Genomic DNA, 70,755 nt, shown 5'->3' on the forward strand with positions numbered 1-70,755 from the left:
ATACATGTATAAATATTTATTGTTTTTAGTAATACATGTACTGCCCAGTTGGATAATCCTATGTTATAAATGCATCTCATTTTTTATAATGACTGTATTCTGTTGCATGGCTGTATCTCTGATCAGTTAGTCTTAAGACATTAAATGAGTAGACCCAATAGCTCTTGGGATCTTAGACCTGAGTCTAGGATTCGTTGGTCACCTGATGGGCAGCAGTATTTACTGACAGACAGGTTCCATTGGGAGACTTAAGTGAATGAATAGGAAAGTGGGTAAAAATAGAAGCATCGAGAAATGGAAAGGAAAGGATGAACAAAAGGAAGGGTAAAATAATAGAAAAAGAGAGGTATGAATTAAAAGAATTGGAAAGCTGGGCATGGTAGCATACACCTTTAATCCCAGCACTCAAGATGCAGAGGTAGGAGGATTCCCATGAGTTTGAGGCCATCTTCAGACTACATAGTGAATTCCAGGTCTGAGCTAGAACAAGATCCTACCTCAATAAACAAAAACAAACCAAAAAGAATTGGTGAGGGTTTGATTTACCAGGAGCCACATCAGCACATGATGACATATATCTGGAGTTCATTTTCAGACGCTGGAGGCTCTGGCATGCCTATTCTCTCCCTCCCTCCGTCCCTCCCTCTTTCCCCTTCTATGTCAAATAAATAAATAACGAGAGGGCTGGAGAGATGGCTCAGCAGTTAAGGCACTTGCCTACAAAGCTTAAGGACCCTGGCTTGACTTCCTGGTACCCACGTAAGCCAGATGTACAACGTGGGTATGCATCTGGAGTTTGCAGTGGCTGGTGCGCCCATTCTCTATCTCTATCTCTCCTTGCAAATAAATAAAAATTGTTGAAGAGCTGGGTGTGGTGGCACACACCTTTAATCCCAGCACTCGGGAAGCAGAGGTAGGAGGAATGTCATGAGTTCAAGGCCACCCTGAAACTCCATAGTAAATTCCAGGTCAGCCTGGGCTACAGTGAGGCCCTACCTCGAAAAACCAAAAAAAAAAAAAAAAAAAGAATTGTTGAAAAAATAAGTGGGTGAAAGAATAAATGGGGGCTGAGGACATGGCTTTGTGGTTAAAGGCTCTTGCACCTAAAGTCTGCCAGCCTAAGTTTGATTCCCCAGCACTCAGGTAAAGCCAGATGCAAAAATTGATGCAAGCATCTGGCATATATTTGCAATGGCAAAAGACCCCAGTGTACACACATAAATGTATTCTTAATATTTTTTGTTTTTTATTTTTATTTATTTGAAAGCGACAGTCACAGAGAGAAAGGCAGCTAGAGAGAATGGGTGTGCCAGGGCCTCCAGCAGCTGCAAACGAACTCCAGACGCGTGCACCCCCTTGTGCATCTGGCTAACGTGGGTCCTAGGGAATCGAGCCTCGAACTGGGGTCCTTAGGCTTCACAGGCAAGCCCTTAACTGCTAAGCCATTTCTCTAGCCCTAAATATATTTTTTAAAGCCGGGTGTGGTGGCACACGCCTTAAATCACAGCACTTGGGAGGCAGAGGTAGGAGGATCGCCATGAGTTCAAGGCCACCTTGAGACTACATAGTGAATTCCAGGTCAGCCTGGGCTAGAGCAAGACCCTGCCTAAAATATATGTGTGTGTGTGTGTGTGTGTGTGTATGTATGGAATGAATCAGTGGTTGATAGAAGAGAATATGTGATTGAATAAAATAAGCTTTGGCCACTATGGTTTGGGAGTGTTAGATTTGAGTCTCTTCTCCAACTTTTTATCTATGCTGAGGATTGAGTCCAGGGTCTTACATACTAGGCAATCCCTCATCTCTTCTTTTCTCTGCCCCTAGTGTCCTCTATTTCTCCATTCACCGCTATGAACAGGGCCGATTCTGGCCCCACCTTAAGGCCTCTGACTGGTCCACCATAGGTTTTGGCCAAGGCCAGGGATATACCATCAATGTGCCTTGGAACCAGGTGAGTAAGTGCCTGCCAACCCAAAGTGAGGACTTGCCCTGCCCTCCCACCAGCACAGGGAAGGTGGCTGGCTGTGCACTACCGTGCCTCTGTGTCTACAGGTGGGGATGCGGGATGCTGACTACATCGCTGCTTTCCTGCACGTCCTGCTGCCAGTTGCCTTTGAGGTCCTGAGAATCCAGGAAATTGGAGGGTGAGGGGCAACATTAAGGAATGACCCATGGAGGCAAGTGGTCTCACATAATCTTGTTCCCTCCTCAGTTCCAGCCTCAACTCGTCCTCGTTGCTGCTGGATTTAATGCTCTCCGAGGGGACCCCAAGGTAAGGCACACTCATTAGGGTGGCAAATAGGCACCAGGGACTACACTGAGTTACCCTCCATGTCCCCTCAGGGAGATATGGCTGCCACTCCAGCAGGATTCGCACAACTAACCCACCTTCTCATGGGTCTGGCAGGAGGCAAGTTGATTCTGTCTCTAGAGGTGAGTGACTTTTATCTCAGCCTGTGGGTCCTGGAGGGCTTAAGAACAGAGATTTGGGGGCTGGAGAGATGGATTAGTGGATAAGGCGTTTGTCTGCAAGGCCAAAGGACTCAGATTCGATTCCTCAGGGCCCACATGAGCCAGATGCACAAGGGTGCGCACACATCTGGAGTTTGTTTGCAATGGCTGGAGGCCCTGGTGTGCCCATTCTCTCACTCTCTCTCCCTCTTGATCTGTCAAATAAATAATTTTTTTAAAAGAACAGAGATTTGGGGCTTTTGAAGTGTAGCTCAGAGGTAGAATGCTTACATATATGTGTAAGGGGTCCATCCCCAGAACCTCAAAAAGTGAAACAGGGGCTGGGGAGATGGCTCAGCAATTAAGGCATTTGCCTGCAAAGTCAAAGGACCTAGGTTTGATTCCCCAGGATCCACATAAACCAGATTCATTCATTCATATTCCCCCCTCCCTCCCTCCCTCCTTCTCTTCCTTCCTCCCTCCCCCCCCATAAATAAATAAATAATTTTTTAAAAGTAAAACCAGAACTGTCAGGTACCCATGAAGTTCCTGGCTGAGCATTTCCATATCACAGTTCTTTGTGCCTGCATCTGCTTTCCTTACATCATATGGGCAAAGTGATCATTGTAATTACCTCATATCATTGTCCAATAAATTAAATGAAGTCACCCTGGAAGTAAGTTACTGCTTGGCATATAGTATCTACTCCAGTGTTGTTATTGTCAGTATTTCTCCGTGGTGAAGGCTGTCCCTCTGCTTAACCCTCCTCACAACTCCTTCTTCAGGGTGGCTATAACCTCCATGCCCTGGCTAAGGGTGTCAGCGCATCACTCCACACCCTTCTTGGAGACCCTTGCCCCATGCTAGAGTCTACTGGTGCACCCTGTCTCAGGTGAGCTTTGTTGGAACATGGAAAAGAAAAGCCCTTATTACTCATCTTGGGACCATTTCATCACATTTCTGCTTCTTCTACCCCCAGTGCTCAGAATTCGCTGTCCTGCATTCTGGAAGCCCTTGAGCCCTTCTGGAAGATCCTTGTGAAATCAGGTAGGAGGTGGAGAATGGGCATGATGCAGGCTAGGCTGTAAGGACAGACTCTTCCTGATTTCCCCTCTTACTCTTTTGGACCATCTTGTTGGGGAAGGCCAGACCCTCTCTTACCTGGATAGGTTTCAGGCCACCCACCCTTTTATATTTGGGTCATATTTGGGAAGTAGGGTGATCTGAGCTCTCCTTATAGTTGAAACTCTGGAGAAAGATGATCTGGAGGAAGAGAAGGCAGAAGAGGATGAAGAGGAGGGAACCTGGGAAGCTGCTGCACTACAAATGGAGACATGGCCAGTGCTGCATGGTCGCACTGGCCTGGTCTATGATGAAAAAATGATGAGTCATTGCAACCTGTGGGACAAGTATACACTCAGAGGGCTGGGGTAAGTGGTGGGATCACCCCCCACACACCCAGCACTTAGTCCTTAGCTCTGGTTTCTTCCCCCCACTACTAGCCACCATCCTGAGACACCCCAGCGCATCCTGCGGATCATGTGTCACCTGGAGGAGCTGGGCCTTGCCTCACGTTGCCTCATCCTTCCAGCGCGACCAGCCATGGATGCTGAACTGCTCTCCTGCCACAGGTCAGATGCCTTGCCAAGGGTAGGCAAGCCCCAGCAGAGTTCTGGGGGTGGACCTTGGGACTCCTCTCCAAAGTAGGTGGATAGGGACCCCAGCAGAGGAGTCTAAGTTCTTGTCTGGGTGTGGGGCTGGAGTTGGGAAGGGAACAGAACCACCTCATTATTCTGCATATATTCCTCTCTGCCTCCAGAACTGAGTATGTGGAGCGTCTCCGGGCAACAGAAAAGATGAAAACCCGGGAGCTGCACCGTGAAGGTGCCAACTTTGACTCCATCTACATTTGCCCCAGCACATTTGCCTGTGCTAAGCTCGCCACTGGTGCTGCCTGCCGCCTGGTAGAGGCTGTGCTCTCAGGAGAGGTGCGTCCTTTCTGGTTGCCAGGGTACTTCAGCTCAGGAGGGATGTCCTAGGTCAGAAGGCCAGGGCTGGAGAGTTGGCTTAACGGTTAAGAACCCAGATTCGAGGGGGACCTCACATAAGCCAGATGCACAAGGGGGTACATGTGTCTGGAGGTCGTTTGCAGTGGCTTGAGGCCCTGGCGCACCTATTTTTTCTCTCTCTCTCAAATAAATAATAAAATAATTTAAAAATAGAGAAGGCTACCTGCTACTTTTAAGTCTCTGAGATAGTTGAACAGCACTTAAAGAGATGATGAGAGTCCCTGCTCTCTGGGAGGGGAGATAGGTAAAGGGGACAGGGAAAGGAAAGAGAAAAAAAGAAGAGGGTAAGTGTGAGGGCCAGGGATCCAGCTTTACTCACTGGTTCTTGCAGGTTTTGAATGGTATTGCAGTGGTACGCCCTCCAGGACATCATGCAGAGCAGGATGCTGCATGTGGATTTTGCTTTTTCAACTCTGTGGCTGTGGCTGCTCGCCATGCCCAAGCCATTACTGGACGTGCCCTGCGGTAAGAGCTCCTTGGACACCCTCAAAACCTGATCCTTGCAGAGATGTAGATCAGTTCCCCCCCCCAGCCTATGCTAATTCAGCAGAGCTTTCACAGAAATAAGCAAAGGTCCACTTGTCCAGCACTTCCCCCAGAAAGGAATAACAAGGGTTGTCTCAGTGTCTACCCTGCTAGGATCCCCAGTTTGTGGTGCCTAGGCACTTAATAATCAGGATCCAAGATCCTATGCCAATATCCATGACCTCTAACAATCATCCCAACAGAATCCAGGCTTAGGCACTTATTGCAAAAGACCCAGAATCTAGCACATGACACTTGGGCACTCAAATGTGGGGCCACTTCCCTACTCATTCCCCAGAAGGTTCTAGTGCCCAGCCCTGAGCCCTTGCTCAGACCCACAGTGAAGCTGTCAGAACCCAGGTTTAGGCTGTCATCCTTAAAGATAGCCAGTGCTTCCCCAGGAGACAGGGCTTTGCTACCAACCACAAATGCTCCCACAGACCCCAAGAGTCCAACCATACACCTCTCCCAGGGAGCAAGTATCCCAGGTTACTAAGGAATTGTCCCCTCCCCAGGATCCTGATTGTAGATTGGGATGTTCATCATGGTAATGGAACCCAGCACATGTTTGAAGATGACCCCAGGTAAGGGACTGGGTGACTTGGGGCAAGAGAATGGTGGAGGAAGGTACTGAGCCATGTTACGGGGTGCTTGGAATCCTGACTAGCTATGGTCCCTTTCTCATCCTATCCTCTCCCCTGCAGCGTGCTATATGTGTCCCTTCATCGCTATGACCGTGGCACCTTCTTCCCCATGGGGGATGAGGGTGCCAGCAGTCAGGTAGGCAAGGCCGCAGGCACAGGCTTCACTGTCAATGTGCCCTGGAATGGGCCCCGCATAGGTGATGCTGACTACTTGACTGCCTGGCATCGTCTGGTGCTTCCCATTGCCTATGAGGTAAGGCTCCAGTTGCTAGGTGACACCTGTGCATATGTATGCTTCCTCCTTATGTTTCTGACTGCCAGGTGACTGATCATATAAGATAGCTTATGAGTGAGTAGCTGTATTAAGGCTTTTGGGGCAGGGGTGACTGTGATGGCCTTGTGTATCTATCTGACTGCACACATGCTTTCATGCAAGTGCCCCCTCTGTGTGACATTTTATGTGCAAGGAACTGTCTTTGCTGTGTGTGTGTGTGTGTCTATTGTGTGTAAGGTGACTGGAGAGATGGCTTAGCGGTTAAGGCATTTGCCTGCAAAGCCAAAAGATCCTGGTTAGATTCTCCAGGACCCACGTAAGCCAGATGCACAAGGGGCACATGCATCTGGAGTTCATTTGCAGTGGCTAGAGGCCCTGGCATACCCATTCATTCTCTCTCTCCCCCCCCCCCAAATTAATTAATAAGTATAGTTTTAAAAAGTGACTATATATTATTGTCCCCTTTAAAGAAAGCAAGGTATGTGCCTGTTCAGTATGAGTTGCAGTCCTGTCTGTGTGGTACTGTCAGATTGCATGCAGAGTTTGTGGCACTAAAATTATCACATATTCTGAATGTATAAAAAGCATCATATGCATTTATGTCCTGTGTTTGACCTTGAGAGAGAGGACATGTCAGTGTCTCTTAACATCTGAGTTTCCATATTCCTTGTCTTATGACTCAGTCTGTATCATAACTCTATCTCATGTCCCCTTCTGTCCATTTGTAGCATCTCCTCATTCTATGTCTGTGTCTGGTGTGTCCTTGTCTTTGGCAGTGTGTGTCTGTCATGGTTCCTAGGTCCAAGTCCATTTCTTGGTTTTGGTTTTGGTTTTGGTTTTGGTTTTTTTTTTTTTTTTTTTTTTTTTTGGTTGGTTTGGTTTGGTTTTTCGAGGTAGGGCCTTTCTCTAGCCCAGGCTGAGCTGGAATTCACTATGAAGTCTCAGGGTGGCCTCAAACTCATAATAATCCTCCTACCTCTGCCTCCCTAGTGCTGGAATTAAGGCATGTGCCACCATGCCCGGCTCCAAATCCATTTCTTATATCTTTATATCTTATATCCCCATCTTCTGCTCCTTATTTTCAGGTCTCTGGTCCTGTGTCTTCCTGTCTCAGAATTGCATTCCCATGCTTTCATTGTCTTTGTCTCCATCTTTTACTGACTACTCAAGCCCTCTTCCACATACCTAATGTGTCTTTTCTCTCCTTACCTCAGTTTAACCCAGAACTGGTGCTGGTCTCAGCTGGCTTTGATGCTGCACAAGGTGACCCACTAGGGGGATGTCAAGTGACACCTGAAGGTTATGCCCACCTCACCCACCTGCTAATGGGCCTTGCCAATGGACGCATTATCCTTATTTTAGAGGTAACTCTTGGTTTTCTTCCCATGGTAGAAGGATTGTTTGAAAAAGTTGATTGTTGTTCAGAACAGTTCCCTGAAATCTTTGAGTTTAGATCCACCTGGGACTGTTGGTTCATAGTAGGCATTAATAAGGACAATAACAATAGGATTAGCAGCTTTAATTTAGCAGTTGCTATGTGCACAATGCTCTTCTCAGCACTTTTTGTGTATTATTACCTTGGTAAAGTAACACCATGAGGTAGGTTCTGTATAATTTATCACTTTCCTATGTCATGATCAAGGGAACTAGCTGTGTATGGTAGTACATGCCTAAAATCCCAGCAGTTGGGAAGTAGAAACAGGAGAATCAGTAGTTCAAGGTCATTCTCAGCTATATAATAACTTCAGGGCCAGCCTGAGCTACACAAGACCATGTCACAAAAAAGCCAAAAGAAAATCAGGGAACTGAAGCACAGGGTAGGATAGTAACTAACCTGAGGTCACCCATTTAATAATGGCAGAATTGCCGGGCGTGGTGGCGCACGCCTTTAATCCCAGCACTCGGGAGGCAGGGGTAGGAGGATCACCGAGAGTTCGAGGCCACCCTGAGACTACATAGTGAATTCCAGGTCAGCCTGAGCCAGAGTGAGACCCTACCTCAAAAAACCAAAAAAAAAAAAAAAAATAAAATAATAATAATGGCAGAATTAAGGCTTAAACATAGGCAGCCTGGCTCTGGAGTCTGCTTTTCACCAGTATTTGAACTCCTCCTAATGACATTACAGGTCAGTAAATCCCTTGACCTTTTGTAAATGACTCAGTGTCCCTATCCCTGTGCCTGGGTTTCCTGTCTTAAGATGAGGCTAGTTCATCATGGAGGAGGTCCTGCCATATGGCATGCACTGTTAAAGATGCTTTCTTACTGTTCAGCATTGTTCAAACATTACCTTAACCTTCTCAGCAAACTTATGTGTTCACTATTTTATACACAAGAACAGTAAGTCAAAGAAATTAACTGGCTTAGATACAGAAAGTAGTGCATGCATCTGGAGTTCGTTTGCAGTGGCTGGAGGCCCTAATGCACCCATTCTCTGTCTCTCTCTGTTCCTCTTTTGTTCTCTCTCAAATAAATAAAAATAAAATCTTTTTTTAAAGAAATTAGAATTGTGAAAAGAAAAAAAGAAAAAAAAATAGCTTGTGGCAGGCCAGGGAAGAGCATATACTGAAGTGGAGGATTAGCAGCTTACTGCTAGCACACGTGCCTAGCATGTGCAAGACTCTGGGCTCAGTTCATTGGCACCAAATAATAATATGATCTTGTCAGCCCAAGTTCAAATACTAGTATTGCCTCTTCAACTGTTGTGACCCCAAACAATCCATTTAGCCACTTTGAGCCTTGATTTCCTTGTGTGTGTAAAGAGTAGAAACTCTATCTGCCTCTTTCTCTCACTCACACTCAAAATAAAATATAAAATAGGGTCTAGGCCAGGCATGTGCATACCTTTAGTCCCAGCCCTCAGGACACTGAGGTAGGAGGATTGTTGTGAGTTTGAGACCAACCTGAGACTACATAGTGAATTCTAGGTCAGCCTGGGAAAGAGTGAGACTCAACTCGAAAAACCAAAATAAGTAAATAAAAATAAAATAGCCAGCCAGGCGTGGTGGTGCATGCCTTTAATCCCAGCACTCGGGAGGCAGAAGTAGGAGGATCGCTGTGAGTTTGAGGCCACGCTGAGACTACATAGTTAATCCCAGGTCAGCCTGGACCAGAGTGAGACCCTACCTTGAAAAACAAAAATAATAATAAAATAAAATAGCCAAAAGAGATGTAGAACTACTTACAGTATACTCTTCCAGATACAAAATGGCCTGGATATCCATGATCTCACAGTGCCTGGCACTACCTACACAGGACCCTCATAATAGGAGGAAAAGATGATGACATCAAAATAAAAGAGACTAATTGAGAGGGGAAGGGATATGATGGAGAATGGAGTTACAAAGGGAAAGTGAGGGGAAGAGAATTATCATGATTTATTGTCTATAATTATGGAAGTTGTCAATAAAAAAATAAAATAAGGCCTGGAAAGAAGGCTTAGTGGTTAAGGTACTTGCCCACGAAGCCTAAAGACTCAGTTTCAATTCTCTAGTACCCACATAAGGCAGATGCACAAGGTAGCTCATGCATCTGGAGTTGGCTTGCAATGGCTAGAGGCCCTGATGCACCCATTTTATCTCTGTCTCAAAGAAATAAATAAAATATTTAAAAATAAATTAATTTAAAAATCTGGGTATGGTGCCACACACCTTTAATCCCAGCACTCATAAGGCCAAGGTAGGAAAATCACCATGATTCCGAGGCCACCCTGAGACTCCATAGTGAATTCCAGGTCAGCCTTGGCTAGAGTGAGACCTACCTTGAAAAACCAAAAAATAAAATAAATAAATAGAATCTGGCACACAGTAAACAATATAAATGTAAGATATCGTTAATGCTATTGTTATCTTGCACTTGATAACATACTTTGCCTTCCACAAACAACCATCTCTCACAGTGAGTGAAGCCCATCTTGCAAATGTAAATTATACTCATTTGTTCCTGGTATCACACTCAACTCCAGATTTTAGGGCCCTAGAATGAGGAGGAGGGAGAATCAGAGTGTCAAGACATCTGACCCTCCATATTCCCTGAAGAATCCTCATTGCACTCTTCCTTCCCCTTTACATCAACAAGGGTGGATACAACCTAGCTTCTATCTCTGAGTCCATGGCTGCCTGCACCCACTCACTCCTTGGAGACCCACCACCCCTGCTGCCTTCACTGCGGCTCCCACAACCAGGTGCCCTGGCCTCAATCACTGAGACCATACAAGTCCATCGCAGATACTGGCGCAGTTTGCGGGTCGTGAGTGAGTGGACATGGGAGATTGGCCGGGGGGCTCGGGGGGGACTCAGGAAAGAAGGGTGGGGATTAGAGGCAAGAAATGGGACAACACTCACACTCAGGTTTCTCTATGGTTGGTTCCAGAGGTAGAAGACAAGGAGGAGGTCTCTAGTTCTACGATTGTCACCAAGAAGTTACACAAAACAGCCAATCCTGCTTTGGCTAAGGGAATGACCATGCCAAAAAGAAAGGTTCTGGAAGCAGGGACTAAAAAGGATACCTCAGCATTATCTTCAAATGAATCCTCTCCAAACAAATCTAAATCAAGGACAGCTAAGGTGGTGCTCACTCAGAGCCAGTCATCAGAGAGAGCCACCAAGAAAGATACATTGGACCAGCCCACCTCTGAGGAAACTGTAGGAGGAGTCACAGTGGACCAACCTTCCTTAGAAGTATCCACAGGAGAAGGCATGTCTGACCAGACCACCTCAGAGGAGGCTAAGGGAGGAGATAAGCTGATCCAAACTCCTCCAGCTTCATTAACAGACAAGCAGACCCTAACAGTTTCACCTGTGCAGGGAACTGCAGCCCAGCTATCTCCTGCTCTTGGTCAGTTGACTGGAAATCTCAGCACTTTGGAACTAAACAGTGAAGCTCAGGTAAAACCCACCAAACCTGGGGGGAAAGGAGAACAGGTAAGAATGCAGTCTCTTAGGTACATCTTTTCCTTCTTTGTGTCCAGGAGACCCCAGAATCTGAGGAGGGCCTACTAGGAGAGGCATCTGGAGGTCAGAATATAGACAGCTTGATGCTAACACAAGGATTTGGGAACCTTGCTGACCAGGTGAGCACAGGAAGAAACTAGAGTTATGCTTTTTTCTTCCCTGTTCATGTCTCTAGGCAGCAACATAGGGTGTGTAATGGGGAGATGAAGTCCTTGACTTACTCAGTTTTATCCATCCCCTCCAGGAAATATTTTATGCAGTGACTCCACTATCCTGGTGTCCCCACTTGGTGGCAGTATGCCCCATACCTGCAGAAGGCTTGGACATAACCCAACCTTGTAAGGCCTGTGGAACACTCCAGGAGAATTGGGTGTGTCTGACTTGCTATCAGGTACAGAATGGAGGAAGGGAATGGGGTGGAGGTTGACCCAGCAGCAAACCTCAGGGTGGTGCTAAGTACCCCAACACTCTTCAATTTCAGGTCTACTGCAGTCGTTACATCAATGCCGATATGGTCCAACACCACAAAACATCTGGACACCCACTAGTCCTCAGCTTTGTTGACCTGTCTACCTGGTGTTACCTCTGTCAGGCCTATGTTCACCACCAGGTGAGCCTGGGCATATCCTTTAACCAGTGCACATTTAGCCCATCCCACCCATCCACATCCCTTCTGTGATTGGGGAAGAGGACAACAGACCCCTCTGCATGGCTGTCCCACAAGTATTAGAGTGGGAAGGGGCTGTGGCATAGTCCAAGAGACACGGTGGTTAAAGGCTAGAGTGAGGACAGCCTCTTTGTTTTTGCCTTCTCAGGATCTTGAAGATGTGAAAAGAGTCGCCCACCAGAGCAAGTTTGGGGAGGACATGCCCCTCACACACTAAGTTCCGGAACATGTTCTTTCTTTACCTTCTGGGGCCTCAGAAAAAATAAACTTAGTTTGTTACAACATGTTACTTGGATAAGAGTGACCTCAGTTTTCCCCACCTTGAATTTCCTTTGAAAGTCACCCATGGGTGCTTATTTAAGTGTAAATCCTTTTAAGAGGATTGAATTGTGTTTCATGTGTTCAATTGTGGATCTGCCTCTGCCCACTGCTTGCTTGGAGAACACCACTACTCCCGAAGGAAACAGTGGAAGCTCAGTAGTCCCAAGAAGGGACTGAAATCACAAGAATAACATTGAAGGGGGAACAAGTGACAGTTACGACAGAGCTGCATATTTAATAAAGTTTTAAGTTGTTACAAAACCTAGAAAAAGGCTTTTAATTTGAGTAAGTTGAGAACCCCACATCCCCAGCCAGCAAAACTGATGAGTAATGAAGGAAAGAGGTCTTTATCAGGTCAGACTTTTGCCTATCCATTGCCCCAAAAAATCTAAATGAAAGTGGAGCAAGTAGCTTGATTGGCTCTCCTGGAGATTAAATAGTAGAATCTGTGAGAAAGTAAGTGCCTGCCTTGGAATTAGGGGCCTCACGGGCATTAATAGCCATGCCCTGGGCTGGTAAGAAGAAAACTCAGGCCGGGCGTGGTGGCGCAAGCCTTTAATCCCAGCACTCGGGAGGCAGAGGTAGGAGGATCGCCATGAGTTCGAGGCCACCCTGAGACTACATAGTGAATTCCAGGTCAGCCTGAGCCAGAGTGAGACCCTACCTCGAAAAACCAAAAAAAAAAAGAAGAAAACTCAGCAAGTAGCCTCAACAAACCTGTTTGTCCATCTTTCTCATTGGCCTGCTTGGTAATAGGTTCAGTTTTAACATGAATATGGTGTCCATGGGTAGCATCCTGAGAAAAGGTGATGTGTCATTGATCAGAGGTGGGAAACTAGAAGACAATTTTGAAGTTTTATTCTTCCACATAATAAAAATTGCTTTGGCAGAGATTACTAGGAATTTTCTTAACAGCCACCTTCTGAACTTAAGATGATCCCCAGGCACCCACCTGCTCAAGAAAAGAGGAAGGGCAAGAGGACTTGGTTTAGCCAATCCCCGTTGTTTTCTCCAAGGTAGAGTCTCACTCTAGCCCAGGCTGGCTTGGAATTTACAGTAATTCTCCTACCTCTACCTCTGCCTCCCAAGTGCTAGAATCAAAGGTGTGTATCATTGTGCCCTGTTAATTCCTTCCTTTTTTTTTTTTTTGTTGTTTTTCAAGATAGGTTTCACTCTAGCCCAGGCTGACAAGGAATTCACTCTCTAGTCTCATGGTGGCCTTGAACTCCAACGTCTGCCTCCCTAGCACTGGATTTAAAGGCATGCCCAACCCTGTGTTTTTGTAAATAGTGTGTAGCCCAGGCTGGTGTCTAACTGACATTGAACTTTTGATCCCTCTGCTCTACCTCCCCAGTGCTAGGATTAGGGACCTGCCACATGACCCAATTTTTTTTCCAAATTTTTATTAACAACTTCCATGATTATAAAAAATACCCCATGGTAACACCCTCCCTCCCTTCCCCCCATATTCCGCTTTGAAACTCCATTCTCCATCATATCCCCTCCCCATCTCAACCAGTCTCTCTTTTAATTTTGATGTCATGATCTTTTCCTCCTCTTGTGATTGTCTTGTGCAGGTAGTGTCAGGCACTGTGAAGCCATGGATATTCAGGCCATTACCCAATTTATTTTTTTTCCTTGGGACCAAGGTTTTATTAAATGCTAGAGAGAGAATGGCAAGATCCAAAGCATAAGTAAAGTAGTTTTGGAACCCCAAGTAAAGTGAGGGTGGTGGTTTTAAGACTTAGCAGGGAAAGAAGATCTTGCACTCCAAGGAAAGGGCCTTGCATGGGACATAATGTGAGGGGGGACTTGCATCTGTGACCTCAGCCTACATAATATAGTTATCTGGAGCTGGGCGTGGTGGCGCATGCCTTTAATCCCAGCACTTGGAAGGCAAAGGTAGGAGGATTGCCGTGAGTTCAAAGCCACCCTGAGACTCCAGGTCAGCCTGGGCTGGAGTGAGACCCTACCTCAAAAAGCCAAAATAATAATATTATAGTTATCTGGGTTAACACCTTTGAGACTTAGAAAGTTGGCCCTCTACCAAGAGCCAAGGTGGTGACTGGGAAATACTTCTTCCTGCAGTCCTGGGACCATGAAACTTCGTCAGTTTTCATAATAGTTGGGATTCAAAAATCACATACATGGTCACTTTGGGGGTGCCACATGTCATAGCTATAAGAGGAAAAATGTAACTTAAAAATCTAACATGCTACTGGGCCTGAGAGGCTAATTTCAAACGTAATGAACTTGGCAGAGGAAACTTCTGGCTGTGGTATGATTACTACTTATTGTTCTTACTCAGTTCTACAGTGTGAGAGTGCAGAAAGACAGGAAAGTGTTGGATTTTTGATTTTTTGTTCATTTTTATGTTTGGTTTTTCACGTAGGGTCTCACTTTAGCCCAGGCTGACGTGGATTTCACTATGTAGTCTCAGGGTGCCTTGGAACTCATGGCAATCCTATTTCTGCCTCTGCTGGGATTAAATGTATAAGCCACCACGCCCGGCTTGGGTTTTTAAAAATATGTATTTAGGGCTGGAGGGATGGCTTAGCTGTTAAGGCATTTGCCTGCAAAGCCAAAGGACCTAGGTTCAATTCCCCAGGACCCATGTTAGCCAGATGCACAAGGGGGCACACATGTCTGGAGTTTGTTTGCAGTGACTGGAAGCTCTGGTGAGCTCTTTCTCTTCCTCTTTCTCTGTCAAATAAATAAAAATAAAATATTAAAATTGTGTGTCACCACACCCAGCTAAAAAAAAGTTTAAAATATGTATTTATTTTATTTGAGGGAGAGGCAGAATGCGTGTGCCAGGACCTCCAGCCACTGCAAACGAACTCTAGACGCATGCACCACCTTGTGCATCTGGCTTATGTGGGTCCTGGGGAATCAAATCTGGGTCCCTTAGTTTTGCAGGCAAGCACCTTAACTGCTAAGCCGTATCTCTAGCCCATTGTTGGGTTTTTATTTATTTAGTGTTATTTGTTTTTCAAGGTAGGGTCTCACTTTAGCCCAGACTGAGCCAGAATTCACTGTGTTGTCTCAAGGTGGCCTTGAACTCACAGCGATTTTCCTACCACTGCCTCCTAAAAGCTGGGATTAAAGGCATGAACCACCACACCCAGCCAGTGTTTTTTTTTTGTTGTTGTTGTTTGTTTGGTTGGTTGGTTGGTTGGTTGGTTGGTTGGTTTTTTGAGGTAGAGTCTTACTCGGGTCCAGGCTGACCTGGAATTAACTATGTAGTCTCGGGGTGGCCTCGAACTCATGGTGATCCTCCTACCTCTGCCTCCCACGTGCTGGGATTAAAGGCATGCGCCACCACGCCTGGCCAGTGTTGGGTTTTTAAGGGAAGAAGAGAAACCTCTTGCTCTTCACTGGCTGAATAGGTAAGATTATGCCATGGAAAGCTCCAACTTGTCAAACTATAAATTCATTTTATAAGAGAGCCTAAAGTGAGAATTCCATAGCAGAAAACTACATATTTTGTTTCTGGTCATAGGTTTTTAAATATTTAAATTAGCAATACTTGTATTTCCAGATATGTGGGAGGCTGAAGCTGATGGATTGCCTAGGCAATACAGTAAGATCCTGTCTCCAAAAAAATGGCATATTGATGTTTCAATAACTATACAGAGTAATTAGTATATCAAGTATTTCTTAGTTCACATTGTAAACCAGGCAGGTCCAACTGGACACTGTTCTCATTGTTCACACTTGAAAATTACACATTTGATTGACAAAAATCCCTCAAAAATATTAATATTTGGCCAGGCCTGGTGATACATGCTTTTTATCTCAGCACTCAGGATGCAGAAGTAGGAGGATTGCTATGAGTTCTATGCCAGCCTGAGACTACATAGTGAGTTCCAGGTCAGCCTGGACTAGAGTGAGACCCTGCCTTGGAAAAAAAACAAAAACAACCTTTTGGATTCTTGCCAATAGCACTTGCAGTAAAGGATACACAGTACGGGACACTTGCCACAGTAAAGGGCTATGTTTACTTGAGAGGGCTTAGATCCCCAGCTGTCATATCTCGAGCTGTAGCCTGGAGCCAACCCCTTAATTGCTTCTGTGAGCTGGGGATCTACCTGACTTGGTGACCTTAACAGTCAACTTCCTTGAGTTGTCATAGAGATAAGGTGAGCAGGCATTTCAGTCTCACTCTGCCTCTACTAAGCTCTTGGGAGGTGACAGTGCTGCTCCTACAAGTTATTACCATAATCCATAACCATCAGCACCTGTACCAACAGGGAGGAGTCCTCACACTTCTCTCACATCTGATCACCACTAGACTGGCAGCTGCTCTGCCCTCAGACTTGAGAAAACTTGAGTCATCAGTGCCTGTTCTTGAAAGAAAGTTAGTTCCACCTTCAAAATTTGTCAGAATCAGCCGGACGTGGTGGCACACGCCTTTAATCCCAGCACTCGGGAGGCAGAGGTAGAAGGATCACCATGAGTTCGAGGCCACCCTGAGATTACATAGTGAATTCCAGGTCAGCCTGAGCCAGAGTGAGAACCTATCTTGAAAAAAAAAAATTTTCGGAATCCAACTTTTTCCTTCTACCTGCAAGGCTGCCACCCCATCCCTGCTCTCTTTTGCAGTGGCTCCCTCACCTCTCTGTCCCTTCATTGTATCCAGTGGAGGGACCTCTCCCTCTTTCTGTTCCCAAACATTGGGGTTCCCCAAAGCTCTATTATCTGCTCACTTTTTTTTTTCCTTTCTGGACAAGCACTTCCAGTGACCCTTTTCAAAGATCCCTTCACCTGGGACCTTACCACCCACTCTGATCTCCTTACCCCCAAACTCAGTAGAATTTGCTGTCTGGTGTAGTGATGCTGGCCTTTTATTCCAGCACTCTAGGAGGGGGCCACAGGTAGAAGGATTGCTGTAAGTTTGAGGCCAGCCTGGGACTACAGAGTGAGTGCCAGGTCAGTCTAAGCTACAGTAAGATCCTACCTTGAGAAATGGAAAAATATCAAATCTACTAGGGATGCAAGGGACTTATTATCTACCCCTAAAGTGCCATTCCTTCCAGGTTCCAAGAGAAAAGTGTGGCAACCACCTGTATGGGACACTCCTAGAGGGCACTTCCTCATGGAGATGCATTTAGAGAGTTAATAGTGACTTGCTATTAATAGCTACCACAAATTGAGCACCTGCTGTGTGCCTATCCTCTTCTATGAAAGATGATTTCCCATTTTATCACTGTGGCTCACTGCCAGAATCTAAGGCTCCAGGTCAGGAGTTCAGTATGTTTTTTCAGTGCCATATCACAATGCCTAGCATACAGGAAGAGTTGTTGAATTATGGGCTGGAGAGATGGCTTAGCGGTTAAGCGCTCGCCTGTGAAGCCTAAGGTTCGAGGCTCGGTTCCCCAGGTCCCACGTTAGCCAGATGCACAAGGGGCGCACGCGTCTGGAATTCGTTTGCAGAGGCTGGAAGCCCTGGCGCGCCCATTCTCTCTCTCTCCCTCTATCTGTCTTTCTCTCTATGTCTGTCGCTCTCAAATAAATAAATAAAAAATGAACCAAAAAAAATTTAAAAAAAAAGAGTTGTTGAATTAATCAAGAAAGGTTAAATAATAATGAAAAACAAAACATTAATTGAACACTTTCTGCATATTGACCACCTGCTACTAAACTGTATTATATTTATCTTGTTTGTTATCTGTCACCAGACAACAATATGGGATTGTAAACAACAATGTAGAATGTAACAAAATATAAAAATTAGCCGGGTGTGGTGGTGCACACCTTTAATCCCAGCACTAGGGAGGCAGAAGTAGGAGGATCACCATGAGTTCCAGGCCACCCTGAGACTACAGAGTGAATTTCAAGTCAGCCTGGGCTAGTGAGCTACTGAAACCCTACCTCGAAAGACAAAAACAAAGAAAAAAATGGCCTGGAGAGATGCCTTAGTGGTTAAGGCATTTGTATGCAAATCCAAAGGACCAACTCCCCTGGACCTACATAAGCCAGATGCATAAGGTGGCACAGGCATCTGGAGTTCATTTGCAGCAGCTGGAGGCCTTGACCTGTCCACTCTGCCTGCCTCTCTCTCTCTCTTTCTCTCAAATAATTTTAGAAAAATTAAAAAAGTAGGGGCTGACATTCTACACGTAGTTCAATGGGAGAAAGAGATACCACCAGTGAAGATACTCAACAGTGGACACTGCAAGCCTTATATTTGGCCAGCCAGGCCAAATGAGCCAATGGGTGCAACAGTGGCACATCTCTCATGGTGGAAACCAACTGCCCTCCAATTGGTCTGGAGGCCTGCTCCATGGGTGGGGGGAGAGGGGAATATATCCCTGATACTGAAAACTGAAAACAGGGGTAGTCATGAGCCCTAGGGGTGTAACATCTGATGTCTGGAAAAATGTATATACAATGCTTATCAAACTGTCCAGTAAGCACTTCTCTTAATATTTATACCTTTATATTAACGCTACTCTCACTTTGGGTAGAGAATCTTCTCTTTCCATATGGCAGTGACCTTGGGACGACTCAGAAGATATCATAGTGCTGGAAAGAAGTGACTGGAGTACTGAGTAACATCTCGATCACACCTTCCAAGACTCAGGGTCTAATGCGGAAGAGGTGGCGGAAAGAATGTAAGAGCCAAAGGAAGGGTAGGACTCCATACAACGTGCTCCCTCCAGACATAAAATGGATATCTATGACCTCATAGTGCCTGACACTATGTACAGAAGACCATCATAAAAGGAGGAAAAGATCATGACATCAGGGCTGGAGAGATGGCTTAGTGGTGAAGCACTTGCCTGTGAAGACTAAGGACACTGGTTCAAGGCTTGATCCCCCAGGACCCAAGTTAGCCAGATGCACAAGGGGGCGCACGCGTCTGGAGTTCCTTTGCAGTGGCTGGAGGCCCTGACACGCTCATATTCTCTCTCTCTGTCTCTCTCTGTGCCTCTTTCTCTCTCTGTCTCTCTCAAACAAATAAATAAAATTTTTTTTTTTTTTGTTTTTTGTTTTTCGAGGTAGGGTCTCACTCTAGCCCAGGCTGACCTGAAATTCACTATGGAGTCTCAGGGTGGCCTCAAACTCATGGCAATCCTCCTACCTCTGCCTCCCGAGTGCTGGGATTAAAGGTGTATGCCACCATGCCCAGCTAATAAAAATATTTTTTTTAAAAAAGATTATGAGGGCTGGAGAGATGGCTTAGCAGTTAAACGCTTGCCTGTGAAGTCTAAGGACCCCGGTTCGAGGCTCGGTTCCCCAGGTCCCACGTTAGCCAGATGCACAAGGGGGCGCACGCGTCTGGAGTTCGCTTGCAGAGGCTGGAAGCCCTGGCACGCCCATTCTCTCTCTCTCCTTCTATCTGTCCTTCTCTCTGTGTCTGTCACTCTCAAATAAATAAATAATTTTAAAAAAATTAAAAAAAATTTTAAAAAGATTATGACATCAAAATAAAAGACTGATTGAGATGGGGAGGGAATATGATGGAGAATGGAATTTCAAAGGGGAAAGTGGGAGGGAGGGTATTACCATGGGAATTTTTTTATAATTATGGAAAATGTTAATAAAAACTGAGAAAAAAAAGTAGGGGCTGAAGAGATGACTCAGCAGTTAAAGCACCTGCTTGCAAAGCCTGACAGCCCAGGTTTGATTCCCCAGTACACACACACACACACGCACACACACACACACACATATGTATATAAAATGTAGAAAGTACTCTTCACATTGGCCAGCATTTGCCACAATAAGGGGCTATGTGTTACTTGAGCAAAAGGTTTTCACTTGATGAGCTTCAATTTCCTTTTTTAAATTTGTATTTATTTATTGAAAAGCGACAGACAGAGAGAGACAGAGGCAGATATAGAGAGAATGGGTGTGTCAGGGCCTCCAGCCACTGCAAATAAACTCCAGATGCATGTGCCACCTTGTACATCTGTCTAACATGGGTCCTAGGTAACCTATCCTAATCCATTTTACCTGCTAAGCCATTTCTCCAGCCTATTTTTTTTTTTTTTACCCTGAGATAGGGTCTTGCTGTAGCCCAGGCTGTCTTGGAATTCACTATTTAGTCTCAGGCTGGCCTCAAACTCATTGTGATGGTTCTACCTCTGCTTCCCAAGTGCTGGGATTAAAGACATGCACCATCATGCCCAGCTTCAATTTCTTTTAAAAAAAAATATTTTGGGGCGCTTTTGCTGCAGCACGCGCACGTGTCTTCTGCATCCGCTGCCATCGCGCTGGCCAAACGGTGTCTGGAGTTCCAGTAGGGATCGGTCTTGTGGCTAGGGGCTGGGCGGCGGAGGCCAGGCCACCATAGATGAGCGTTCGGAGCCCAGGCCTTCCCTGAAGCTCATGTGTTACGGGCGACCTAGGCGGTGCTTCTGAGGGACTAGGTGGAAAGATGTGGGGTTGACCCTAAGAACCTCACTATCAGTCACGACCATGCGGATGGTCACACAAAGTAGAGAGGACTGTCACAGCTCTCCTAAAAGGTAATGCCACTGTAAGTCAAGTGATTGAGTCTCAGGCTGTGTTTGAGCTCATGGGCGGATTTGGAGACTGTTACCTAACATCTGGACTTTGAGGCCCTCAACGTTCATGAGATGAAGAGGTGGATCCTGAGAAGGTGACTTGGCCATGTTGACACCTAGGAGCCAGTTTGAAGCCTTACTTCCCTTCCCTTCTACCAGGAATGAGCAGTTCCTGATTCTTGGACATGTGCTGGTGTCTCAGGACCTTTGTTGCACGTCTGACAGAATTCCATCCTCTGCCTCCAGATTTGGGCCATGTTCTTTACTTCCTGAATGAATAAGGAAACCAGCCATGCCTCAGACCTTTCTGAAAACCAAAATTTGTTTGTTTTTTGAGGTAGGGTCTCACTCTAGCTCAGGCCGACCTGGAATTCACTATGTAGTCTCAGCGTGGCCTTGAACTCACAGCAATCCTCCTACCTCTGCCTCCCGAGTGCTGGGATTAAAGGTGTGCGCCACCACGCCGGGCTCTAAATTTTTTTTTAAAGGATATGTGAGCTGCTCAGGGTGGAGCATGCCTTAATTTCTGCACACAAGATGATCATGAATTCTCATCTAAGTGATTTCCATGCTTTCCTGGTCAGCAGGAGGCCTTTGTCAATCAACAAATCCCCTTGACTCTGGTGAGCTCATTCCAGGACAAAAAAAAAAATATATATATATATATAATAATATATATATATATATTGGGGGGGGAGCTAGGCATGGTGGCACATGCCTTTAATCCCAGCACTCTGGAGGCAGGCATAGGAGGATCACCACGAGTCTGAGGCCACCCCGAGGCTACATAGTAAATTCCAGGTCAGCCTGGGCTAGAGTCAGACCCTACCTTGAAAAAATACTTTTTTTGGGGGGGGGGCTGAAGAAATGGCTTAGCGATTAAGGCATTTGCCTGCAAAGCCAAAGAATCTCGGTTTGACTCTCCAGTACTCACATAAGCCAGATGCATAAGGGGGTACATGCATCTGGAGTTTGTTTGTAGTGGCTAGAGGCCTTGGTGTGCCCATTCTCTCCCTCCCTCTCTCTCTCTGTCTCTGTCTCTCTCTCGCTCAAATAAATAAACAAAATGTTTTAGAACAAAATATTTGGGTGCTGGAGAGATGGCTTAGCGGTTAAGCCCTTTGTCTACAAAGCCAAAGGATGCCAGTTTGATTCTCCAGGACTCACGTAAGTCAGATGCACAAAGGGCTTCATGCAACCGGAGTTCGTTTGCAGTGGCTGGAGACCCTGGCACACCCATTCTCTCTTTCTGCTTCTTTCTCTCTCTCAAATAAATAAATAAATAAAGATTTTTTAAATTTATATTTATTTATTTATTTGAAAGAGAGATTGAGAATGGAGAGAGAGAGAATGAGAATGGGCATGCTAGGGCCTTCAGCCACTGCAAACCAACCCCAGATTCATGCATCCCCCTTGTGCATTTGGCTTCTGTGGGTCCTGGGGAATCGAACCCAGGTCCTCTGGAGTTGCAGGCAAGAGCCTTTAACTGCTAAGCCATCTCTCCAGCCCAATAAAATATATTTTTATTTATTTGCAAGCAGAGAGACAGAGAATGGGCACACAAGGGCCTCTAGCCACACAAACGAACATGGGTACTGGGAAATTGAACTCCAGTCATTGGGTTTTGCAGGCAAGCACCTTAACCACTGAGCCATCTCTCCAGCCCTCAATTTTTTTTAATTGCTTAACTGATTTTAATAATATGACATAAAGCACCTAAATTTGATATAATCATTGTGCAATATACACAAATAAATACTATCTTCTTTTAAAAATATAAAAAATCGAGCTGGAGGGATTGCTCAGCAGTTTAGGTGTTTGCCTGCAAAGCCAAAAGACCTATTAGGTTCAATTCCCCAGGATCCACATTAGCCAGATGCACAAGGGCGTACACATCTGGAATTTGTTTGCAGTGGCTGGAGGCCCTGGCACACCCATTTGTTCTCTCTCTCTCTCCCCCCACCTCTCTTTCTCTGTCAAATAAACAATTATATATATATATATATATATGATAAAAATGATAAGGTATAATTAAGCAGTCATCATCAGTAAGCAGGATGTTATTGCAAACGCCTTCTAAGTTCTGGAGTTGTTCCACTTTTACTTCTATTTCTTCCTTTAGCTCTGTGATTCTACTTATGTTCTGTGCAAATGAATTTATTTTCTGCTGATCTTCTGCAACTACTTTCTCCATGGTGGCTGCCATCGTCTGAACTACTTCTTCTTCTTCTTCTTCTCCTCCTCCTCCTCCTCCTCTCCTCCTCCTCCTCCTCCTCCTCCTTCTTCTTCTTCTTCTTCTTCTTTCAAGGTAGGTTCTCACTCTAGTCCAGGCTAACCTGGAACTCACTCTGTAGTCCCAGTGCTTCAAACTCACAGCGATACTCCTACCTCTGCCTCCTGAGTGGGGAGCTAAAGACATGTGCCACCATGCCTGGCTTGAATTTCTTTTCTTTAAATATTTATTTTATTTATTTTTCTAGATTTTTTGGGTTTTTTTCTCAATTTTTATTAACATTTTCCATGATTATAAAAAATATCCCATGGTAATACCGTCCCTCCCCGCCCCCTGCTTTCCCCTTTGAAATTCCATTCTCCATCATATCCCCTCCCCATCTCAATCATTCTACTTACATATATACAATACCAACCTACTAAGTACCCTCTCCCTTCCTTTCTCTACCCTTTATGTCTCCTTTTAAACTTACTGGCCTCTACTACTGAGTTTTTTCCTTCTCACGCAGAAGCCCAATCATCTGTAGCTAGGATCCACATATGAGGGAGAACATGTGGTGCTTGGCTTTCTGGGCCTGGGTTACCTCACTTAGTATAATCCTTTCCAGATCCATCCATTTTTTCTGCAAATTTCATAACTTCATTTTTCTTTACCGCTGAGTAGAACTCCATTGTATAAATGTGCCATATCTTCATTATCCACTCATCAGTTGAGGGACATCTAGGCTGGTTCCATTTCCCAGCTATTATAAATTGAGCAGCAATAAACATGGTTGAGCACGTACTTCTAAGGAAATGAGATGAGTCCTTTGGATATATGCCTAGGAGTGCTATAGCTGGGTCATATGGAGACCAATCTTTAGCTGTTTTAGGAACCTCCACACTGATTTCCACAATGGCTGGACCAGATTGTATTCCCACCAACAGTGTAGAAGGGTTCCTCTTTTTCCACATCCCTGCCAACATTTATGATCATTTGTTTTCATGGTGGTAGCCAATCTGACAGGAGTGAGATGGAATCACAATGTAGTTTTAATCTGCATTTCCCTGATGACTAGTGACGTAGAACATTTTTTAGATGCTTATATGCCATTCATATTTCCTCCTTTGAGAACTCTCTATGTAGCCCCATAGCCCATTTTTTGATTGGATATTTATTTATTTATTTGAGAGAGAAAAAGAGCAGAAAGATGTAGACAGAGAGAGAGAATGGATGCACCAGGACCTCCAGTGGCTGCAAACGAACTTCAAATGCATATGCCACCCTGTGCATCTGGCTTTACATGGATAGTGGAGAATCGAACCTAGGTTGTTAGGCTTTGCCAACAAGTGCCTTTTAAAACATTTTATTAGTCGGGCATAGTGGTGCACACCTTTAATCCCAGCACTCGGGAGGCAGAGGTAGGAGGATTGCTGTGAGTTCGAGGCCACCCTAAGAATACAGAGTGAATTCCAGGTCAGCCTGGGCTAGAGTGAGACCTTACCTTGAAAAAAACAAACCAAAAATGTTATTTATTTATATTAATATTATTTATTATTTATATTATTTATTTATTGGTAAGGGGAGAGTGAAAGAGATAAAGTGGGCATTATAGGGCCTTTTGCCACTGCAAACAAACTCCAGACATGAGCCACTTCGTGCATTCAGCTTTATGTGAGTACTGGGCAATTAAACCCAGGCTGGTAGGCTTTGCACACAAGTGCCTTTAACTGCTGAGCCATTTCTCCAGCCTCCCATCTTCTGAATTTCTAAAACCCATGCCTCCACCTCCCAAGTGCTGAGATTACAGGTGTAATTCACCACATCCAGTATATGTGGTGCTGGGGATCAAACCCAGGTCCTCCTATATTCTAAGCAAACACTGGGCTACATCCTAGCCCTGTTTCACTTTGTGTACACATCTGTGTCCCTTCCTCACAGTAGGTTCTCAATAAGTAGATAAGACTATGTTCTAATGAAAATCGTTAATAGAAGCCGGGTGTGGTGGCACAAGCCTTTAATCACAGCACTCAGGAGGCAGAAGTAGGAGGACTGCCCTGAGTTTGAGGCCACCCTGAGACTCCATAGTGAATTCTAGGTCAGCCTGGGCCAGAGTGAGACCCTACCTCGAAACAACAACAAAAGGTTAGTAGATTATATGATTACCTTAGATTTATAGTCTTTTACCTTATAATGTCCTTTTAGAATATAACCCCTTGGAGGCTGGAGAGATGGCTTACTGGCTAAGGTGCATGTCTGTGAAGCCTAAAGACCGAGGTTTGATGCTCCAGGTCCCACATAAACCAGATGCACATGGTGGCGCATGCGTCTGAAGTTCGTTTGCAGTGGCTGGAGGCCCTGGCATGCCCATTCTGTCTCTCTGTCTGTCTTTCTCCCCCTCTCTCTCTGTCTCTAATAAATAAACAAATTATTGAATAAACGTCGACGTGGTGGTGCATGCCTTTAATCTCAGCACATGGGAAGCAGAGGTAGGAGGATTGCCATGAGTTCGAGGACACCCTGAGACTTCAAAGTGAATTCTAGGTCAGCCTAGAGCCACAGTGAGACCCTACCTCAGAAAACAAAAACAGCAAAAAAATCTTAAAAAAAAAAAAAAAAGAATATGGGCTGGAGAGATGGCTTAGCGGTTAAGCGCTTGCCTGTGAAGCCTAAGGACCCCGGTTCAAGGCTCGGTTCCCCAGGTCCCACGTTAGCCAGATGCACAAGGGGGCGCACGCGTCTGGAGTTCGTTTGCAGAGGCTGGAAGCCCTGGCACGCCCATTCTCTCTCTCTCTCTCTCTCTCTCTCTCTCTCTCTCTCTGTCTTTCTCTCTGTGTCTGTCGCTCTCAAATAAATAAATAAATAAAACTTTTAAAAAGAGCATCTTAAAAAAAAAAGAATATAATCCCCTGGAAATGAAAAAGTTTTAGAGTAGCTAAGCATCTGACAGGCCCTGTGCCATGCTGGGGCTCAAAACTGACCAAAACAGGGAGCTGGAGAATTAATTGCTTGCTTGTGAAGCCTAAGGACCCCGGTTCAAGACTCAATTCCCCAGTACCCACAAAAGCCAGATGCACAAGTTGGCGCATGCATCTGGAGTTCCTTTGCCATGGCTGGAGGCCCTGGTGCATCCATTTTTTTCTCTCTCTCTCTCTCTCCCTATTTCTCTGTATGCCACTCTCGAATAAATAAATTAAAAAAAAATTTAAATGACCAAAGCATGATTGTTAAATTGAATTATATTATAAATGCAAAGATAAAATATTAAGGAACATTTTTCTTTTAAAAATTATTTTTATTTTTATTTATTTATTTATTTGAGAACGACAGAGAAAGAGTCAGAGAGAGAGAATGGGCGTGCCATGGCCTCCAGCCACTGCAAACTCCAGACACGTGCGCCCCCTTGTGCATCTGGCTAACGTGGGTCCTGGGAAATGGAGCCTCAAACCAGGGTCCTTAGGCTTCACAGGCAAGCACTTAACCACTAATCCATATCTCCAGCCCTTAAGGAACATTTTGTACATGTGTCATGCATGGTTAATTCAAGCTTCTGTGCACTATAATATTTATTCCATTTTCCTTCAGTTTGTACATTTGCTACCTACTACTTGGGATCTCTAATCTCTTTTCCTAACAAGTATAGCATTGTAGCATGCGTTTTAAATTTTTATTTATTTATTTATTTATTTATTTGAGAGCAACAGACACAGAGAGAAAGACAGATAGAGGGGGAGGGAGAGAGAGAGAGAGAGAGAGAGAGAGAGAGAGAGAGAGAGAATGTCAGGGCTTCCAGCCTCTGCAAACGAACTCCAGACACGTGCGCCCCCTTGTGCATCTGGCTAACGTGGGACCTGGGGAACCGAGCCTCGAACCGGGGTCCTTAGGCTTCACAGGCAAGCGCTTAACCGCTAAGCCATCTCTCCAGCCCTGTAGCATGCGTTTTAATAAAAGTCATGACATCTGTACTCTTTAAAAAAAAAAAAAAAGACTAATTCTAGGCATGGTGGCGCATGTCTTTAATCCCAGCACTGGGGAGGCAGAGGTAAGAGGCTCACCATGAGTTCGAGGCCAGCCTGAGACTACATAGTGAGTTCCATTCAGCCTGGGCTAGAGTGAGACCCTACTGGAAAAAAAAAAAAAAACCTGACCAAACAGGCACTTTCTCTCCGGAACTATGGCAGCAATGCTTTTGAGTCTTCACATTGGTAAGATTTCCCTTTCCCATCCTGGCAGCCATGCCAAGGTGGAAAAGGACCTTTTTTTCTTTTTATTACTGTCTTCACTTTTAATGTTTTTGGAAGTGCACACCTTTTTTAAAATCACATTTCACATTTTTAAAAAAATCTCACTTACATGAGGTAACCCAGGCCCAGAAAGCCAAGTGCCACATGTTCTCTCTCATATGTGGATCCTAGCTACAGATGATTGGGCTTCTGCGTGAGAATGAAAATACTTAGTAGCAGAGGCCAGTAAGTTAAAAAGGAGACATAAAGGGAAGAGAAAGGAAGGTAGGAGGTACTTAATAGGTTGATATTGTATATATGTAAGTACAATGATTGAGATGGGGAGGTAATATGATGGAGAATGGAATTTCAAAGGGGAAAGTGTGGGACGGGGAGGGAATTACCATGGGATATTTTTTTATAATCATGGAAAATGCTAATAATTATTTTTAAAATCTCACTTACAACATGGTCCTCTAGACACAAAATGGCCTGCATATCCATGATCTCACAGTGCCTGACATTACCTACACAAGACCATCATAAGAGGAGGAAAAGATCATGATATCAAAATAAAAGAGAGACTTGATTGAGAGGGGGAGGGGATATGACGGAGAATGGAATTTCAAAGGGGAAAGTGGGGGAGATAAGGGGGGTACTACCATGGGATATTTTTTATAATCATGGAAAGTGTTAATAAAAATTGAGAAAAAAAAATCTCAGATCCATATTCATTTATCTGGGCTCCACATTGTGTATCTTCCTTCTCCCCACTTTAGCTTGGCTCCTGGAACATGTGCATATCTCTCTTCTCCCCACATTCCTTTTCTGTCCTCAGCCCTTTCCCTTCCCCACACCTTTGTGATATCTGGATAAAATGTAATATTTTAAAGTGACCAAAACAAACAAAACCCCACCATCACTGTTCAATGAAGAGAGACTAAGAGACATGTTATTTTTTTCACCCTGGGTGACAAAAGTATTCAGAAATTCAAAACTTGAAACTTGAAGCTGGGTGTGGTGGGTCACATCTTAAATCCAGCATTCTGGAGGCTGAGGTAAGAAGATCGATTGTCATGAGTTCAAGGCCAGCCTGGGCTACAGAGTTCCAGGTCAGTTTGGGCTACATTGAAAGACTAACTTGAAAAAAGTATCCAAAAGAAATAAAAGAAAAAAAAAACTTGCCTTCAGAATTTATCACTAGAAGAAAAGAAAATCTAGGCAGGTGGCACATACCATGCACTAAGGAAGCAGAGGCCAAAATAATCACTTCAAGTTCAAGGCCAGCCTGGGCTAACAAGTTTGAGGCTAGCCAAGACTAAATATTGAGGCATCGTCTAACACTCCCCCCATACACTTTCATTCAAAAAAAAGAAGTGAGGAGAATAACATAATACATACTTAACAATGTTGAATTAATGACACCAAACAATGTCCCTCATCAATACTCCCCCCCACACCTATCATTTTTTCCTCTCTCAAGACCTGCTGTTCCTTAAGCTGCCTGTTGGGGGCATCATGATGCTGTCAACAGTATAGCATCTTGGACCTGGAGACCAGAGGACAGCCATGAGGCGTGGGCACACTGCAAGGATGTTGGCTGGCCTGAGTACAAATTGGTGATAGTTGGTGCAAGTAGTGTAAGCAAGAGTGCACTAATGATCCAGGCGACTCACCAGCACTTTGTGAAAGAACATGACCCCACCATCCAGGATTCCTACTGCAAGGAATTGGCCTTGGACAATGGAAGGTACATTCTGAATGTGCTGAACTTGGCTGGGCAGGATATTCAAACAGCCTTGTGTGACCAGTGCTTGGCACTGGGCAATGGTATGCTTGGTGTCTTTGCTCTCAGTGACCCCTCATCTCTGAACCAGATGCAGCAGATGTGGGCCACCTGGTGCCCTCACCACAACCAGCCTCTGGTCCTGGCGAGTAACAAGTGTGATCTGGTGTCCACCACTGGAGATACTCATGATGTTCCGCAGTCTTCACCCATAGGTGTTGGGATCCCCTTCATGAAGACCTCAACCAAGGCACAACAAGGTGTGGAAGAAGCATTACTCTGCTCACCCATGACATTCAGAGTGCTCAGGTGGCCATGACTGGGCCAGGTGAGCAGGACCAGCCCCAGCAGGCCATGTGTAGCTGTGGGCTGTTCTGTGGCCTGAAAGTATTGATCAAGAAGTGACCCGGAGTCGAGTGTGGTGGCGCACGCCTTTAATTCCAGCACTCGGGAGGCAGAGGTAGGAGGATCACTGTGAGTTTGAGGCCACCTTAAGACTTCATAGTGAATTCCAGGCCAGCCTGGGCTAGAGTGAGACCCTACCTCGGAAAACCAAAAAAAGAAAAAAAAAAGTGACCCCCCCCCAGGGCTGGGGAGATTGCTCAGTGGTTAAAGGCACTTGCTTACAAAGCTTGTTGGTTTGTGTACACACACACACACACACACACACACACACACAAAGAAATTAAAAAGTGACCCCCTATCCTAGGCCAGTGACAGTTCACTTAACATAAGACTTCTCTCACCTGGACTGGAGATATGGCTTAGTGGTTAAGGTGCTTGCCTTCAAGGCCTAGGGACCCAGGTTCGATTCCCCAGTGCGTACGTAAGACAGCTGCACATGGTGGCACATACATCTGGAGTTCATTGGCAGTGGCTGGAGGCCCTAAAATGTCCAGTCTCTCTCTCTTTTGGTCTATCTCTCCCCCTTTCTCTCTCTCTCAAATAAATAAATAAAACTAAATATTAAAAATAAACCTCTCTCCCATGGAGCAAGAGTTACCATGGTCACATCAATGTAGTGGGGACAGACATTTTCATTTGGTGAGGGGCTAGTTATAACATAGGGGTATCTAGCTCTGCTTGTGTTATGTCACTTTGAGAGGTTACTGTTCTCAAGTTTTGAAGCTGCCTCCATGATGTGCTTTTTGTTTTCTTGGTTTTATTTTTCCTTTTCTTTTTTTTTTTTTCGAGGTAGGGTCTCACTCTAGCTCAGGCTGACCTGGAATTCACTATGGAGTCTCAGGGTGGCCTCGAACTCACAGTGATCCTCCTACCTCTGCCTCCCTAGTTCTAAGATTAAAGGCATGTACCATCAAACCTGGCTTTTTTTTTTTTAAACAGGATCTCATATAGCCCAGGTTGGCCTCAAGCTGGATACCAAAGGTTGGCCTTGAATTTCTGATCTTCCTGCCTCTGCCTTTCAACTGCTGGGATTACAGGCGCACACCACCACGCCCAACTTTCATGCTAAGTGTTGTGTGAGTGGGACTGAGAATGTGTAGAACGTTATTTGAGTTTTGAGAATTCTTTCATTCAAAATATTGAGTTAAAAGCCAGGCGTGGTGGCCACCTTTAATCCCAGCACTTGTGAGGCAGAGGTAGGAGGATCGCCATGAGTTCGAGGCCACCCTGAGACTACATAGTGAATTTCAGGTCAGCCTGAGCTAGAGTGAGACCCTACCTCGAAAAAAAAAGGGGGGGTGTAAGCCCTTGGGATACAGAAGTGGGAGGATTGCTGTGAGTTCGAGGCCCCCCTGAGACTACATAGTGAATTCCAGGTCAGCCTGGGCTAGAGCAAGACCCTACCTAGAAAAAAAAGAAAAAGAAAAAGAAAAGAAAAGAAAAGAGAAGATAAGCAGGCTTTGGTGGCACACGCCTTTGATTCCCAGCACTGCACTCAGGAGGCAGAGGTATGAAGGAGGATTCTCAGGACCACCCTAAGACTGCATGGTGAAGGGCAACCCAGGCTCCAGGTGAGTATTGCAATGCGACTGCCATTGTCCAGGTAGGTGCCTCTGCCAGTGAGGACAAGCCCAGACAAAGGGTGCATCTGAAGTCAGTGAAGAGCCCAGCGCAGTCCATGCTCTCAGTTACGGACAATCACAAATACCCAGCTGTTAGTACCTGCCACTCGGACAAACAGCTGCTATAGAATGCGTTTATTGAAGGGCCAGAGGATAGGGATCTCGGGGCTGTGGGGTAAACTGCTCTGGACGTGCTGGAGTGGAACTGGGGTTGCTGGGAAGGTTCCAGAGCTCTGGGAGGACAGCTTCGCTCAGGGCGGCAGGAGACGGCGCGCGGGCGCTTGGGGCGGGGTGTTCTCCAGGCGCTTGACGCGCAGCAGCGCCCCTAGTACACCCTCGGGGGCCGCCTCGGGACCCAGATCTTGATCAGCAGCGCGGCGGAGGCGGCGCGGGGCGGCAGCAGCCTCAGGTTCCGAGCTTCCAGTGAGAATCCGTCCCAGCAAGTACCTGCGGGAGGGAGCAGAAGCCCTGAAGATGTGCCCACGTGTCACCATGGTGGTCCCCGACCCGGGCTGCACGACCCTCCCGAGCTATCCACTCAAGCCTCCGGGGCCTCACTACTGTCCAACAAGGTCAGTCGTCCCCGCCTCCCAATCCAGATACTGTGCCTTCCCACCTACTTTTTTTTTTTGGCAGAAACCGGCCCATGGGAACCCTTCCCCAGGACCGGGAGTCCCCCTGCACTGTCCTCCGGCCCCCACACTCTGGATCCAGGATGTTACTACTTTGTAGGGCCCCAGTCCATTTGCCTCGCCCCAGGCCTTAGGTGACCAGGCATCTGCCTAGTGAGGTGGCCTCGCATCCCCTCGCCCTGGCCCTCCCACCCCCCCCACCCCCGGCCCCGCACCTCAGGAGCTCCGGGTCTACATCGGGTGTCTCGTCGCCAGCGTCCTCGGCTTCGGGACCTGCGGGACCGTCGTCGTATACTGGGGGCCGGGGTCGCAGCGCAGCGGCAGGCGCGGGGACAAGTTGGGCTGCGAGCGCAGCGGGATCGAGGCGGGCGCGAAGCAGGGCTCGGGCAAATTGGGCTGCGGGAGCGTCCGGGTCGTCATCCAGGCCCAAGGGCTGGTCAGAGGCACGCGGGGAGCCCCAGACACGCAGCAGCTGTGCCAGGACACGGGCCTGCTGATCCTCGGCCTCCTGTGCCTCGGCCCGGGCCCTTTCTTGCCTCTCGGCCTCCAGCAGGTGCGCTAGCGCCCGCGCCAGCTCCTGCACCGCACCCACCGCCTCTCCTCGGGGTGCTGGTGCTGCCCGTCGCAAGCGGCGGGGGGCGCCAGCCTCGGCTAGGGGCACCGGCGCTGCGCTCAGGCTGCGGGGTTCCTGCGAGAAGATGATGTGGGGTACAGGATACCATTAGCTTCCCTCCAGCAAGAGAATTCCAAATGGGATTGGGACTCCGTGAACTTTTAAATGTGCAAACTTGCCACTGTACCCATGTGGTGAAGGGAGGGATGTGGTAAGGGCCCCCACAGAACAGAGGAGATAGCTATATGTCTGATGCTTGGGAACAATCTTGAAGCCCGGTGTGAAATGATAAAGGGGAGCTAGAGAAAAGAGAAACATGTGCAGCAGGCTGGTCAGCGTTCTAGAGCCGGCCTTCCTCCTGCCTCTCCTGGTAACCCTGTCCTGCCTGGAGATGGAAGTAACCAGTCATGTCTCGCCACATATGATCATGACCTTATGTTGTTCATTGCTATAAAGTGTGGAAAACCTTGAACTGGGTCTCCTGTTCTTTGGGAGTCTTAGCCAGCTAATAAAGCTGTTTTCTTGTGATCTCCGTGCCTCGGTCTTTACTCTCCCACTATACCACAATAAAATCCTTAAGGTCATGGGAGACCTCCCCTAAATATCAACAAGTACACTTAAGACCATGAAAGACCCTCCCCCCAACACATATCCCCAGTGACGCCTTAATTACTCAGATTGACGCAGCGTCTTCTACATGCCAGGTTTGGAATGAAAACTAATATATTGATGGTGGAAATTAACTTGTCAAAATAATTTTGAAGAGCCGGTTAGCAGCATCCCAGAAGAACAAAGTTTGTCTTTAATCAAAGGCTGGGCTAGAAGGATACCCTGCTTCAAAAGAAAGAAGGAGGGGGAGGAAGACGAGGAGGAGGAGAATGACTTGGGCAAGAGCAGCAGCAGCAGCAACATGACTTACTCCTGGAGTGTTATACACATGCACACCCTACCGGACCTTTTCTTTCTTTCTTTCTTTCTTTTTTCTGGTTTTTCGAGGTAGGTTCTCTCTCTAGCCCAGGCTGACCTGAAATTCACTCTGTAGTCTCAGGATGACCTCTGACTCACAGTGATCCTCCTACCTCTGCCTCCTGAGTGCTGGGATTAAAGGCCTGCGCCACCATGCCAGGCTTTGGACATAATTTTTGAATGATATAAGCACTTCATAATAAAATAAAAGTAGGGGGCTGGATGTGGTAGCGCATGCCTGTAGGAGGATCACCGTGAGTTAGAGGTCACCCTGAGACTCCATAGTGAATTCCAGGTCACCCTGAGCTAGAGTGAGACCCTACCTCAAAAAAGCAAAATAAATGAATGAATGAATCTCACCACCAAAGTAAACAAAAACAGTAAATCTAGGGCTGGAGAGATGGCTTTGCAGTTAAGCGCTTGCCTGTGAAGCCTAAGGACCCCGGTTCGAGGCTCGGTTCCCCAGGTCCCACGTTAGCCAGATGCACAAGGGGGCGCACGCGTCTGGAGTTCGTTTGCAGAGGTTGGAAGCCCTGGCGCACCCATTCTCTCTCTCTCCCTCTATCTGTCTTTCTCTCTGTGTCTGTTGCTCTCAAATAAATAAATAAATAATTTTTTAAAAAAATTTAAAAAAAACAGTAAATCTAAACTGAGTCTATAGCTCAAAGTGTAAATGCTCCAAGGTCCTAGGTTTCAGCTATGTGTATAAGTTCCAGAATCCACACTAGGCATGGTGGCTCATACCTGCAATACCAGAACTTGGGAAGCTGAGTAAGAAAATTGCTGTGAGGGCTGAAGAGGTAGATGGCTTAGTGGTTAAGGCACTTGACTACAAAGTCTAAGGACCCAGGTTGGATTCCTCTTTACCCACATAATAAGCCAGATGCACAAGGTGGCCCATGTGTCTGGAGTTCATTTGCAATGCCCATTCTCTCTCTTTCTCTAATAAATAAAAATATTTAAAATAAAATTGCTGTGCATTTGAGGATAGCCTGGGCTACAGAGTGAGTTCCACGTCACCCTGGACTAAAGAGGTCCTGTATTAAAAAAAAAATACATCAATAAGAGTTCCAGAATCCTCCAGCACACAGCCTGAAACTACCAGTGACCCCTAGTGACCACTAAAAGGAAGAGGCAAGTGCCTGGTTTAATTCCTTTTTTTTTTTTTTTTTTTGTTGTTGTTGTTGTTTTGTTTTGTTTTTGGAGGTAGGGCTTCACTCTAGTCCAGGCTGACCTGGAACTCATTGTCTCAGGGTGGCCTTGAATTTATGGTGATCCTCCTACCTCTGCCTCCCGAGTGCTGGGATTAAAGACGTGCGCCACCACGCCCAGCTTCCATTTTTATGATGTTCCAAAAGCAGGAGAAACTCAACAATCAATGGTAAAAATAAGATGAAAACAAAACTAAGGAATCATTGGGTAGAAAAATACAAGATAATGGGTATGGGGGACAGCCATACCAAGGGAGGGGCACATAGGGGCTTCTGTTAGTGTTCACACTTTATTCCTTAAGCTGGGTAATGGGTGTGTGAGAGTTATTTTACCGTTATTCTTCAAAAGTGTACATATATGTTAAATAGACTGTAATGTAAAATATTTAATAATGTAAAAATCTACCCTTGATTCAGGCAGCCTTGAAAAGCTAGGGGAGAAGAAGCTACTTCAAGTTCCCTTGAATGGTACCACCACCTCTCACTCCCTGGGAAACTCGCCATCAGTTAATCATTCTGTATCCCTCTCTTTCTCTTTCTCTCTCTCTTTCTTTCTGGCTGCCTGTCTCTCTGTTCACACACCCATGTCCCCCCCCCCTCTCTCTCTCACACACACACACACACACACTCTCTCTCTCTCACTCTCTCTCGCCCTCCATACACACACCCCAAAACATGTGACATCCACTGCAAGAAATTACACACATTTGCATCGTTTTATTTCAGAAGGAGTGGTTTTATCATCTTTGTTCACGCATTCCTTGTTAGAGGAATGATCGTGCCCTCACTGTGAGCAACAGAGGTGCAAGGTCACGCACCATGCTTAAAGACATAATGCAGAACAGAAACATCATGGCTCCTTCCCCCATGATGACACAGCTCCACAAAGAAGCAAAGAGATTCTCCTCGTGAATGCACGCACAAAATTCCCAGCACTCAGTCCACGCGAGCCAACATGGAGTGCGCACATTGAGAGCTAAGGACCACTCCTTCTGAAATTAAAACCAACACAGAAGCACACAAGCACCTAGAAAGTCACGCCCAGAGGCTACGTCATCACACATAACGTTCACAAATGCACTCACAATGTCACTGAGAAAGCAATCACCCCCCCCTAAAAAAAAAATGTCACACAGAAGCATCAGCAATGTCACACACCCAGACACAAAATGTCACCACGGGAGGTGCTCAGAAGCTATCAAACCGCAGGACATACACTGAAAGTACACGATGTCCCCACACTGCTGTCAGCACGCTACAGGAGCGCATAGGGATGTGAGCACATCTGTCCTGAAGTGGCTCGAGTGCTACTGGACAGCGCCACAGGCAAAGGTTCAGGCGACGCCAGGCCTGGCCCCTGATGCCGAGGGGTGGGCAGGACGCGGCTGCTGGCCCAGCCCAGGGCAGGTCCACCCTTCTTACACCTAGAAACCGAGCCGCGCTTCAGCGCAGACTGTCGGCTTGAGCCCAGGCCACCCTTGCCGATCGATCTCTCTCTCTGCACCTCCCAGAGCAGGTGACAGCCAGGATGCTGATCCACCCTGACCCGCAGCATCTTTCCTCCAACCTCCGCGGGATTGTCGTCTCACCTTTACCGGCCGCGCACAGAGGGCAGGGGGCAGCTGAAAGATGCCCACAAGCAGCAGCACCAAAAGGCCTACGCCCCCGGCCCGCGGCCCGCAGAGCAGCGGCGACCCCGCCATGCTGCCCCAGCGAGCCGGGCTCCGGACGGGCTGACAGGCTGGAAACTGCGCAGCGCCGGGGCTAGTGGGCATAACTGCGGTGCTCTGCGGCTGCGCACGTCCAGGAGCCGGGCCCCCTCCCGTCCGCCCCCTCCTGCCACTTTACGCAGGCGCAGCCTCGGCTCTCTGGCAGCCTCTTCATCTTGCGCATCACCATGGAGATGTCCGAGGGCCAAGGTGGAAAACGGGAGCCAGCGCCGGCGGTTGCCATGGCAGTTGCTAGGGCAATAGACCTGGCTGTGGACTTCCAGACAAGACAGGGGAAATTGACTCGGCAGTGAAATAGGGGTCCGGTCTGCCCCTCTCCTTCCTTGGGGAGATGATGGACTTTACTCTGTTTGTTGAAAAAATACTTGCAGCCTGTAAGCTGTGGATCAAGACCTTTACAGAGAAATGGTTTCCATCCAGATGACATGGTCATGAACAGCTTAGTTCATCCTGCAAAAACAGCCCTTTGCCCACAATAAAGCTGTTCCTAGTAACTGCAACCTCAGAATAGGAATATTAGGAAGGAGATCAATAAATGATCCTTTCCATATTCTGCTTGTCTCTTTGCCAGGTACCTTCATTTCCCCATGGCTCTCTTTTTGTCCTTTTGTGCCCTTGGACTCTCCATCTTCCTTGCCCTATCTTTCTCTCCTTGTTCCTCCCTCCCTCCCTCTCTCTCTCTCTCTCTCTCTCTCTCTCTCTCTCTCTCTCTGTTTCTACCCTTTAATCTCTCCAAATTTCTCCTGATTCTGTTAATGTACCCAGACTTTTTATTCATATATTGTTCCAGAAAGAATTTCAAGTCACCTAAAAATGATGCATCAAAGGTCTGGGAGACTCAAGTCTAGCGGCTCAGGCTTGTAATCCCAAGTACTTGAGAGGCTGAGCCAGTAGCATCATAAGATTGAGGCCTGCCTAGTCTACCGAGTGAATTCAAGGCCAACCTGGGCAATGTAATGATTTGCTGTCTCAAAACAAAAAGTAAAGAGAGGGTTGGAGATGTTACTCAGTAGTAATGTGCTTGCTTAGCATGCTTGAGGCCCTGGGTTCATTCTTCAGTCCTACAAAAATAAGAGAGGTGTTATCTGGGCATGGTGGTGCACACCTTTAATCCCAGCACTCGAGAGGCAGAGGTAGGAGGACCGCTGTGAGTTTGAGGCCATTCTGAGACTACATAGTGAATTCCAGGTCAGCCTGGGTGAGAGTAAAATACTGCCTAGAAAAACCAAAGTGGGGTGGTGGCTGGGAACATAACTCCATGGTAAACAACTTGCCTAGCACAAACAAGGATCTGAGTTCTATCCCTACTACCATAAGAAGAAAAAAATATCCTCAATCCAAGTGTGGTAGGAAATATCTCTAATCCCAACACTTGAGAGTCTGAGAAAGGAAAATCACAAATTCAGGACCAGCTTAGGTTACATAGAGAGTTTAAGGCCAGCAGGGATATATAGTGAGATCCTGTCTCAAACAAGAAAGAAAATAGTATAAATTTGGGATGTAGTTCAGTGGTATAGCACTTGCCTAGCATGCTTGAGACCCTGGGTGCTATCCCTAGGAAGAAATCAATGGGCTGGAGAGATCACTCTGGGATTAAAGGCACTTGCTTGGCAAAGCCTCATGGACTAGGTTCAATTCCCTAGCATCCATGTACAAGCCAGATGCAAAGCCAGGAATGGTGGTGCACGCCTTTAATCCCAACACTTGCGAGACTAAGGCAGGAGGATTTCTGTGAGTTCAAGGCCAGCCTGAGAATAATGAATTCCAGGTCAACTTGAGGCTAGAGAGAAACCTTTCCTTGAAAAACAAAAGCAGGGCTGGAGAGATGGCTTAGTGGTTAAGCGCTTGCCTGTGAAGCCTAAGGACCCCGGTTCGAGGCTCGGTTACCCAGGTCCCACGTTAGCCAGATGCACAAGGGGGCGCACGCGTCTGGAGTTCATTTGCAGTGGCTGGAAGCCCTGGTGCGCCCATTCTCTCTCTCTCCCTCTATCTGTCTTTCTCTCTGTGTCTGTCGCTCTCAAATAAATAAATAAATAAATAATAAAAAAAGAAAAGAAAAACAAAAGCAAAAAGCCAAATGCACAAAATGGCACATGTATCTCAACATTGTTTTTAAGTGACAAAAGGCCCTGATGTGCCCATTCATATTCTCTCTCTCTTTCTCATTGCAAACAAATAAAAATATTTTTAATAAATCGAGAATGTGCATGGCCAAAAGTGACTGGTTGTATGGGACATATGCATGATTATATTAAAGATAAGGTTAGGGGGGCTGGAGGGATGACTTAGCGGTTAAGGCATTTGCCTGCAAAGCCAAAGGACCCCCCAGGTTAGCCTCCCCAGGACTCATATTAGCCAGAAGCACAAGGGGGCGCATGCGTCTGGAGATAGTTTGCAGTGGCTGGGGGCCCTGGCACGTCCATTCCCACCCCCCTCTCTCCCTCTTTCTCTGTTAAATAAATAAATAAATAATAAAAATAAAAAGGTAAGGTTAGGGTGGCTGGACCTGCGACGGTAAAAAAGGCAGGAAAGTTTGCACTTGCTAGTAATCAAAGATGATCTGGATTCTTATCTCTTGCCTTGTCCCCTAGACTTATTTTTCTACAAACAACCAGGACCCCTCCTGGAGGGAGGTCTTTCATAGGATTTAAACATCCTGGTGAGTCAAAATTCAGCCCTCTGGAACTTGGTGCCAGAGCTAATCTCTTCCTAGGGCCCCTATCCCTAACCAATCAATTGTCCCTCTGGTTCACCTGAGCCAGAAAACAGCCCACTGCTATAAAGTTATAAATACCTTTGCAAAAGAAGAGCAGGCTCTATGACCACTTGGGAACTTCCAGCCGTGGGTGAGTTTTTCCCTTGGCTGGGCCTGGGCTGGCTTTACCCAGGCCCAGGCACAGCTGGAAAGGCCCTAGTCATTACCCTCCACATAGGCTCCTTTATCCCCTCTAACTCCCCTCATGACAGGAACTCCTTGAACTTTCTTTTCTCTTTTCTTTCCATGCTTTTTTTTTCCCAGGCCCTCCAAGTGGGATCTCTAGCCACATCTAGCCTTTTCTTGGTGCTGTACTTCCCTCAATAAATATAATGATTTTTTGAAAAGGTAAGCAATGAAGATACTCAACAGTGGACACTGCAAGCCTTATATTTGGCCAGCCAGGCTAAATGAGCCAACGGGCGCAATAGTGGCACGTCTGTCATGGTGGAAACCAACTGCCCTCTAATTGGACTGGAGGCCCACTCCATGGAAGGGAATACATCCCTGATACTGAAAACCTAAAACAGGGGTAGTCATGAGCCCTAGGGGTGTAACATCTGCTGATGTCTGGATAAATGTATATACTATGCTCATCAAACTGCCCAGTAAGCGCTTCTCTTCATGTTCATAGCCTTATATTAATGCTACTCTCACTTTTGGTAGAGAATCTTCTCTTTTCGGATGGCAGTGACCTTGGGATGACTCAGAATGTATCATGGTACTGGAAAGAAGTGACCGGAGTGCTCAGTACTGTAATATCTCTATCACACCTTCCAAGGCTCAGGGTCTAATGCGGAAGAGGTGGCAGAAATAATGTAAGAGCCAAAGGAAGGGTAAGACTCCTTACAATGTGCTCACTCCAGACATAAAATGGCCTGGATATCCATGACCTCACAGCGCCTGACACTACCTACACAAGACCATCATAAGAGGAGGAAAAGATCATGACATCAAAATAAAAGAGAGACTGATTGAAATGGGAGGGGATATGATGGAGAGTGGAGTTTCAAAGGGGAAAGTGGGGGGAGGGAGGGTATTACCATGGGATATATATTTTTTAAATTTTTAAACATTTTTATTTATTTATTTATTAGAGAGAGACAGACAGAAAGAGGCAGAGAGAAAGAGAGAGAGAATGGGCGCGCCAGGGCTTCCAGCCTCTGCAAACGAACTCCAGACGCGTGCGCCCCCTTGTGCATCTGGCTAACGTGGGACCTGGGGAACCGAGCCTCGAACCGGGGTCCTTAGGCTTCACAGGCCAAGCGCTTAACCGCTAAGCCATCTCTCCAGCCCATTTTTTAAATTTTTTATTAACAACTTCCATGATTATAAAAAAATACCCCACCATAGTATACTTTTTTTTTATAATCTTGGAAGTTGTTAATAAAAATTTGAAAAAGTAAGAAAGGAAGAAAGAAAACACTGTCTACTTGAAGCAGTTTGTGGCCACTGGTTTCAGCCTGCACCCTGCCCACATGATTACTGAAGAAACATCATCTCTATCCTGCCCCCTTGTGGTCCTATGTAATAAAGTTTGCTGAGTTAAAAAAAAAAAAAAAGGATCCGGGGGTGGTGGAGCACGCCTTTAATCCCAGCACTCGGGAGGCAGAGGTAGGAGGATCGCCGTGAGTTCAAGGCCACCCTGAGACTACAGAGTTAATTCCAGGTCAGCCTGGACCAGAGTGAGACCCTACCTCGAAAAACCAAAAAAAAAAAAAAAAAAAAGGTAAGGTTGCAACAACCATCTAGTGAGAATATCCTCAATACTGTGCTGTTTTGTGGTGGTTTTTTTTAAAATTTTTTTTGAGGTAGGGTCTCACTCTAGCCCAGGCTAAGGTGCTTGCCAGGTTCAATTCCCCAGGACCCAAGTAAGCCCGATGCACAAGGTGGCACGTGCATCTGGAGTTCATTTGCAGGGCTAGAGGCCCTGGTGTGCCCATTCTCTCACTGCCTGCTTCTATCTCTTTCCCTTTCAAATAAATAAATAAAATTAAAATTTAACAAAAAAGAAACATGATGAGAATGGAAGAGACATCATTCTGAACAGACACTGAGAACAGCTCTCATCTCCAAGTACCCAGAGCTCGTATCACAGTATGAGAAATTAACAGTGGGGGAACAGTGCTTAATGAATGAAACCTCCCAGCCAACCAGTACTGTATATTTCCAGTCAGAATGCATCACTTCTCACCCTGAAGCTCCCCAAGACTTTGCAAAGTGTTTCAGTGATCCCTACAGGAAGGCACCTACTCCAGAGAAAAGCAATATTTATTCACAGTCCATTGGGCTGAAGGGATGACTCAGCGGTTAAGGCATTATCCTGCAAAGCCAAAGGACCCAGGTTCAATTCCCCAGTACCCACGTCAGCCAGATGCACAAGGTGATGTGTGAGTCTGGAGTTCATTTGCACTGGCTAGAGGAGGCCCTGGTGCACCCATTCTCTCTCTCTCTCTCTCTCTCTCTCTCTCACACACACACACACACACACACACACACACACACACATAAATGAACAAAAATAAATAAAATTCTAAAAACTATTTATATACAGTCCATTGGATCTCTAGGAAACTCCCAAGTCATCAGTGAAGAATATATTAAGTGGCTCAAGGGTTACTGCAAAACGTTTTTCTATGGCTTGACAGTGAAACTGCTAGAAACCAGTTTCTGTTTCTGCAATGAAGTGTTCATTAGAGTGACGATCACACACAAAATCTACAGATTCACATAGGGCATATCCTGACATTCTTCAAGAAGAAGAAACCTGAAGATGTCTTCTGTTTCGAGGATAACAAGGATTGTGTTTTACCCAAGAGATTCTTGCAATGTTGTCTTTGAACAAGTCTCTTGAACAGATGGTGTGGGGATATTCAGCTTCCCCAGGTATGCAGTCTCAGGGTGGCCTCAAGCTCACTGGCGATCCTCCTACCTCTGCCTCCTGAGTGCTGGGAAAAAGGTGTGCACTACCACGCCCAGCTAAACTTCAGTTTCTTTTAAGCCCATGTGCTTGCAGCTTTAATCTCTCTCTGAAAGCCTCAGTTTCTCTAATATCCCAGTCTCCCTTAAGTAAACACAATTTTGATTTCCCCCTAAGTAAATTTAATAATTCGTAATTTATCCTTCTTGAGTCCATCTTTATTAATTTTTATTAAAGTTAGAACCCATAACTTGGGGCTCATAAATCCAGGAGAGACCCTTCCTGAACCACAAAATCCTACATCACCAGCCCTTGGGAGGCTGAAGTAGGAGGGTTTCTTGTGAGTTCAACGATAGCCTGAGATTACAGAGTAAGTTCCAGGTCAGCCTTAGCTAGAGGAGACCTTACCTCTCTATCATAAATAAATGAATAATTTAAAAAAAATTTTTTAAAGGGCTGGAGAGATGGCTTAGCGGTTAAGCGCTTGCCTGTGAAGCCTAAGGACCTCGGTTCGAGGCTCGGTTCCCCAGGTCCCACGTTAGCCAGATGCACAAGGGGGCACACGCGTTTGGAGTTCGTTTGTAGAGGCTGGAAGCCCTGGCGCGCCCGTTCTCTCTCTCTCCCTCTATCTGTCTTTCTCTCTGTGTCTGCCGCTCTCAAATAAATAAATAAATAAAAATTTAAAAAATATTTTAAAAAATTTTAAAAAGAAAGTGGCACTCGGGAGGCAGTGGTAGGAGGATTGCCGTGAGTTCGAGGCCACCCTGAAACTACATAGTGAATTTCAGCCTGGGCCAAAGTGAGACACTACCTAGAAAAACCAAAAAAAAAAGGAAATGGAGCCAGGTATGGTGGTGCAGTGCATGCCTTTAATCCCAACGCTTGGGAGGCAGAGGTAGGAGGATCACTGTGAGTTGGAGTCCAGCCTGAGGCTACCACATAGTGAGTTCCAGGTTAGCCTAGGCTACAGCAAGAGCCTACCTCAAAAAAGAAAGAGAGAGAGAGAGAGAGAGAGAGAGAGAGAGAGAGAGAGAGAGAGAGAAAGGAAAGAAGGAAGGAAGGAAAGAAGGAAGGAAGAAGAAAGAAAGAAAGAAGAAAATGGAATACCTTCCAGTGAATTGTTAATCAGGGAGGCTCCTGATTCCCCCAAAACACTTCAGGCTATTACCAAAGCTCCTGGTTGCCCATCAGAAGTAGATGGAAGACCCTATTGCTGATGACTACACAGGCTTGGAATGCAGGTCACTGGGAAATCAAGCTGGAGCTGAGCTGGAAACCTGCTCCCTGGTGACTAGCTGTCAGGAAGCTGGCAAGAGCTACGCAGCCTTTTGTGGGCGAAAAGTCATGAATAGTCTTACCCATCAGTGGGCCCTACAAGATCTATGACTAGTCAGCCAGGGCAAATGCACCAACTGGTTCAATGGTGGCGTGTCTGTTATTGGGGAAAACAACTCTCCTCTGATGGGACTTGCGGCCCATTCCACGGAAGGGAATTCCAGCCTGGTACTGAAAACTTAGTATAAAAAGCTGTGGCTGGGAGGTCGTAAAACCTAGTGGGGGAAACTACTACTCTTGTGTGGCTAAATGCTTATACTATGCCCACCAAACTACCCTCTAAACATATATGTTTATGCCTGTGGTGGTTTGATTCAGGTGTCCCCATAAACTTAGGTGTTGTGAATGCTAGTTCCCAGCTGATGGATATTTGGGAATTAATGCCTCCTGGAGGGAGTGTATTGTTGGGGGTGGGCTTATGGGCTTTATAGCCAGTTTCCCCATGCCAGTGTTTGGCACACCCTCCTGTTGCTGTGGTCCACCTTCTGTTGGCCAGGGGGTGATGTCCACCCTCTGCTCATGCCATCGTTTTCCCCTGCCATCGTGGAGCTTCCCCTCGAGCCTGTAAACCAAAATAAACCTCTTTTTCCCAGGAGCTGCTCTTGGTTGGGTGATTTCTACCAGCAATGTGAACCGGACTGCAACAATGCCCATATTTTATTTTCAAATTTTTATTAACAGCTTCCATGATTGTAAAAAATAGCCCATGGTAACATCCTCCCTCCCCCCACTTTCCCCTTTGAAATTCCACTCTCCATCATACCCCCTCCCCATCTCAATAAGTCTCTCTTTCATTTTGATGTCATGATCTTTTCCTCCTATTATGATGGTCTTTTGTAGGTAGTGTCAGACACTGTGAGGCCATGGATATCCAGGCCATTTTGTGTCTGGAGGGAGCACGTTGTAAGGAGTCCTACCCTTCCTTTGGCTCTTACATTCTTCCTGCCACCTCTTCCACATTAGACCCTGAGCCTTGGAAGGTGTAATAGAGATATATCAGTGCTGAGCACTCCTGTCACTTCTTTCCAGCACCATGATGCCTTCTGAGTCATCCCAAGGTCACTGCCATCTGAAAAGAGAAGATTCTCTACCAAAAGTGAGAGTAGCATTAATATAAGGCTATGAACATGAAGAGAAGTGAGAGAAGCTTTTCTTTCAGACGGTGGTGACCAATGGGGAGACTGAAATCTCAACAAAGTACTAGGAAGTGACAGTAGAGTGCTCAGCAATAAGTGAGACACCTCTGTCACACCCTCCGAGGTTCTGGGACCATTGCAGAAGAGGTGGAAGAAAGAATGTAAGAGCCAAATGAAGGGAAGGAGTGCTTGTACTGTCTTCCAGACACGAAGTGGCCAGGCATAGGAGGAGCACCATGAGGTGGGACTATAGAGTAAGTACTACATCAGCCTGGGCTAGAGTGAGACCCTACCTTGGAAAAAAACAAACAAACAAGCAGCCAGATACGGTGGCGCATGCATTTGATCCCAGCCCTCTGGAGGCAGAGGTAGGAGAACTGCTGTGAGTTCTAGGCCACCCTGAGACTATTTATTGAATTCTAGGTCAGCCTGAGCTACAGTGAGACCCTACCTCGAAAACAAAACAAAAACAGACACAAAGTGGCCATGGTATTCATGACCTCACAGTGGAAGATGCTGCCTACATAACACATAATAGGAGGGGAAAAATGACAACATCAAACTAGAAGAAAGAACCGGGCTACGGAGTGAATTCCAGGTCAGCCTGGGCTAGAGCGAGACCCTACCTTGAAAGCCCCCCCCCCCGCAATATATATACATATACACAGAGAGAGAGAGAGAGAGAGAGAGGGAAAGGAGAGAGACTAGTTGGAAAGATAAAGGAATTCAGTGGCAGGGGGATTCTTGAGGGACAGAAAGGAGAATGGAGAGTGGGTAGTATGATCATAGCATATTGTCTGAATATATATATGTTGTCAATAAAATATTTTTTTTAATTTTTATTTATTTTGCAAGCAGAGAGAGACAGAGAGGGCATACCAGGGCTTCCACCCACTGCAAATGAACTCCAGATGCGTGTGCCACCTTGTGTATCTGGTTTATGTGGGTACTGCGGAATTGAACCTGGGCTCTTAGGCTTCATAGACAAGTGCCTTAATCACTAAGCCATCTCTCCAGCCCTTTTTCATTTTTTTTTTTTTTTGAGGTAGGGTCTCGCTCTAGCCCAGGCGGACCTGGAATTCACTGTGTAGTTTCAGGCTAACCTCAAATTCACAGTAATAAACTGAGATTAAAGAGATGGGCCACTAGGCCTTACTAAAACATTGTTTTTTCTTTGAGGTAGGGTCTCACTCTATCCCAGACTGACCTGGAATTCACTATGTAATCTCAGAGTGGCCTCAAATTTACAGCAGAGTGAATTCCAAGTCAGCCTGGGCTTGAGTGAAACCTTGCCTCGAAAAATAAAAAAAGGACTAGTTTCATCAGGGAAATGCAGATTAAAACTACATTGAGATTCCATCTCACTCCTGTCAGATTGGCCACCATCATGAAAACAAATGATCATAAATGTTGGCGGGGATGTGGAAAAAAAGGAACCCTCCTACACTGCTGGTGGGAATGCAATCTGGTCCAGCCATTGCGGAAATCAGTGTGGAGGTTCCTAAACCAGCTAAAGATTGATCTACCATATGACCCAGCTATAGCACTCCTAGGCATATATCCTAAGGAATCATCTCATTTCCTTAGAAGTACGTGCTCAACCATGTTTATTGCTGCTCAATTTATAATAGCTGGGAAATGGAACCAGCCTAGATGTCCCTCAACTGATGAGTGGATAATGAAGATGTGGCACATTTATACAATGGAGTTCTACTCAGTGGTAAAGAAAAATAAAGTTATGAAATTTGCAGACAAATGGATGGATCTGGAAAGGATTATACTAAGTGAGGTAACCCAGGCCCAGAAAGCCAAGCACCACATGTTCTCCCTCATATGTGGATCCTAGCTACAGATGATTGGGCTTCTGCGTGAAAAGGAAAAAACTCAGTAGCAGAGGCCAGTAAGTTAAAAAGGGACAAGAAAGGAAGGGAGAGGGTACTTAATAGGTTGGTATTGTATATATGTAAGTAGAATGATTGAGATGGGGAGGGGATATGATGGAGAATGGAATTTCAAAGGGGAAAGCAGGGGGCGGGGAGGGACGGTATTACCATGGGATATTTTTTATAATCATGGAAAATGTTAATAAAAATTGAGAAAAATAAAAAAGGACTAGTTTGATGAGCTGAAGAGATGGTTTAAGCTGTTAAGGTGCTTGCCTGGAAAGCCAAAGGACCCAGGTTTGATTCCCCAGTACCCACATAAGCCAGATGTACAAGGTGGTGCATGCATCTGGAATTATTCTGCAGCAGCTAGAGACCCTGGGACTCTCTCTCTCTCTCTCTCTCTCTCTCAGTCTCTGTCTCTATCTCTCATGCATCTGTGGAATTAGTGTGCAGTGGCTGGATGCTCTGGCACATCCATTTGTGCTCTCTCTGTCTCTCCCTCAAATAAATAAATACAAATCATATATTTTTTTAATTTATAGCACTAGTTTGATAAAAAGAAGGGGTCCAGTAGAAGGTATAGAGGGAGAGGTGCAAAAGCAAGTATTGGGAAAGAACTGCAATAAAAAAAATATATATATATCAGGCTGGAGAGATGCCTTAGCCATTAAGGTGCTTGTTTGCAAAGCCAAAGGACCCAGGTTTGATTCCCAAGGACCCACATAAGGCAGATGCACAAGGTGACACATGCATCTGGAGTTCCTTTGCAGCCGATGGAGACCCCCCGGTGTGCCCTCCCTCTACCCCCTCTCTCTACCTCTTCTCTTTCTCTCTCTCATAAATAAATAAAATATGTTGAAAACCATTATCAGCCAGGCAAAAAACCAAAATAAATAAATAAGAAGATGAGGGCTGGAGAGATGGCTTAGCGGTTAAGCGCTTGCCTGTGAAGCCTAAGGACCCCGGTTCGAGGCTCGGTTCCCCAGGTCCCACGTTAGCCAGATGCACAAGGGGGTGCACGCATCTGGAGTTCGTTTGCAGAGGCTGGAAGCCCTGGCGCGCCCATTCTCTCTCTCTCCCTCTATCTGTCTTTCTCTCTGTGTCTGTCGCTCTCAAATAAATAAATAAATAATTTTTAAAAATAAATAAATAAATAAATAAGAAGATGAAAAGAAAAGGTGTCTTGCTATGCTGCCTAGACTGGCCTCAAGCTACCAAGGTCAAGCAATGTTCTTTCCTAAGCTTCCTAAGTAGTTGAGCCTACAGTGAGCACAGCTATACCAGGCCATGTGGAATTTTACATTCTCAGCCTGGTGTAGTGGTTCGCATCTGCAATGACAGCAACTGGAAGGTTGAAACAGGATTTCCTTAAGTTTGAGACCAATCTGAGCTACATAGTAAATTCTAGACCAGGCTCGGGTTTGCAGCTAGAGCCTCACACATGCTAGACAAACACCCTACCAATAACTATCTCTCTAGTCCTACAATTTAAATACAATCACAGTTTAAATCCCACCTTAGGGCTGGAGAGATGGCTTAGTGGTTAAGGCACTTGCCTATGGAGCCTAAGGACCCAGGTTCAATTCCCCAGTATCTATGTAAGCCAGATGCACAAGGTGGCAGAGGTAGGAGGATCACCGTGAGTCCGAGGTCACCCGGAGGCTACCTAGTGGGTTCCAGGTCAGCCTGAGCTAGAGTAAAACCCTACCTTGAAAAACAAAACAAAACAAAAATCCCACCTGAGGGCTGGAGAGATGGCTTAGCGGTTAATCTCTTGCCTGTGAAGCCTAAGGACATAGGTTCAAGGCTTTATTCCCCAGGACCCACGTTAGCCAGATGCACAGGGGGCACACATGTCTGGAGTTTGTTTGCATTGGCTGGAAGCCCTGGTGCACCCATTCTCCTCTCTCTGTCTCTCTCTCTGTTTCTCATTCTCTCTCTCTGTCATTCTTAAATAAATAAATAAAAATGAACAAAAATCCCACCTGAACATGTTTTGTGTGGGGCTCCTAAGCAAACCCATGGCTTCATTCATGCAAGATGAATCCTCTACTGCTGAGTAATATCCTCCAACCTCCAGCTGAATATTTTAAGGGAAAAAATCATATATATATATATATATATATATATATATATATATATATATGATTTTATATATATATATGATTTTATATATATATATATATATATAATTTTTATTTAATTATTTGGGGGAGGGAAAGAGGCAGAGCGAGCGAGAGAGAAGAGAGAATGAGAATGGGCACACCGGGGCCTCCAGCCACTGCAAACGAACTCCAGATGCTTGCACCACCTTATGCATCTGGCTTACGTGTGTCCTGGGGAATCGAACTGAGGTCCTTTAGCTTTGCAGGCAAACGCCTTAACCACTAAGCCATCTCTCCAGCCCAGTTATATTTATTTATTTTATTATTTTTTTCTTTTTGGTTTTTCGAGGCAGGGTCTCACTCTGGTCCAGGCTGACCTGGAATTCACTATGTAGTCTCAGAGTGGCCTCAAACTCATGGCAATCCTCTGCCTTCCAATTGCTGGGATTAAAGGTGTGCACCACCACGCCTGGTAGTTATATTTATTTTTAATGTAGAGGAGTCCAGGTAAATAATTGTGCATGACTATGCAAACAGCATTATAAACAATAGTAACAGGGCTGGAGAGATGCCTTAGTGGTTAAGACACTTGCCTGCAAAGCCAAAGGACCCAGGTTCAATTTCCCAATACCAATGTAACCTACTTGCACAAGGTGACATATGTGTCTGGAGTTTGTAGCAGCTGAAGGACCTGGCATGTCTATTCTCTATCTCTTCCTCTTTTTTTCTCTCTCAAATAAAATACAACAGCAGCTGATCGTGTTGGTGCACGTCTTTAATCCCAGATAAGAGAAACTTGCAGAAAAACACATTTTTCTTTTTTAAATTTATTTATATTCCCCCCTCCCCACACACACCTTTTTTTTTTTTTCAAGGTAGGGTCTCATTCTAGCTCAGGTTGACCTGGAATTCACTAGGGAGTCTCAAGGTGGCCTCAAACTCACAGTGATCCTCCTACCTCTGCCTCTCAAGGGCTGGGATTAAAGGCGTGCGCCACCACGCGCAGCTCTGGGTTTTTGTTGTTGTTGTTTAATTTTTGTATATTTTATTTATTTATTTGAGAGTGACAGACAGAGACAGAGAGAGAGAGAGAGAATGGGTGCAGCAGGGCCTCCAGCCACTGCAAATGAACTCCAGACACGTGCACCCCCTTACGCATCTGGCTAACTTGGGTCCTGGGAAATTAAGCATCGAACTGGGGTCCTTAGGCTTCGCAGACAAGTGCTCAACCACTAAGCCATCTCTCCAGCCCATTTTATTTTTAATTGACAGTTTCCATAATTGTAAACAATATCCCATGGTAATTCCCTCCCTCCCCCCCACCTTCCCCTTTGAAACTTTTGAAATTTTTTTTTTTGGTTTTTTTTGAGGTAGGGTCTCACTCTGGGCCAGGCTGACCTGGAATTAACTCTGTCATCTCAGGGTGGCCTTGAACTCATGGCAATCCTCCTACCTCTGCCTCCCGAGTGCTGGGATTAAAGGCGTGTGCCACCACGCCCGGCTTACTTTTGAAATTTTGATATCATAATCTTTACCTCCTATGATGATGGTCTTGTGTATGTAGTGTCATGCGCTGTGAGGTCATGGATATCCAGGCCATTTTTTTAAAATTTTTATTTATTTATTTGAGAGCGACAGACACAGAGAGAAAGACAGATAGAGGGAGAGAGAGAGAATGGGTGCGCCAGGGCTTCCAGCCTCTGCAAACGAACTCCAGACGCGTGCGCCCCCTTGTGCATCTGGCTAACGTGGGACCTGGGGAACCGAGCCTCGAACCGGGGTCCTTAGGCTTCACAGGCAAGTGCTTAACCGCTAAGCCATCTCTCTCCAGCCCTATCCAGGCCATTTTTTGTCTGGATAACCAGGTTTAAGGAGTCCTACCCTTCCTTTGGCTCTTACATTCTTTCCACCACCTCTTCCGCAATGGACCCTGAGCCTTGGAAGGTGTGATAGAGGTATTTCAGTGCTGAGCACTCCTCTATCACTTCTCAGCACCATGATGCCTTCTGAGTCATCCCAAGGTCACTGCCATCTGAAAAGAGAAGCTTCTCTAACCAAAAGTGTAAAGAAATTGTAAGAGAAAAGTAAAAGGAAACATCAGACTTGATCTCCACAGACTGTTTATTGGGAGAAACAGCGAGGGGCCTCAGCTTTCTGGCGGGATGAAAGCTGAAGCACTGGGCCAGGCTGGGGTGCAAGCTTATAAGGAGGATCTGAAGAAAAACAGACTGGACCAGCTGCAGGTCTAAGGGAAGTAGATAAGGAACTCTAGTATGTGTGTCCTTGCTCAGAATTAGGCTTTTTAGTGAAATTGTCTAGGGAGGATAACCCACCAGATGGTTTCTGTTACCTCCAGGTTTTCTGAGCTAAGAGAACTTTATCTATCAGGAGTAGACAGGCCACAAGGCCATGCTTCTAAAGTTTTTTAATTGCTTGTTGGTCTTAGGGATAGTTATTAACTCTTTAGTTCCCTTTAGTTTTCAGAGAAGTCTATTAACCCCTCAGTTTGGACTGTGGAAAGATACAAAAGATTGGAGAGAATTGGGGATGTGGGGGGAGGCATTTAGGAGAGGACTGCATGGGCTGGGATTGGGAACGAGGGCTCCTTTCTAACTTCTTCACGCTGAGGGGGGCAGTAGATCTATTGGGGTGTTCCACACAGTCCTATGGAAGTTGAAGGCTCAGGGGCCGATATTCAGTGGCCATGAGGAATTTAGTGACTCCTTGTGAAGTGAAGGTGTGTATTCTGATTTGGAGGAATTCAGTGAGGCATCTGAGTATGTAAGGACCAAAAGAGAGGGTGAACATTTTCATAATCAGGGGAATAAAGTACATGTCAGAGACAGGATAGATTTAACTTGAAGGGTTAGAGCTGTGAGATTTATTTTTAAATTTATAGCAATAGATAACTTAGTTGGTCACAGAAAGATGTCAGGTCACATGTAGAGAAATATTATTATTGGCCATTAAAAAGGCTAATACAGCTCAAAATATTATTGGCTCTGGATTGGTAACATTTACCTCTCCACAATCACTGCCAGTGCACCTATGACTGAGCTGCCCTCACAGCTAGCCAATGGCCAGACGAAAGCCTGACATCCTGGTCCCTGGGTAGAAGAACCTAATTTTATGTTAATTACTATCATGTTTTGGTTTGTTTGTTTGTTTTAAAAGACACATAATCTGATTAGTCTGTGCCAAGTACTATGAGTAAAATTGGAAACTTGTGAGTAGGGTAAGAGATTTTTATGAAACTCTTCTTTCTTCATTTTCAGCAACATGGAATGAAAATGAATGCACTTGCTTTGTTTTCTTTGGTGATTTTGAGTCTTGTAGCTTTTGAAACTAGACACTTATTCTGACAAGGCAGGCAGCTCTAGGGCATAAACAACTTCAGTAAGAAGAATGTGCTGGGCTGGAGAGATGGCTTAGCAGTTAAGCGCTTGCCTGTGAAGCCTAAGGACCCCGGTTCAAGGCTTGGTTCCCCAGGTCCCACGTTAGCCAGATGCACAAGGGGGTGCACGCGTCTGGAGTTCGTTTGCAGAGGCTGGAAGCCCTGGCGCGCCCATTCTCTCTCTCTCCCTCTATCTGTCTTTCTCTCTGTGTCTGTCGCTCTCAAATAAATAAAAATTAAAAAAAAAAAAAAGAAGAATGTGCTGCAGATGCTTTTCCTACCTCACCTGGCAGTCCTTGTCATTGTTCATACTGGGAATAAGAGCAGTTCTAATGTACCATTCTTTAATCATATCCTAACATACTATTTAAGTAAATGGTCTAATTTCTACATAATTATTGCACTGACCTCTCTTTTTCTTTCTTTCTTTCTTTTTTTTTTTTTGTTTTTTTGTTTTTTTGTTTTTCGAAGTAGGGTCTCACTCTGGCTCAGGCTGACCTGGAATTCACTATGTAGTCTCAGGGTGGCCTCGAACTCACAGCGATCCTCCTACCTCTGCCTCCTGAGTGCTGGGATTAAAGGCGTGCGCCACCATGCCCGGCCTCTTTTTCATTTTTTAAGGTGTTTAAATAAGCTCAGCTAATACAAGACACTGGACACTTGTGTCCCAGTGTGCTTGGCATTAGCAGTGTGCAGTATTATTTATGAAGGAAAGTATATAAATATGAAGTAACTCATATTGAATGATATTGTACCATATATATATATATATGTGTGTGTGTGTGTGTGTGTGTGTGTGTGTATAAATGTATATGTGTGTGTATATGTGTGTGTGTGTGTGTATATACATATATATATATATATATATATATATATATATATTTTTTTTTTTTTTTGGTTTTTCGAGGTAGGGACTCACTCTACCCCTGGCTGACCTGGAATTCACTATGTAGTCTCAGGATGGCCTTGAACTCACGGTGATCCTCCTACCTTTGCCTCCCGAGTGCTGGGGTTAAAGGCGTGCGCCACCACGCCCGGCTGTACTGTATTTTTAATGTAACAGTGTAGATCTTGTTAGACACATGAATGTGTATAATCATGTTAAATGCAAATAAAATAAAACTGGTTCATAAAGTAGAAAATAATAGTAATATAGGAGTTGGGTAAGGAAAAAGGAGTTGTTAATTTGGATAGGAGGATAATTACAATTTGTGGAAATATAAACATTGGGTTTAGGTAAGGTAGGAGTATAAGAGATTAGTATTGATGTAATATTTTAAATATCTTAAATTATTTTAAATTTAAATATGAGAGAGATTAAGAATTTAATTAATTTTGAAAGTTAGGTTTAAAGGGTTTGTGTGTGTGTGTGTGTGTGTGTGTGTGTGTTATGCCTTTAATAGAGAAGATTTATGGTCTTTACTTACTTGGTCCAAAGATCAAAAAGTCTTATTTTTAGGAGAACTAATGAAAGTAATGAAATTACATTAGGCTGAAAGGCTAAAATTTTGATTAGTCTTGATAATTTGTCATTATCAGTTATTTATTTTATAAACATAATGAAATTGTGTTTTATAGAATTATAGTGGTTATATAATACAATGAAATATATTTTATATAATTAGACCCAGTTTTATTTATTAAAATAGGTTTATAGCAAATAAATAAAAGTCTTACACAATAGGAAAATATATGACAATATAACATTTAAGAAACATATTGCTGTAAACAGGTGTCCTATGTAATAAGACATAGTTTTGATTGTTATGTCACATTCAGATAGAATTTAAATAAATAAAACTAGTTAAAATATCTTGATCTTATGCCAGGTGTGGTGGCACACACCTTTAATCCCAGCACACTTGGGAGGCAGAGGTAGGAGGATTGCTGTGAGCTCAAGGCCACCCTGAAACTACAGAGTGAATTCCAGGTCAGCCTAGGCTAGAGTGAGACCCTACCTCAAAAAACTAAAACATATATATATCTTGATCTTGCTCTTGCTCTTGATATTGATATGGGAAACTAAGGCTTATAGAACTGGCATCAGAGATGAAGTGGAGAATCAGTCAATTTTTACATCAGCAGGAGTTCAAATGGTTAATTAGTAGAGAGATATCTATAGCTGTATTGTGGAGTTAAGAAGAAACATAAGATAATTTTAGTACTGGGCAGAAGCTGTAATACATACAAACTATGGCCTTGAAACAGAACAAAAACTATAGCGTCAGTACAAAAGACTGTAATATGGGACATAATTAGCATGAAAGTTTATTACAGTATAAGACATAAGTTTGCATCAGAGGCCTGTAACTTTTCTTTTATCATAATATGAGGTATGACATAATAAATAAATTAATTTATCACCTTATTATAGAGAATTGTTTGAACTATGTAAACAATTAAGCAAGAGAAATACAGAGAAACAGCTTTGTAGAAGGCAGACACATCTTAATCTTTAAATGTGTAATAATTATAAGTATAGGCAGAACATGTCAAGTAAGACAGCATAAATTTTTTGCATTTTTATGTGGTAACATCTTTGATTAGTTTAGATACCTGTGTGGATAACAATTACCCCATAAACCAGAATTAGAACAGCAGCATTTAAGATCATTTTTCTAGAGCAGAGAATATTTTTTAAGCTTTTATTTTTATTTATTTATTTATGAGAGAGAGAGAGAGAGAGAGAGAATGGGCATACCAGGGCCTCTAGCCACTGCAAATGGACTCCAGATGCATGTGCCACCATGTGCACCTGGCTTACATGGGACCTGGAGAATTGAACCTGGGTCCTTAGGTTTCATAGGCATGTGCCTTAACCACTAAGCCATCTCTCTAGCCTAGGGAATATGTCTTAAGTATCAATATATCTACAAGCAATGAACTTAAGATACAGGAAATGAGACAATTACTTAAGTAAAACCTTGATTGAGACTGAGTATACATAGTTTAAGAACAAAGCCAAAGGCCGGGCGTGGTGGTGCACGCCTTTAATCCCAGCACTTGGGAGGCAGAGGTAGGAGGATCTCCAAGAGTTTGAGGCCACCCTGAGACTACATAGTGAATTCCAGGTCAGCCTGAGCCAGAGTGAGACCCTACCTCGAAAAACCAAAAAAAAAAAAAGAATAAAGCCAAAACTGGTCATTGTTGAGCTAAATTAGTCTGATTTTAGCATACATTAGAGACATTATGATAGACATAAAGAGATTTTTTTTCATCAACTACCTTTAACCATTGAACCATTTTTAAAGTTTAACATAAGGAAATAATTATGAATGGTAGAATATATGAAGCCTAGACAAACTATATTAACATTGTTTGTATACTGCAGGCTTTCTTAGGATAGGAGTTGTTTTTTTGTTTTTTGTTTTTTGTTTTTTTAGTTTCCCTAAGAATAAAGTTACAATGATTAAATCACTTTTTTTAAAATATTTTATTTATTTATTTGAGAGCGACAGACAGAGAGAGAAAGACAGATAGAGGGAGAGAGAGAGAATGGGTGCGCCAGGGCTTCCAGCCTCTGCAAACGAACTCCAGACGCATGCGCCCCCTTGTGCATCTGGCTAACGTGGGACCTGGGGAACCGAGCCTCGAACCGGGGTCCATAGGCTTCACAGGCAAGCGCTTAACCACTAAGCAATCTCTCCAGCCCGATTAAATCACTTTTTATAAAACTTAGACAATAATCTCAGTGATAATCACCCAGTAGAACAGCAAGAACAAGACAGGAACCATTTTAAGATTACAGTGTTTGTTTGTTTGTTTTAGATATAATAAACTTATTAAGTAGAAAAGGTTGAGTTTGACAAACAGACCACCATAACAAACTTAGTGAGAATTTTTTTCCGAGGTAGGGTCTCACTCTGGCTCAGGCTAACCTGGAATTCACTATGTAGTCTCAGGGTGGTCTCGAACTCTTGGCGATCCTACCTCTGCCTCCCAAGTGCTGGTATTAAAGGTGTTCGCCATCAGGCCCGGCAGTTGAGAACTTTAAAGTCAGTGTTTCACAATCATTATCATGACCAGATTAATATCAATGAGTTAAAGTGGGGTTTTTGTTTGTTTGTTTGTTTCTTGTTTTTTTGTTTTCTTGAGGTAGGGTCTCACTCTAGCTCAGGCTGACCTGGAATTCACTATGTAGTCTCAGGGTGGCCTGGAACTCACAATGATCCTTCTACCTCTGCCTCCCAAGTGCTTGGATTAAAGGCGTGCACCACCATGCCTGTCCTAAAGTTTTTAAGTTTACAACCTGAACACCATAGCATCATGTTACCATCCAGGATATCCTTTGTTAGTCTAATACAAGCCCTTGGCTAATAGCCATTTTATGAACTCAAGGAGTCTGTAATCTGATTAAGTACTTTAAGACTTAATCAACTTTGTCTTTAACCTTCTGTTTAAGCTTACTCATATCTTCATCTACATACTTTTACCTTACAATCTATGTAACCACTCTCTGTAACAATCTTTTTCATCCAAAATTTATCTATCATGGTGGAAAACAACTGCCCTCTAATTGGACTGGAGGCCCGCTCCATGGGAGGGAATATATCCCTGACACTTAAAACTTAAAACAGGGGTGGTCATGAGCTCTAGGGGTGTAACATCTGCTGATGTCTGGATAAGTGTATATACTATACTTATCAAACTGCCCAGTAAGCACTTCTCTTAATATTCATACCCTTATATTAATGCTACTCTCACTTTTGGTTGAGAATATTCTCTTTTCAGATGGCAGTGACCTTGGGGCGACTCAGAAGGTATCATGGTGCTGGAAAGATGTGACTGGAGTACTGAGTAACATCTCGATCACACCTTTCAAGACTTAGGGTCTAATGCAGAAGAGGTGATGGAAAGAATGTAAGAGCCAGGGCTGGAGAGATGGCTTAGCAGTTAAGCACTTGCCTGTGAAGCCTAAGGACCCTGGTTCGAGGCTCCATTCCCCAGGACCCACGTTAGCCAGATGCACAAGGGGGTGCACACATCTGGAGTTCGTTTGCAGTGGCTGGAGGCCCTGGCACGCCCATTCTTTCTCTCTCTCTCTGTCTGCCTCTTTCTCTGTAGCTCTCAAATAAGTAAATAAAAATGAGCAGCAACAACAACAACAAAAAATTCTTTAAAAAAAGAATGTAAGAGCCAAAGGAAGGGTGGGACTCTTTACAACGAGCTCCCTCCAGACACAAAATGGCCTGGATATCCATGACCTCACAGTGCCTGACACTACCTACACAAGACCATCATAATAGGAGGAAAAGATGATGACATCAAAATAAAAGAGAGACTGATTGAGATGGGGAGGAGATATGATGTAGAATGGAATTTCAAAGGGGAAAGTGGGGAAAGGGAGAGTATTATCATGGGATTTTTTTTATAATCATGGAGATGTTAATAAAAATTGAGAAAAAAATTATCAACATTTCGTTTCCTCTCCAGTTTATCTTTCTTAGTAAGTTCATCTTATAACTACCAACAAAAACTTTCCTACCATAAGACTTTTATATTTTATTTCTTTTTTTATAATTATGTTTTGGGGGGGTTGGAGGTAGGGTCTCACTCTATCTCGGTCTGACCTGGAATTCACTAAGGAGTCTCAGGATGGCCTTGAACTCCTACCTCTGCCTCCCCAGTGCTGGGATTAAAGGCTGAGCCATCTCTACACACACACACACACTTTTTTTTTTTTCCAGCTAGGGTCTCACTCTAGCCCATGCTGACCTGGAATGCACTATGGAGTCTCAGGCTGGCCTCAAACTCATGGTAATCCTCCTACCTCTGCCTTGTGAGTGCTGGGATTAAAGGTGTGTGCCACCATGCCTGGCTTTTATATTTTATTTTTATTTACTTATTTGACAGAAAAAGAGGGAGAGAGAGAGAGAATGGGTGTGCCAGGTCCTCCAGCTACTGCCAATGAACTCCAGATGCTTGCACCCCTTGTGCATCTAGCTAAAGTGGTCTTGGGGAATAGAACTTGGGTCCTTTGGCTTTACAGACAAATGCCTTAATAGCTAAGGCTTCCCTCCAGCCCCATAAGACTTTTAGTGTGACCATTTAAGTTTTTTTTTTTTTCTAACTTATGCTTGTTACGTTTTTTTTAAACTTCTGCTTGCATGTTTTGGGTTTTTTTTATCCATATGGTTAATTATAAATAGACTGTCTGGATTCTGATTATCTGTCTGTCTTTCCATTTCCCTGGGTCAGCAGTCCTCCTCGGCTCCCCTCTTTTTTTTTTAATATTTAAAAGGTAAGCTATACTAATTTTATATCTTTTATTTTTATGTTACATTTAGATAATATTTAAGTAAACAAACAAAAACTCATTAAAAATGAATCTTGAGGGCTGGAAAGATGGCTTAGAAGTTAAGGCATTTGCCTGCCAAGCCAAAGAACTCAGGATCGATTCTCTGGCACCCACATAAGCCAGATGTACAAGGGAGCACATGCATATGGACTTCATTTGCAGTGGCTGGAGAACCTGGCACACCCATTCTCTCTCTCTCTCCCTCTTTCTCTCTCTCAAATAAATAAATAAAATATATTAAAAAAATGAATCTTCATTTTGTTCAACATTTAGGGATTTTTTTAGTAGTCAGAGTTGAACAGTAGAAAATATAAGTATAGCTCAATTTGATGTTGATTTGAAACATAACAGTATAAATAAATTTATTAACTTATAAAGAGCCAAGCGCCACATGTTCTCTCTCATAAGAGTAAAGTCTGAACTATATGAACAATTTAATCATGAGAAAAAATATAAAGAATGAAAACTTTTAAGTCAACCCATTTTATCATAGACAACCCAAATCTTTTTTGAGTTTGTCTCATAAACTTTTCATATCCATTTACATATATATATATATATTTTTTTTTAATTTTATATATTTTTATTCTTACTTATTTACTTATTTGACAGAGAAAGAGGAAGCGAGAATGAGAGAATGGGTATGCCAGGGCCTCCAGCCACTGCAAACAAATTCCAGATGCATGTGCCCCCTTGTGCATCTGGCTAATGTGGGTCCTGGGGAATCAAACCTGGGTCCTTTGGTTTTGCAGGCAAAGGCCTTAACTGCTAAGCTATCCCTCCAGCCCTTATATCCTTTTAATAACATACCTTACAACAATATTTTACCTTATAATTTTTTTCTTGATCCAAAAATAATTCCTTTCAAAAGATCATGACATCAAAATAAAAGAGAGACTGATTGAGATGGGGAGGGGATATGATGGAGAATGGGATTTCAAAGGGGAAAGTGTCGGAGGGGCAGGGAGGGAATTACCATGGGATATTTTTTTTTATAATCATGGAAAATGTTAATAAAAATTAAAAAAATTTTAAAAAGAAAATGTTAATAAAAATTGAGAAAAAAGGGACTTCCAGTCAAGATGGCAACCACCTAGCTGCACTACAGATAACAAGGGAAAAAAAAGATATATGCAGATCCTAAGAAGAGAGCTGCCCCAACATACCTCAAAAGGGGCCCAACTGAAACTAAGGACAACTGGCGAAATAAGCATGGGTGATGTTTTCCTGTGAACCGGATACCAGCACAAAGGGGAAGGAGACCAACGCAGAGAAAAACCAACTCCTACCAAATCAGAGAGCCAGAGCCTCAGAGGCCCCCAACACCTCAGCACTGAAGCAGACCAAAAATGAACCCAACATGGCTCAGGGAAATTTTGCGGAAGAGGGGGCAGAAAGAATGTCAGAGTCACATGTTGGGTCATGATTTGCAGAGACATTTATCATACCAATAACTGGGGGCTAACTCCACAATGCACGACCCATTTTCATTAACGAGGAGGGTCTAATGGGAGGGGGTAGATCACAGATGAGCCTAAATAATGGTACCAAACTGCCTGTACTTACTGAAAAGAAAACTAGTAAATTAAATTAAAAAATAAATAAATAAAAATAAAAATACTTCAGAGCAACTTAAAAAAAATTGAGAAAAAATAATTCCTTTCTGTAGAAGCAAGATTAGAATTTGGTATACAAATATGTATATTATTGTAGCATGCATGAACAAGCATGTTGTTAAAAACACAGAGGCTAATTATTTTAAATATATTATAAACCTGGTTTTAATAATTGCATACCATCTTAAAATATATGAACATCAGAACATTTAATGACCATAAGCATTGGAACAATTAATAATCATAAATTTAGTCATACATAAGGACAGACTACATGAAACAGAATATATGACATGACATGATTTGCCAACATTAGATATGACAACATGAAACATGGAGAGACATACTTTTAAGACCTTAGTTATGTTTTATTTATTTATTTATTTTTCCTCAATTTTTATTAACATCTTCCGTGATTATAAAAAATATCCCTTAACCGGGCGTGGTGGCGCACGCCTTTAATCCCAGCACTTGGGAGGCAGAGGTAGGAGGATTGCCATGAGTTCAAGGCCACTCTGAGATGATAGAGTTAATTCCAGGGCAGCCTGGACCAAAGTGAGACCTTACCTCGAAAAAACCAATATATATATATATATATATATATCCCTTGGTACAGGTCTGTCATGGTTGAAACCAATTGCCCTCCAATTGGACTGGAGTCCCGCTCCATGGGAGGGAATACATCCCTGATACTGAAAACTTAAAATGGGGGTAGTCATGAGCCCTAGGGGTATAACATCTGCTGATGTCTGGAAAAATGTATATACTATGCTTATCAAACTGTCCAGTAAGCACTTCTCTTTTTTCAAATTTTTTATTAGCTTTATTTCAGAGAGAGAGAGAGAAATACAAGAGAAAGAGAATAGATGCACCAGGGCTTTCAGCCACTGCATTTGGCCCATGTGGGTCCTGGGGAATTGAACCTGGGTCCTTTGACTTTGCAGGCAAATGCTTTAACCATTAAGATATCGTTCCAGGCCCAGCACTTCTCTTAATATCTATACCCTTATATTAACGCTACTCTCACTTTGGGTAGAGAATCTTCTCTTTTCAGATGGCAGTGACCTTGGGACGACTCAGAAGGCATTATAGTGCTGGAAAGAAGTGACTGGAGTACTGAGTAACATCTCGATCACACCTTCCAAGGGTCAGGGTCTAATATAGAAGAGGTGGCAGAAAGAATGTAAGAGCCAAAGGAAGGGTAGGACTCCTTACAACGTGCTCCTTCCAGACATAAAATGGCCTGGATATCCATGACCTCACAGTGCCTGACACTACCTACACAAGACCATCACAAGATGAGGAAAAGATCATGACATCAAAATAGATGTCACTTTTAGTTATGTTTTAAATTGGTGAGGACTTAATCTTATTTATTTTTATTTTTATTTTTATTTTTGGTTTTTCGAGGTAGGATCTCACTCTAGTCGAGGCTGGCCTGGAACTCACTATGTAGTCTTGGGGTGGCCTCGAACTCACAGCGATTCACATACCTCTGCCTCCCAAGTGCTGGGATTAGTGTATGCCACCATGCCTGGCTCAGGACTTAATCTTAACAGGGCAACAGCCAGTGATTTGAATTTAAAGTTGACTTATTTATTTTTTTTTTTTTTGGTAGCTTGTAATGAAAAGAAGGGGGGAAGAGAAAAGAAAGGAAAAACCCTATAAGCTGTTTAGTGATTTTAAGTTTTAGCAAGGACAGTAAATGTACCACATCTTTATTATCCATTCATCTGTGGATGGACATCTAGGCTGGTTCCATTTCCTAGCTACTGTGAATAGAGCAGCAATAAACATGGTTGTGCAAGTATCTGTAAGGTTGTGAGAAGAGTCCTTAGGATATAGGCCTAGGAGTGCTATAGCTGGGTCATATGGTAAATCTATTTTTAGCTGTCTCAAGAGCCTCCACACTGATTTCCCCAATGGCTATACCATATTTCTGCATCCTCTCCAGCTAAGAATGTAGAGCATTTAAAAAAAAAAAATATATATATATATATATATATATATATATTTATTTATTTATTTATTTATTTATTTATTTATTTGAGAGCGACAGACACAGAGAGAAAGACAGATAGTGGGAGAGAGAGAGAATGGGCGTGCCAGGGCTTCCAGCCTCTGCAAACAAACTCCAGATGCGTGTGCCCCCTTGTGCATCTGGCTAACGTGGGACCTGGGGAACCGAGCCTCGAACTGGGGTCCTTAGGCTTCACAGGCAAGCGCTTAACCGCTAAGCCATCTCTCCAGCCCTAGAGCATTTTTTAAAGATGTTTGTATGCCATCTGCATTTCTTCTTTTGAGAACTCTCTATTTATTTCCGTAGCCCATTTTTTAAATATTTTTTATTTATTTGAGAGATGGAAAGAGGCAGAATGAGAGGGAGGGAGAGAGAGAGAGAGAGAGAGAGAGAGAGGATGGGTACTCCAGGGCTTCCAGCCACTGCAAACAAACTCCAGGCGCATGTGCCCCCTTCTGCATCTGGCTTAAGTGGGTTCTTGGGGAATAGAACTAGGGTCCTTAGGCTTCGCAGGCAAATGCTTTAACTGCTATTTTCCCAGTCCCCCATATCCCATTTTTGATTGGGCTGTTTGATTTCTTATTGTTCTGTATTTTGAGTTCTTTGTATATTCTAGATCTTAATCCCCTGTCAGATGTGTAGCTGGCAAAGATTTTCTCCCATTCTGTAGGATGTCTCTTTGTTCTATTCACAGTATCTTTTGCTGTAAAAAAAACTGCAAATGAACAGCAGATGCATGCACCACTTTGTACATCTGGATTATGTGGGTACTGGGGAATCAAACCTGGGTCGTTAGACTTCACAGGCAAGTGCCTTAACCATTAAGCATCTCTCCAGCCCAAAACAGTTTATTTACTTATGAGAGATAGAGGCAGATGGGGGGGGGGGGTGGAGAGAAAGAGAGAGAGAGAGAGAGAGGCCAGAGCTTCTAGCCACTGCAAACAAACTCCAGACGTGTTATTCACCTTGTGCACCTGGCTTTACGTGGGTACTGGGGAATCCAACCTGGGTCTTTAGGGTTTACAGGCAAGCACCCTAACCACTGAGAAATCTCTCCAGACAAACAAACACACACACATACACACACACACACACACACACTTTTTTTTTTTTTGAGGTAGGGGCTTTCTCTAGCCCATGCCGACCTGGAATTCACTATGTAGTTTCAGGCTGGCCTCGAACTCATGATGATCCTCCCACCTCTGCCTCCCAAGTGCTGGGAGTAAAGACATGTGCCACTGTGCCTGGCTATGATGATTTTACAATGAATACTATTTACTTGTAAGAGAGAGAGTGGCCTCCAGCCACTGTAAACAGAACTCCAGATGCATGCACCACTTTGTCCATCTGGCTTTATATGGTTACTGGGGAATTGGGTTGTTAGGCTTTGCACACAAGTGTCTTAACCAATAAGCCATGTCTGCAGCCCCTTAAAATGATTTTTTTGTTGTTGTTTTTTGAGGTAGGTCTCACTCTAGCCCAGGCTGACCTGGAATTCACTATGTACTCTCAGGGTGGACTTGAACTCAAGGTGATCCTCCTACTTCTGCCTCCCAAGTGCTGGGATTAAAGGCGTGCACCATCACATACCTGGCTAAAATAATGTTTTTTTGTTTTTGCTTATTTATTTGAGAGAGAAAGAAAGAGGCAGAGAGAGGGAGAGAGACAATAGGCATGCCAGCCACTGCAAATGAACTCCAGATGCATGTGCCCCCTTGTGCATCTGGTTTACGTGGGTCCTAGGGAATCGAACTGAAGTCCTTTAGCTTTGCAGGCAAATGCCTTAACTGCTAAGCCATCTCTCCAGCTCCGATGTTTTTGGAGGGATCGAGGTAGAGTCTCACTCTAGTCCAGGCTGACCTGGAATTCACTCTGAACTCCAGATGTATGTGCCATTTTGTACATTTGGCTTTATGTGGGAACTGTGGAATCAAACTCAGGTCATTAGGCTTTGCAGGCAAGCACCTTAACAGCTAAGCCTTCTGTCAAGCCCAAAATGAATAGTTTAAAAATATTTTATTCAGCCAGGCATGGTGGTGCATGCCTTTAGTCCCAGCACTTGGGAGGCAGAGATAGGAGGATCACCATGAGTTCAAGGCCACCCTGAGACTACATAGGGAATTCCAGATAAACTCGGTCTGGAGTGAGACCCTACCTTGAAAAACTAAAATATATATATATGTATATATGAACATATATTTTGAAGGAGAGAGGGAGAAAGAATAAAAAAAAAGCATGGGTGCACCAGGGCCTCTTGCTGCACATGAACTCTAGATGCATGAACTGCTTTGTGTATCTGGCTTTACATGTGTACTGGGGAATCAAACCCAGGCTGTCAGGCTTTACAAGCAAGCATTTTAAACACTGAGCCATGTACCCAACCCCATTTTTTGAGGCAAGGCTTCACTATAGCCCAAGCTTACCTGGCACTCACTGTCTATCTCCAGGCTGGCCTCAAACACAATGCAATCCTCCTATTTCAGCCTCTGAAGTGCTAGGATTAAAGTCATCAACCACCACAGGGGCTTATACATAATTTTTAATTTTTTAAATTTTTTTTTTTTGAGGTAGGGTCTCACTCTAGCCCAGGCTGACCTGGAATTCACTATGGAGTCTCAGGGTGGCCTCGAACTCACAGCAATCCTCCTACCTCTGCCTCCCAAGGGCTGGGAGTAAAGGCATGTGCCACCATGCCCGGCTTTAAATTTATTTTTGTTTGTTTGAGAGAGAGAGGAAGAGAGAGAGAAAAAAAATGGGCACACCAGGGCCTCCAGCTACTGCAAACAAACTCCAGATATATGTTCCACCTTGTGCAGCTGCCTTAAATGGGTCCTAGGGAATCAAACCTCGGTCCTTTGGGTTTGCAGACAACTGACTTAACAGATAAGCCATCTCTCCAGTCCAAATTTATTTTATATTTTGCAAGGAGAAAAAGAGAGAGGGAGAGGGAATGGGTGCGCCAACCTCTAGCCCCTGTGAAGGAACTCCAGATGCATGTGCCACTTTGTGCATATGGCTTTACATGGGTACTGGGGAATAGAACCTGGGTTGTTAGGATTTGAAGGCAAGTGCCTTAACTGTTGAGCCATCTCTCCAGCCCCCAAAATAATTTTTTTTTAAACAATCAGGGCAAAGATCAAACTCTTTTTTTTTATTTATTTATTAGAGAGCGACAGAAACAGAGAGAAAGACAGATAGAGGAAGAGAGAGAAAATGGGCGCGCCAGGGCTTCCAGCCTCTGCAAACGAACTCCAGACGCGGTGCGCCCCCTTGTGCATCTGGCTAACGTGGGACCTGGGGAACGGAGCCTCGAACCGGGGTCCTTAGGCTTCACAGGCAAGCGCTTAACCGCTAAGCCATCTCTCCAGCCCCCAAAATAATTTTTTAAAAATTATTTTTGGAGCTGGGCGTGGTGGTGCATGCCTTTCATCCCAACACTTGGAAGGCAGAGGTAGGAGGATTGCCGTGAGTTCCAGGCCACCCTGGGACTACATAGTGAATTACAGGTCATCCTGAGCTAGAAGGAGACCCTACCTTGGAATCAAAAACAAAGACAAAAAATTATATATAGGGCTGGAGAGATGGCTTAGCGGTTAAACGCTTGCCTGTGAAGCCTAAGAACCCCGGTTCGAGGCTCGGTTCCCCAGGTCCCACGTTAGCCAGATGCACAAGGGGGCGCACACGTCTGGAGTTCGTTTGCAGAGGCTGGAAGCCCTGGCGCGCCCATTCTCTCTCTCTCCCTCTATTCTCTCTGTGTCTGTCACTCTCAAATAAATAAATAAAAATTAAAAAAAAATTATATATATATATTGCCAGGCATGGTGGCACACACCTGTAATCCCAGGACTCAGGAAGCTGAGGTAGGCAGACTGCCATGAATTTGAGACCAGCTGGAAGCTACAGAGTGAGTTCCAGGTGAGCCTGGGCTGGGATGAGAACCTGCCTCAAAAAAACTAAAAAAAAAAATAAAATTATTTTGTGGGGCTGTGGAAATTGCTCAGTAGTTAGAGGTGCTTGATTGCAAACCAGCCAGCTCTAGTTCAATTCCTTAGTCGCCCATGTAGAGCACTTTCAGTGGAAAAAGATGAAGTCCAGATGCACACACATGTACATGCAAACACATCATAATAAATAAATAAATTCTAAAACATGGGCTGGAGAGATGGCTTAGCGGTTAAGCGCTTGCCTGTGAAGCCTAAGGACCCTGGTTCGAGGCTCGGTTCCCCAGGTCCCACGTTAGCCAGATGCACAAGGGGGCGCACACGTCTGGAGTTCGTTTGCAGAGGCTGGAAGCCCTGGCGCGCCCATTCTCTCTCTCTCCCTCGATCTGTCCTTCTCTCTGTGTCTGTCACTCTCAAATAAATAAATAAATAAATAAATAATTAAAAAAAATTCTAAAACATTATTTTTAGCTTTTTGAGACTAGACGTGACTATGTATTTCAGGCTGGCCTCAAAGTAGGCATGTCCAACATGCCCATATTTTTTATTCATTTTAGGAGAGGGGAGATTTGGTAGAATCTCATGTAGCCCAGGCTTGCTTCGAATTTGATATGTAGTGGAGGACAACCTAAAACTACTTCCCAAGTGCTGTAACTATAGATATGTGCCCCCCCACATGTCCTGCTTTCATTCTTACGCTTTTATTTGAGAAAGAATGAGTATGGGTGTGCCCACAAACTCCAGATGCATGTGCCAATTTGTGCATCTGGCTTACGTGGGTGTTTGGGAATTGAACCTGGATCCTTTTGCTTTGGCTTTGCAGGCAAGTACCTTAACCTTAAGCCATCTCTCCAGCCCCACTTACTGTGTTCCCCCGCACCCCCCCCCCCCGAGGTAGGGTTTCACTCTGACCCAGGCTGACCTGGAATTCACTCTGTATTCTTAGGGTCCCGGACTCATGGCAATCCTAGTACCTCTGCCTCCTGAGTGCTGGGATTAAAGGCGTGTGCCACTACGCACAACGCCCAGGTTTTTTGTATTTTTTTTTTAAAGACAGGGTCTTGATATATAGCTCAGGTTATCTTCAAGCTTGTGACAATTCTCTCTCTCTCTCTTTCAAGACTTAGACATTATTAGATTAAGAGAAGGAAAAAGAATGAAGTACAGAGAGCTCCTGCCAAGTGGAAGGCCGGAGGGAGTAGAGCTCATGTAGAAGTAGGGCAGGCTGAGATGGCGTGGCACTTACCAGAGCAGGGTCCTGGAAGTTCAGGAGAGGTGAACAGCCAAAAAGATGCCAGGCCCAGCCGGGCGTGCTAGCGCACGCCTTTAATCCCAGCACTCGGGAGGCAGAGGTAGGAGGATCACCGTGAGTTCGAGGCCACCCTGAGACTACATAGTGAATTCCAGGTCAGGCTGAGCCAGTGTGAGACTCTACCTTGAAAAACAAAACAAAACAAAACAAAAGATGCCAGGCCTACCTGTTAAGCATCTATTTATAATCTTTTCTTGTTGTTTACTTTTATTTATTTATTTGAGAGTGACAGAGAGAGAAAGAGGCAGAAGAGAGAGATAATGGGGACACCAGGGCCTCAAGCCACTGCAAACGAACCCCAGATGCATGCGCCACCATGTGCATCTGGCTTACATGGGCCTTGGGGAATCGAACCTTTAGGTTTCACAGGCAAGTGCTGAAACACTAAGATATCTCTTTAGCCCTATTTATTTTTTATTTTTTTAATATTTTTTGTTCATTATTTATTTATATATTTAAGAGCGATAGACACAGAAAGAAAGACAGATAGAGGAAGAGAGAGAGAATGGGCACTCCAGGGCTTCCAGCCATTGCAAACGAACTCCAGATGTGTGCGCCCCCTCGTGCATCTGGCTAACGTGGGTCCTGGGGAACCGAGCCTTGGACCGGGGTCCTTAGGCTTCACAGGCAAGCGCTTAACCGCTAAGCCATCACTCCAGCCCAGCCCTATTTATAATCTTATTGTGGTGGGCTTTCATCCTCATGCTCAGGTGAGTCTAAGCTAAAGCTGATTGATCTGGACTCAGGAAGAGGTCAGCACACCTGAGTAGTGGGGGGAGCAAAATGGTTGGACAGGCTGGATCAGATGCTGAACTCTGGTTCTGCTGAAGCAGGCAGGAAGTGTAACATCTTTTTGGTTCCCTCCTTGGGCCCTTTCCCACCTGAAGATAACTATCTAATTCCCCCTCATTCCCCATCTCTTGAGAAGAAACTGTAACTCTAGTTGAATGGGGGTCATAGAGTATGGCAGCTAGAGTTGAGGCAGGGGAGTGGTATCTAAAGGCCCAAGACAGAAACCTGTGAATCAGTCATATGTCCCATCACCATCTGTATGTAGGGGTTTTATGACCTAATATAAGAGGATTATTATATATTAGTGACATGCAGAATTGGAGCCTATCTCCGGTACTGGGAAGCTTAACATTGGCTTATGACAATTCTCTTGTCTCAGCCTCTCAAGTACTCAGATTACTGGTATGTGTCCCCATGCCAGGCTCATTGCCTGCTCCCTGATTGGGTATAGTGTCTGTTCTTTATTTTTATTTTTTCAGGAGCTCTTTCTGTATTTGTTAGTTGTGTGTTTTTTTTTTAATATTTTATTGTATTTACTTATTTGAGAGAAAGAAAGCAGAGAGAGAGAGAGAGAGAGAGAGAGAGAGGGAGGGAGGGAGGGAGGGAGGGAGGGAGGGAGACAGACAGTGGACACTCCAGGGCCTCCAGCCACTGCAAATGAACTCCAGATGCATGCACCACCTTGTGCATCTGGCTTAGGTGGGTCCTGGGGAATCAAACCTTGGTCCTTTGGCTTTGCAGGTAAGTGCCTTAACCACTAAGCCATATCTTCTGCCCCATTGTGTGCTTTGAATTATGTCTTTTTTGGTAGACATGTCTGTTATCTAATTAGATGGGCCTCATTAAACAATTAAGTTCCTCCAGATATATACACCACTTTGTCCATCTCTCTTATGTGAGTACTGGGAAATTAAACTCTGCCCTGCCAGATGCTTTGAATGCAAGTGCATTTAACCACTAAGATATCTCCCAGTCCCTAAGCTGATTCTGTAACTTGGCTGTTGTGAATAGTGCAGCAAAAAAAAACATAAACAGGGGGCTGGAGAGATTGCTTAGTGGTTAAGGAGCTTGTTGTCAAAGCCAAATGACCCAGGTTCAACTCCCCAGGACCCACATAAGCCAGATGCACAAGGAGGCACATATATCTGGAGTTCGTTTGCAGTGGCTAGAGGCCCTGGCATGCTCATTATCTCTACCTCCACTTGCCTATTTCTTTTTATTTTATTTATTTGAGAGAAAGGGTCAAGAGTCAGTGAGAGAGAGAGAAAAGAGAGGGAGAGAATGGGTGCACCAGGGCCTCTGACCACTGTAAACAAACTCCAGATGCATGTGTCCCCTTGTGCATCTGGCTTACTTGGTACCTGAAGAATTGAACCAGGATTCTTTGGTTTTGCAGGCAAACGCCTTAACCACTATGCCATCCCTCCAGCCCTCTATCTGCCTATTTCTTTCTTTCTTTCTCTCTCTCTCTCAAATTAATAAATAAAAATAAAATATTTGAAAAAAACTAGATAGGCAGTCTCTCTGTGGTATGCTGACTTTGATTCCTTTGGGAACATCCATACTGGCTGCACTAGTTTATATTCTTACCTTACAGTATGTAAGGGTTCTTCGCCCACTCCCTGCCTCCTTATCAGCACTTAACTATAGGCCCTCTGACTTGGAAGAGAATCTCAGTGTAATTTAGATATGCCATTTATGTGATGTTGAGCATTTTCTTTTTGCAAACGAACTCCAGCTGCATGTGCCACCTTTATGCACATGGGTACTGGGGAACCGAACCTGAGCCCTTTGGCTTTGCAGGCAAGTGCTTTAACAGCTAAGCCATCTCTCCAGCCTTGAACACTTTCTTGGGTTTTATTTATTTATTTTTCAAGGTAGAGTCTCACTCAGGCCCAGGCTGACCTGGAATTCACTATGTAGTCTCAAGGAAGCCTCGAACTCATGACAATCCTTCCAAGTTCTGGGATTAGAGGTGTGCACCACCACATCTGGCTGAGCATTTTCTTTATAATTGTTGACCCGGCTGCCCTTGACCTTGTTATGTAGCCAAAGATGACCTTGAACTTCAGATCCCCCTCCACCTCCCAAGTCCTTTTTTAAATTTTTTTTACTTATTTATTTGAGAGCAACAGACACAGAGAGAAAGACAGATAGAGGGAGAGAGAGAGAATGGGCGCGCCAGGGCTTCCAGCCTCTGCAAACGAACTCCAGACGCGTGTGCCCCATTGTGCATCTGGCTAACGTGGGACCTGGGGAACCGAGCCTCGAACCGGGGTCCTTAGGCTTCACAGGCAAGCGCTTAACCGCTAAGCCATATCTCCAGCCCTCTCAAGTCCTTTTATGTAGTGCTTGGGATTGAACAGAGGGCTCATGGCAAGCATTCTGCCAAATGAGCTACGTCCTCAGTCCTGTACTTCTTTGCTTCAGTTCATTTTGTCATTCACTGTCTTGTTCTTATGGACTCATTTTATTAATATGTATTCTGGATAGCAGTCATCCGTAGAATAAGATTTTTTTTTCCTCTCTCTGCACTTTCTTCTCTTCATTTCCTGCCTCCTCTGGGTCTCTGTAACCCCTCCCTGTGAAAACATCCAAGAGCTGCCTTACTCTCACACGTTTTTTTTTTCTTTTGTTCCTCACTTGCATTTGCTTCTCATTTAAAGACTTTAGCAGGGGGCTGGAGAGATGGCTCAATGGTTAAGACACTTGTCTGCAAAGCCTAATGACCTAGGTTTGATTCCCCAGCACACATGTAAAGCCAAATGCACAGAGTGGCACGTCAATCTGGAGTTTGCAGTAGCTGGAGGCCCTGGTGTGCCCATTCTGTCTGTCTTCAGCCTCTCTCTGGTTGCAAATAAATAAAAAGCTGGGTGTGGTGGTGCACACCTTTAATCCCAGCACTTGGAAGGCAGAGGTAGGATGATTGCTGTGAGTTTGAGGCCACCCTGAGACTGAATTCCAGGTTACACTGAGCTAGAGCTAGAGTGAGACCCTTCCTCGAAAAACCAAAAAGAAAAAGAAAAAAAGACCTTAGCAGCACAAACTATCCGAGTTGGAGATTATCCCCCAAGCCACAGATTCTAAGGCCAGCCTTCACGTTGAAATTTGGTACTGGCCCCTGACCCTCTCTAATGTGTAAGTGGTTCTAAATGTCACCAAGAGCCTTCAAGCCATGTACCCAGCAGAGGGCGCGCAGGAGAACCGCTCCTAGGCTGCAGAGGTCCAGCTGCCACCTGGCGGCAGAGACTGGGAAACTGGTCCCAGGGCTGTATAAGACCCAGTTCCAAGCTCCTGAGGGAGCTGAACCTTTAAGGGGAAGAGACAAGGCCTGAAGTATGCCAAAGTCCTATCTACAAGCTGCTGAAAGCAGGGAACTTAAAGGTCCCATAGTAGCAGGGCCCAGACAGTGTATGTGTGGGCACAGTG

At 44.7% G+C, this 70,755-nt stretch overlaps 3 protein-coding genes and 1 pseudogene across 7 annotated transcripts in view; 3 read left to right on the forward strand and 1 right to left on the reverse strand.

The window, feature by feature from the left end:
* Hdac6 (histone deacetylase 6) overlaps positions 1 to 11,865 on the forward strand; it is a 22,015-nt gene extending 10,150 nt beyond the window's left edge. For 4 of the 5 annotated variants that reach the window (XM_045140377.1, XM_045140375.1, XM_004670102.2 and 1 more), the window contains 19 exons: positions 1,825 to 1,951; positions 2,053 to 2,118; positions 2,213 to 2,272; positions 2,344 to 2,433; positions 3,237 to 3,343; positions 3,431 to 3,498; positions 3,692 to 3,860; positions 3,954 to 4,082; positions 4,271 to 4,439; positions 4,852 to 4,985; positions 5,561 to 5,629; positions 5,750 to 5,942; positions 7,178 to 7,327; positions 10,038 to 10,212; positions 10,332 to 10,846; positions 10,930 to 11,031; positions 11,157 to 11,303; positions 11,394 to 11,522; positions 11,728 to 11,865. In XM_045140377.1, coding sequence (XP_044996312.1) covers positions 1,825 to 1,951; positions 2,053 to 2,118; positions 2,213 to 2,272; positions 2,344 to 2,433; positions 3,237 to 3,343; positions 3,431 to 3,498; positions 3,692 to 3,860; positions 3,954 to 4,082; positions 4,271 to 4,439; positions 4,852 to 4,985; positions 5,561 to 5,629; positions 5,750 to 5,942; positions 7,178 to 7,327; positions 10,038 to 10,212; positions 10,332 to 10,846; positions 10,930 to 11,031; positions 11,157 to 11,303; positions 11,394 to 11,522; positions 11,728 to 11,796 — 2,668 coding nt within the window. In that variant the 3' untranslated portion in view covers positions 11,797 to 11,865. The remainder of the gene's footprint in view (positions 1 to 1,824; positions 1,952 to 2,052; positions 2,119 to 2,212; positions 2,273 to 2,343; positions 2,434 to 3,236; positions 3,344 to 3,430; positions 3,499 to 3,691; positions 3,861 to 3,953; positions 4,083 to 4,270; positions 4,440 to 4,851; positions 4,986 to 5,560; positions 5,630 to 5,749; positions 5,943 to 7,177; positions 7,328 to 10,037; positions 10,213 to 10,331; positions 10,847 to 10,929; positions 11,032 to 11,156; positions 11,304 to 11,393; positions 11,523 to 11,727) is intronic. The other variant, XM_045140376.1, reaches the window with a different exon arrangement.
* Positions 11,866 to 22,275: 10,410 nt separating this feature from the next.
* Eras (ES cell expressed Ras) lies at positions 22,276 to 29,042 on the forward strand (the record flags this gene model as incomplete). The annotated part of the gene is given in 3 exon segments (XM_045139862.1): positions 22,276 to 22,304; positions 28,407 to 28,909; positions 28,912 to 29,042. Coding segments are annotated over 3 exon segments (663 nt in total), but the record flags the coding sequence as incomplete, so codon positions are not given.
* Positions 29,043 to 30,784: 1,742 nt separating this feature from the next.
* Positions 30,785 to 35,858, reverse strand: Pcsk1n (proprotein convertase subtilisin/kexin type 1 inhibitor). The gene is made up of 3 exons (XM_004670101.2): positions 35,676 to 35,858; positions 31,512 to 31,984; positions 30,785 to 31,111 (listed from the first exon to the last, which is right to left on the reverse strand). The coding sequence occupies exons 1-3, from the start codon at positions 35,787 to 35,789 to the stop codon at positions 30,916 to 30,918; spliced, it is 783 nt and encodes a 260-aa protein (XP_004670158.1). The 5' UTR covers positions 35,790 to 35,858; the 3' UTR covers positions 30,785 to 30,915.
* On the forward strand, positions 35,788 to 42,881 carry LOC101613976 (annotated as a pseudogene).
* Positions 42,882 to 70,755: the final 27,874 nt, after the last annotated feature.

This window comes from Jaculus jaculus, chromosome X (genome assembly GCF_020740685.1).
Source record: "Jaculus jaculus isolate mJacJac1 chromosome X, mJacJac1.mat.Y.cur, whole genome shotgun sequence".
NCBI lineage: Eukaryota > Metazoa > Chordata > Mammalia > Rodentia > Dipodidae > Jaculus > Jaculus jaculus.

What these genes read in the sequence shown, in the direction of transcription:
- Pcsk1n (XM_004670101.2), bottom strand. Translation starts at nt 35,789, where the DNA reads ATGGCGGGGTCGCCGCTGCTCTGCGGGCCGCGGGCCGGGGGCGTAGGC. An exon ending in TCTGTGCGCGGCCGGTAAAG is followed by an intron (nt 31,985 to 35,675) that starts GTGAGACGACAA and finishes ATCTTCTCGCAG; the next exon opens with GAACCCCGCAGCCTGAGCGC. An exon ending in GTAGACCCGGAGCTCCTGAG is followed by an intron (nt 31,112 to 31,511) that starts GTGCGGGGCCGG and finishes TCCCTCCCGCAG; the next exon opens with GTACTTGCTGGGACGGATTC.